Genomic DNA, 72,089 nt, shown 5'->3' with positions numbered 1-72,089 from the left:
TGCACTGTTTGAAGTGGGAGCTCAGCAGTCCCAGGGGTGCAAATGCAATAAACTGGCAGAAATACTCTTTTTAACTGCATCCCCCAAAACTGGCAAAGAGCCCTCTGAGTGATCCAGATGATACTATTAGTTAATAAAACAGTACCAATTATAACATCAATTTATAACATTTATCATTGGGAGGACCTCTGTGATAGGTCTCTACAGGTATTTGATTTTGGTAGTGAGAATAAACTCCATTTGTGTTAAGTGATTTTAGAGCTAAAATCTTTTTCCTTTTTTTCAGGAAACTGTGCAGTCACTTTGGCTTCAAGGCGCTGCTTTCTCTGCTTAGAAGAAGTTTTGCATTGTCCCACGTTCTTTAGATTATTTGGAGGAGTTGAAAATGATAACATAGCATAATTTAAAAAGGAGATGCCTTTTAGACAAACTACAGTACACGATATACTCATTTTACTTCAATTTTGATTCCAAAATACCTCTTCTTTTAGCACATTAACTTTGTCAGCCCTGTGTTTTGCTAAGGCAGTCAGGCTGCTCTAGATTTATATTCCCTTCTGAAATCAATAAAATAGTAATGAAGCAACAGCGGACACAGTCAGGGCCTTGCAACAGAGATTCAGACCCCATGCTGGGTTAATGTACTAAGAGATTTTGCAGCAGCCAGATATTCATTTAATGAATTTCCTCTTTCTTTCTCCTCTTTCCTCTTTTTCCTGAGCACCCTCCTCTTTCAGTTTGCTGCCCATGTTCTTGTGTGCTTGCTCCCTTTCATGTGACAGCAAGTTGAACTTCACCAGCTGTTACAAAACAGGAGACGTGAGAAAGATTGCAGGGCCAGTGATGGGTGCTCCTGGCAGGGGGCTCCGAGGAAATTCTCAGTTGTGTGCAGCTGGAAGTCACTGCCTGCCAGCCTGCTCAGGTGTGTGGTACAAATGATATCAGCCCCCACCCTGCCAGCAGGAATGTGGCTTAGAGGAAAGGTCCCACCAATATTTTTGCATCTCATGAAGTGTCCTGGGACAAACAATAATAAGTCTTATTACTACAGTGCAAGAGTAGCAATCATTGCTGCTATATCTAAGGTTAAATACAATCTTGTCTTCTCTCTCCTTGCCTGAAGTGACTTTAAACTCTGTGAAAATATGGCTTCTTAAGCTTCTCAGGATGAAAACTTGCAAACAAGGGTTGTGTCCTTAGACACATTTCATTTTGTTAGATATATTGAGAGTCAAAAAGAGTCAAAGAATTTATGATTTTATATGACAATAAAAATTTCTATTTTGAGAAGTGCCATTTCCTCCCTTGGAAAAGGAGAAGAAAAGAAAAATTCCCGTTTCCAGAAATACTCAGAAAGCTTCTGCTGTGTGATCTGCTACGACTGTATTCTTGCCAGCTCTAAAACATTTGCACGATTTGTCCCTTTGAACATCTCTGAATGCTGGGTGTAATCTAAGGCACAGCCACAGAGCAATCCTGTCTTGTGTGCAGGGGCTGTGACACATCAGGGTGCACTGGGACATGCAGGCCACACACCAGCCACCACATCTGCACTTGCACAGCCATCCTTATCCATTGATTTGGAGTCACTGAGAGTCATCAGAGGCCTCTGGTAGATATTTCTGTTTGCCTAAAAAATGGCAGCTGCAGAGGCAGGGTCCACTTCTGAATTTTAAAATTTGGCAAGCGTGATAGATTTGTTGAAACATTGGAAAAGACTGCTGGTTCTCAATGCCAAAGCATGTAAGCAGCACATGGGTGAGTGTAAAGTGTTTGGCAAAGTCTTTGCATCTTCTTCCAAGCCTCTGTGCACTGCTCACCTGGATGGGAGAGCCCAGCCCTGCTGCTCTGGGACCACCTGCACTGCTCCTGCCACTCAAGGCCATCTTTGAAAATATAAAATATATTTCTCTCATAACAGGTGTACCTTGGATATTCGCAGCACTCACAACAGGTTGTTAAAGCTGACTGCTTTAACCTCAAAAATAGCACTAGTTCAGTTGTCCAGGGCATAAAAAGTGTGTACTTTCTTAAATGGTCTATAATTAATCTTTCAAATGGACCTATTTCTACCAACAAAGAAAAAAAAAAATCATTAGGATTAATTGTTGTCAAGCACACTTTTTTGTTTAATCATCCTTGATGATCATCATCAGCATCATTTTTGTAGCCTTAAATTCCATTGTGTCATCTATTTTTACATATTTTTTTTTCATATACATTTTTACTATGCAACATGGCAATCTGTACTGTATTGTCAGTGAGGATGGTGAAATCTCACCACTGAATGTTTATTTCTCTCATATGGAGTAGGACCAGAGGGATTGAATTTGCAGAGAGGATAGTCAAGTGATATAAATCATGTTCTAAAATTATCTTTAACTTTCTACTTGCAGTAAAGGAAGTAATTCTGGCAACTAAGTTTTCTAAATATGACATGAATAGTAGACTTAGAGAGAGCCAGGAGAACAAAATTAGGTTGGTAAACTTACTAAGTAAGTACCTGCACTCATGGTTTTCTTATTAAGTATTTACTCACCAGTTTATGTCAAAATGCCACCAATAATTCCCTATTGGAGGCAGAGGTTTAGCAGGAGAAAAATAATTTTTTTCTCTAAGAAGTTCAGTGATTACCCGGGAAGTGCAAGATCTGGATCTGGTATCTTCTCTGCCTCTCCTACTGTACAACTCTCCAGGAAAACATCAGGGGGGAGCACTAAGTGAAAGTGCATCTGATTCTAACACACAAAACACCTGTGTAGGGTGCTTTTCCTTATGCTGCTGCTTATATTCACTTTAATCTGTGATATTAAAATGAAAAATGCATGAGGAGTCTGTTGAGCAAGACAAGATTCCCTGTTCTTTTCTTAGGTCAACGTAGAGGAACCAGAATGGTCTGTTTGGATCACAGTGGTCTATTCACCAGTGTAGAAATTAAAAGAAAGTTCCTGAGAAATTACTCTTTCTGATGGTATTTAACTCACTTAATTGTATTTAATTTGTGTCTCCCTACTTATGTATGCAACACTGGAATGCAACAGGGATAAGTTTTAAAAGTAAGTAAGGTAAATGACAGTTAAATTCTGCCTAAACATATCCAAACCTGTAAGATTATAGACCTTGTCTCTGAACTCTACTTGTTGCACAGTCTGATGGTAAAAAGTGAAATTTCTTGTGTTGCAAGAAGTATTTACATGTCCTGTGATAAACATCAGATAGCCACAGCAGAGCAAATCTGGATTTGATGTTGTTCCATCTTGCTGTCTATAATGAATATATGCTTTTTACATTAAGATACAAATTATTTAATTTATTCTGTCAGTTTTAAATACAACATATCAATCAGATATTAAATAAAACAAAATTTTTATTTTATTTAATCTGAATAGAGAACAGCTAAAGACATTTCAGTCTTTACTGAGGCACAACTTCCATCATGCTTTAAATCATTTTGTCAAACTAATAAATAACAAAAAACACAAAAAACCCCCAACCATCTGATAAAGCAGATTTACAAACACACTTAGAACAAATGTAATCAGTATAGTGTATATCATGTCTTTTAATATGGATAATACTCATATGTTTAAAGTGATGCATTTTCTCAAGCTTTAGTGAGAACAAGGTTGGACAAAAATCTCTGTCTATTTTTCTATGTTATTCAACTGTGTCATATAGAAGTGCTTGATATTACTGATCACACAAGTTTCCCATGTGCAAACCATACAATTACAAAATGCCTTTGGTCCTTTAGTCCTTTTAAGAAATATGTCCCACAATACCCTGTTCTCTGTTTTTAGATAAGAATAGTGTTCATATATAGTTTGGAGTTTTTTAAACTCCAATTTAGAATTCATTGAATTACCTTTTCATGTTGACTTGCACATGTATATTTGTTCTTTAAAGCCTCATTTACTTTCTTGCCTTTTATACAAGCAAAAAATAATTTTGTAGCTAAAATTGCTTTTTTGGTACAGTTTGATTCAATCAGCTTTTAACTGTGCTGATATTTACCGGATGGTCATAAAAAGAAAGCAAAGTGAAAATGACAAAAAGCCCCATGTTTTGCAGAAGTTCACATTCAGTGCATCCAATCTGCAGTCCCTGGAGACAATAAGAGAAAAGAGCAGGTCTGTAATGCAGCTGCCAGTTTAGTGATCAAATCCAACAGATTGCGGTCTGGCCAGATCTGGTGTCCAGATAAAAATGGCATTCATGCTAACCATCTGCCTACAGGTCAGTGGGGACAAAAATTAAAAATAATTACCTCTAATGAATGAATAGACAATGACAATCCTGTGTGAGGTATGGTATCATCTCTGTGCATGCACACACACACACACACACACACACACACACACACACACACACGTATACTGAAGAGTCACTGGGTTATTTTTTTTTTAGAATGCTCCCAGCTACAATTTTCATTTATGTTCTACTTTAATTGCCTCACTTTCTGGCTTTATGTTGTTGTAGTTTTAAAATATACAGATGTCTTTTCAGCAACTAAATTGCACTTATGGTGATACAAATGATTAATACCTTGATTATGTCCAGTGCAAGACTCAAAAGCTAACTTCTTACTCCAAAAATCTTAAAATCCAACTAAGTCCAAAAAGGCAATTTGGACTATTTACTTTCAGGTACAAAATCTGTGGAGAACTAGGAGCCTTGAAAGAGTTAAGCTGAGCACTGATTACTGCAGCTGGAGCTACTTGGAGGGGGAAAAGGAAAGGTCCGGTCTGGGGTGTGAAGCTGCCTGGGGCTGTCCGGTCTGGCTTTCATATCTACAGATCCAAATCCACCATTCAGAGCTACAGCTGGCATCTATGTGTCACAAATTCATGGTTTTTTAGAAAAGGAAAGGCTTGTATATGGTGAAAAATACAATAAATCATGGAGATTCATGAGCATCTCTTAATAGGCCCTGAAATAGCTCCTGCTGTTGCTACAGACTACATAGTCAGTAGTGTAATTTCAAGAGATTGCACTTTTTCTCTTTTTTTCTACAGCTATGAAACAAGATTGATTTCTGTATTAACAAATACATTCTCCAAACAAAATTATTCCACTGTCTTCCTATACTAAGCAGCTACTAACTCATCATTTTTCCCAACTATTCTGGAACCAAACATGCTCTGAAGATATACTCCAATTTAACCAAAGTGCCTTCTTTTTACATCTCCATATAAACAAATCTGAGTGTCCATGTAATTAATTTATTTGTAGAGGAAGCCAATAAGAAGATTTAAGAAGATTTTACTGCTGGAAACACTGCGGATTTGAGCTACCTAAAGGATACCTGTGCCTATAAAACACTTATAAGAGCCATTATTGACTTAATCTAGATTTAAGTTACCTCTTTTCTACATATATATGTACTACATAATGGTAAAAGATGAGTTAATTAATTGTAAGGGCCAGAAATGACAGAAAATGTATTAGGAATATCTATGCAGAAACGTGTGCTTCAGCTTTGATAAAAAAGCCTAAATTTCCCAACAGCCAAGAAACAGCAGCTTTTTGAAATCAGAGTGAGCTTGGCTTCCTTATTCAACTTTGTACTGTGAAAAAGTTTGCAAAGACATCTAAGATCAAGCAGGTTGTTGTAAATTAAATCTTCATCAAAGAAAGATGAGCTGGTTTCTCAGCACCCAACATCCTCCCCGAGTCACACACTGCTCCCAAAGAACCTGTTCACAGGAAACATCCTTGGAAAGATTCACTGCTGTCTCTGCAGGCTCAGAAGAGCCCGTGTTGCAGAAGGAACTGGTCTGTATAGTCAGCTCCTATTTTGTGTCATGAACTACAAAGCCAAGACATTCTGGGCTCATGTCCTTGTCTCTCCAAGAGCAGCCCTGCTCCTGTCAAACAGAACCCAGCAGACATTTCCTAGCAAAGTGTAGTCAAATTGCTGAGCTGTGATTTTTATTAAAGGCTACTCAAAACAAGGCCATTGTTTTGTTTTTAGTATAATATTTTGCCATGGAAACCACAATAATAAAAAAAATTGAAACAAAAAAAAATTAGTCTAACTTCTAAAGTACAGGCCAGTGTTCATTTCATAGTTGCCTTCAAACGCAAAGTTTGTTTATTTATTTATTTGAAAGTCATCTCTGCACAGTCCAGAGAGCAATATTTACATATATCTGCACAGATATCCACAGACTTCTATATGTGAAAGAAAATATATGTAAGAAAAAAATATTATATTTCAGAGTGAATTAGTGATCATGCATGTGACTCATTTTTAGGATAGGATGAAAGAATTGCGTGTGGCCAAAGCTTTTGCACTGTGTGATGCAGACAGGAGGCACTCAGACATGTTAGAAATGGACCTGTAATAAAGAATTTGCACATAACGAAGTAGAGCACTTAATAACTTCTTTAAACAGTATTCAGAACATTATGTTGTTCCTATCAACATATGAGATCAGGATCCCAGAAATCTACAAAAAATATAACTGAGCTGAAAAAATTGTTTGCAAAACAGCATTGTGAGCATGTTCCTCCTTGCAATTTTTTTAACATTTCTTCAAACAAATCATGTTGACAACCAACCTAGCAACCAAATGCACTTACACATAGCCAGTCCTCCATTAATTCAGTAAAACTGAAACTGGAGACTGTTGGAAGTTCAGAATAGGAGTAATATTTCCTCATGTATGCTGTGAAAGAGTATGTATACACCTTGGAGAAGTTAAATAAGTTTAAAAAAAGTAACTATAGCAAATAAATTTGGACACAGAATTTGGACTCAGAATTCATTTTTAGAAATTTCCAGTACTTTTGTCTCTCCTGGAAATACAGCAGAGACTACTTTCCTTTCACATGTATTGAACAGATGTAAGAACTATATGAATGAGGAAAGGTACCTTTGTAACTTAACTAAATTATTTAGAGCTCTGTAAATATGTTACATTCTATATATTTTATGTATTTGCTCACTATTTCCATGTTCTGATTTTTGTCCTAAATCATTTTTATGACTACTCTAGATGGTTTTTTTTCCTGCCCTGTGGAGGAAGGAAGAGCTTATGTCTCCTTTGTGAGTGATAGGATGTGCATAGACTATTAAAGGTGAGTCTTATTGGCACTACCTGGAACAAGCTTCTAGAGTGTAAGAGGTGGTAGGACTAAGGCCAGTGACAACTTGCAGAGAGCCTGATGTTTGAGAGGAGATTAAAAGAGTGTTGAGAACAATGCACAGCCAGCCAGGCATGGAGGAGATGGTGGAAGGAGACAGGCTAAAGCTCTTCTCTATAGACTCTGCTGTAGCCCAGAAAAAAACATTAAATATCAGTAGATGTAGAGTGCAATTACAGGAAAGAGCTCACCCTGTCTTGCTCTAAGTTCCTATATTTTGAAACTATGTACTTCTAGATTTGGTAAAACAAGCTTTAAAATTTAATAGCTCTGCCCCATAGGTTTATTGAAAGAGAAAAAGGCTTTATAGTTTCATCTAAATCACTGGCATCGCATCTATATATTCTCTTTTTATTGATTGGTGATTTTAACTCATCCCTTTTAAAGCTATCTACAAAGAGAGGCTGTCCCACAGAGTGAGAAAAGGCAGTGCTAGGCTAATGATTGAACTTGATGATCTTAAAGGTCTTTACAAACAAATTGATTCTATGATCCTATAAGTTCTCTTCTTTGGTCTTCTAGTTATTTCTCATGCATTAAATCTCATGTTACTGTCTCCTTATTTTCATGTCCTTTCAGCTGCTGGCTAACCAGGTTCTTCTCCTTTTGCTGACATGTTTTCCAGGAAATGAAGACCATTTGCTCAAGACAGCAGCTGGTCCTGTGCTTCTAAAGTGGATTTCCTGGCTGTGTAGTTAGCATTTGTCTACAGGAGCAGTGTCTATCCCCACCTTGTGCACCAGCCACAATGTTCTCCTCTAACAAGGTAATCACTTTGAGCCAAATACCAACTTGTATATGATATATTGGTGACCCAGAACACAGGCTTTTTTAGGTAATATTTGCTTTTGGGGACTCAGTAATCCCAAATGATGCATGAGGAGACATTTGTTTCTAAGCTTTTGTGCCATGGTTGGCAGAAAATTGAAGCTTGAGACATTTTATATGCAGTGTTACTCATACTGCCCATCTAAACCTATTGTTGCTCACTGTTAATGCCCAAGGCAAAAGTTTTGCCCAGCTTCTGCCTGGGCACCATGCCATCCCAACAGATGGGTATGAGTGTAGACAATCAAGAAAGAATGTTTGTTCATCAAACATGAGTGGTTGGGGCATTTTTCCCAGCTGACACTAAAAACAGCTGTCTGCCTTGAGCATGCTTATTTCTAGTTAAAAGGTCTGTGATATATTAGTAATTCCTCTCTGAACTATGCAAACTGTCAATAAATAAAAGTAATTTACAATTAGATATGGTTACTATGTTTGGGGCTACTTTTAAAGAGTGACCTCAAACAAGTATTTATTTTTGCTTCCAGAATTAGGAAGTGAGGACTAAGTGTCCATGACTCACCTGAGCTGCAATTAAACAGAGCTCAAAATGTGTTCTCAGTTCCTGTGCAACACTTGCAGCAGGCTTCCCTCTCTCCTGATTGCTGAGGTGACAGGGACCTGTAGTACCTGAACTCCTTTGTCATCAAGGTTGTTCAAATACTCCCCAAGTCTAAACAAGATGTTTGGTCTCCACTGTCCAGAGAGAGGGAAATATGAAAGATTTACCTTTATTTTCCAATGTTTAATTTCATTTTAAAAAAAGGCAGCTATAAAGTCCTTCATGGTCTACAGGTGCATTTCAAAATATTTCTTTCATGTTAAACAGAGTAACTCACAAATTTTTGCATTTCAAAATCTTCACACATAGCCATCTGATATTTATATTCCTGGAAAAGATTTTAGCCAGCAGCAGAAGGGAATTAAAAATCCAACATTGACTCATTTACCAAGACAACAGCAGTTCTGCTGTTTCGCAATGTCATAATGATCTATATGCTCAAGATTTTTGCTGTATAGTGTACAGTGATTTATAGACATCATGTGTGTATACAACCCCAAGCACAATAGCTCTTCTTGAAATTATTTATTTGCCATTTGCAACCTTTTATCATGGATAGTCAAAATTTTTCCTCCTGTTAATTGCTGCTATTTTACTAAAGTCACATGGGATTAAAAGAATTATAGATGTATCCTCATATGCCTCAGACTACAGCCACCATGACATATGATGAGTGTTTTGAAATCTCTGTTATCCCAAACTATTTTTGAAGGACACTCCAGAGAAAGACCTGAGACACTAAATTTCAAAATTCCGATCTGAACAAGTATGTTTCACCTCAAAAAGGTCTGTGTCACAGTATGAACACTGAATTCAGGATACATAAAATGCACTTATACAAAAAAGAATTCATGGCATATTGTGGTTTCCCACACCAAAACCTTTGAGAGCTGATGTTATACAGAATATTTTCATTTCCCAGTGCTTAGCAAAAGAAGCCCAAGCATAAGAAGAAACAGAATACATGAGGCCCCTGGACTGTCTTCTTGGGATGGCAGCACTCAGTTTTCTAAGGAAACATGCCACTGTATCTATCACACATCCACATTTGGAACAGAAAGAGCTGGGATATTTACAGTGATTCCCCTGAGAATTAAAGCATTAATTCACATGGCTATTTTCCCACAGGTTTAATGGGGAATATCTCTGTCCTTGAAAATCTGCCAGGACTGAGACAGGCTCTGCAGCACTTACAGCTACAGGGCACTGACTGAGTAATCAGAGGGATGAGCATACTCCATCTGGTCCTTGCCATCCCACTGACATGCAGTTATTGGCTTCACCTAGGAGAGGTAGGTATCCATCCCAGTCCCTCTGCATGGCATGTCCACCAGGCTGTCCTCATCACCCGATTTTCCTGAGTGCCATGAAATAGAAAAACACTGAAAAAAGAGAACACAGGTGACTCTGGAAAGGATACTGGACAGGAATGGGGCAGTGGAACAGTACTGCCCATCTGGTTGTCTGGTGAGTGAGACACAGGCATTCTTCAATCATTTCATGAATGGAATAATGGAATAAAAATTCCCAGGAAAGGGAAACTAATCCTGTGCTTTTTTTATGCCTTATTTTTTTCTTTCCTTTTTTTTTTTTTTTTTTATTAGTCAATATAAGATAAAACTTTGTAGAGGATTGAGATGATATAGTGTCACTGCACCACAGGCATACCTGTGTAAAATAATGAAAGGCCAGAAATTGTAACTTTTCCTTGTCTGTCATTGATTGGTCTCTGACATCATCAAATATAGAAGTGGGAGGTTTTTCCCGCAAGCTCATTTCTGAGCTAAGTGAAACTATTTTAGCAGAACCATGGACTATCCATGAAGAAAGGTAGAGAAAAACTGTGTTGAAAGACAAAAATTTTAATCTTTAATTCTTTCTCCCGTCACCCATTTGCAAACATGTTTAAAAGGGGAACCTTCTCCCAGTTTCATGAGGAAACTAGCTTCAGGACCACCCAGAGAGCTCTATTCCCTTTTCCTTGTCTAAATCACACAAAGAAAAATAAACAAATGAACACAACATTTGCTTTCTCATCCCTTCTTTTCACTAAAGGGTCAGGAAGGTCAGGGATCCTTCTTCTGCCATCTCTGGACACCCTCACCCTCTTCAACAGCCAATCCAGATGGATCACGGCCTTTGAAATCTTAAATCCTTTAATCAGTTTCTCCAACTTTCTCCATTGGATCCTTTATGTCACATTCCAGGGTTAATTCAGGTACCTTCATACAGTGTAGGATTTGGATGGCAGAAAACACACGGGGAAGTACAAGTCCAGAGATCTGTGCAAGCGGAGGGTTGATTATCCTTTGCTTCATTAAGGTTGCTCAGCAACATGAGCTTGTATTAATCATGTCAGAGCAGCAGCATCCTGACAAGCTATCAGCACTGCCAGGATACAGAGCCTTCCCTCACACTGCTGAGAAAACATTCCCATGAACAGTCCCTCTGCTTCCAGCGAGGTAATGGGGGAATAAAATTTAGACTTTTCAAAAATTTAATGAAGAATTGTTCTTACTACAGTTATGAGTCCAACCAGAAAGGAACAGACGACGTTGCACAAAAGACTTTTTCAGTGACTTCAAAAAAAGATATGAAAAGCAGCACTTGAAATATGAAATAATGCAGCTAAATGATCTAGGTAATTAAACAAGGGGTAAAGAATTCCTGAATAGATAGATCACTGGCTGCTGCACAGCTCACAGCTTTTCTATGCCTGGAAAGATGGAGACAACGTATTCTTGAGAGATTCATCACTGAGTTCACAGACATTATTTCCAGCTGGATTTTTTCCATTTGATAATTTTATCCACTTAATCAGAGCTCATCAAATTCTGCAGAAATAACATTCAAAAACTTCAGTTTAAATTCCAAACAGCTTCCTCATGTCTTTCTATTTCTTATTAATATGATTATGTTCACTCACAAATGTTCTTTTTTTATCTCAGCTTTTTAATGCTTTCAAATTACCAGCCATTCAGTGGAACAGCACTTCAAGTAGCATTACAGAACAAAGCTGACTCTTTCATGAACCAACCTTACACCCTCAAGCCAAACAGGAATTTCTATGGACTTCCAGATATTCAGTATTGATGATGTCAAGATGTACTTGGTGCTTTAAATTTGAGGCAGGGCTTACCGAAGAATTACTGAAGAATGGATTTATAATTTAGTAATGGCAATTCTGGGAGTGGTTTTCCTCTAATATGTGGGTGAAATGAATGGGAGATGATGTCAGCCTTTTAAAATGAAGTGAGGGTTTCTCAAACACCTTGCAGATGATTTTAGGACCCCATTCCTAAAAGTCTATGCAGATAGTACAAGTAACAAAGCCCCACTAAGGTCAAATGGGATGCTGGAAAAACCATAGGGATTATTCCCTTAAAAGAAAACAGAGAATTTTAGAAACACTCTAGAGGAGTTATCCTCTATAACCTCTATCTCTAAACACATATACTTTGTCGCCTACTACCAGTTTTAATTATAAATTGAAGGATTGTGCTCCAAATCCTTTATAAATGACACATTGGCTGTTTCAATACCAAAGGTGGAAAACTGTTGAGAACAATTGAATTTGGGGGTTTTTTTTTGTTTGGTTGGTTGGTTGGTTTTTTATTTTTGTTTTAAGTCCCTCACTTCATGGAGCAGGAAAAACTATCATGCAATTACAGGGAAATTTGCTTTAAAAAACCCAAACAAATAAACAAACTTTAGGAAAGATTTGGTTCCTATACTCCACATAAAGATAAAGATTTCTACTAGTTTGTTCCTACTTGAACATATGAGTATAAAAGAGCCACCTAAATCTTAGAGACCATTGAGGCAAGAGGGTTTTCTTCTGTGAGTTTGTTTATGCAATTTTGCTGAGGCTTCAAATACTTTCAAATAAAGAACACTTCAGATCATTGAATGCTATGTGTACTCCCACATACTTTTTTTTTTAAGTTACACATACTGAAAGAAACCACTTACTGGGAAGGAAGACTACTCTTGGCCCACTTCTGTGCAGAACAAGCTCCGGATGTCTGAGTCTCCATTAGATTTGAAAAGACACCTCAGATCTGTGTTGTTGTCTATATTTCCTCCTCCTTTCCCCCCACAGCTATAAAACTAGAATAGTGCAATTTGATTTTGCAATCACTATTTACAACCTGACTGTACATTTGAATGTCTGAGACTGCCTCATCCTATATATAGAATTAGCATGATGAACTTTTACTCTCAGTTCAATTTTGTTTATGCAGCAAATAAGTTAAATATTATAATTTCTAAAAGAATGCAGGCTAGCCAATAGTCTTAAGCAGTTTAAAACAAAGAAATGTCTTAGAAGTCTTGAGAAGTATAAAAACAAAGAAATCTAACTTCCATTAGTGATTTATCCCATATGGCTATGGAATAAATTCCGTGTTATTAATAGTAATAGGAATAACTTCTTTACTGTGAGCACTGAGAAGTACTGATTTCCCAGAGTAGTGGTGAATGCCCTATCTCTTCAATGCAGGTTGGATGGGGGAGGCTTGGAGGAACCTGGTCTAGTGGAAGGTGTCCTGGCCCATGATAAGGAAAGTTGGAATTAAATTATATTTTAGGTCCATTCCAGCACAAACCATTCTATGATTCCATTAATAGCTCTAAATGCCATTTATTTCCGTTTTAAAGAGGGATTATGTTGCTTGTTGACACATCTGCAAATTATTACATTATGTCTTCTCTCTCTGAAACCTAAGGTAATACAAATCTGAAAATCAATAGGATGTGCATATGAAATGTACTAACATTTTAGATCACTATCATGTTATTAATCACTTATTAATCATAAAAATAGAGTATTATATCAGCATAACTACCAGTTGAGATATACATGTGTCTCAGTACATATATAGCATGGATAAATCATTTTCCATCTCAAAGGTCTTTTTATCCAGAAAAGTGAATCCTCTAGTTCATGAAATTCCTCTTTTTTCCACCTTTATTTCAACCAGTCTTCAATCTTTGATGTTAGGATAAAATTTTTTCTCAGAACAAATAATCTCTGTCTGCAGCTGCAGGAGGTCCTTGCTTTCATCTAAGAATACATCAGGGCTAATGTCAGAGTTAAGATACTCAAGGGGGTATATCAACCACCTTGTTCTATTAGGAGAATTTTAAGTTGGACATTCTTTTTTATATTTATTTTAAACATGTAGAAAACATCTAGCATGGAATGGAAATAAGTTTGTGGTGTTCCCCTACCATGCTCTCTATTAACCTCAGTGACCAGTGACCAGAGATGAGTGTTCAGGCAGCTCAGTTTGTTCTGCTTCTGTTCAAGGGCAATGTAGACTTGCTAAGTTTTCTCCTCCACACCCCACACACTCCTGTGGGTTGTGAAGTTTTTTCCTCCACACCCCACACCCAGGCACTGCCCTCTACTTACCATATACACAGAGGTTTAAGTAAAGTAAAACAACAAAACAAACAAATAGATAAATAAATGCCCCCACATAAACCTCTGAAAAACTTGAATTAATAAAAAACTTTTGATGGGCTGACTCTGGACACAATGACATAGCTGAAGAAAATTCACAGAGCAGTGTCTCATTTCTGTTTTCTCTTGTGTGATCTATAAACAAAAGAGGGATCCTAATTTTCAGTTCATGACATTATTCTCATATTTATTCATGTGGGGTTACCTCATGAACTGGCCTCCAGAGGAAGCAGCTTCTGTTCTTATATGTCTAACAGTTGAATCTCTCAAGACAGAAGAGTTCAAAAAGACCAAGCTCTCCTGTCCTTTCTTGGTTCATTGCTTCCATCTGGCAGCTGAAGTACAGTAGCTGGGTGGGAGAAATAAGATGAAATTATTGCTGACAATTCTGCTTACTGAATCAGTATCGCTTAGTGATCTGCAAGTGGACCAGGTTGCTCAGAACCTCAATTGGTTTGACTTCACAATACCTCTGAGAAGTCAAGGATTCTTGAAAGGGGGAACTGAAGATTTCCTACATCACCAGAATGATGTAAGCTCAAATTGTAGCAGACAAGTTAGTGTGGGTGTCCTATGACTTATCCCATTGACTTAGTAGGGACCATGTCTCTCTTTTGTCTGAGTAAACTGAGATTTCATTTCTTTCAGACTGGCAGTGTGACAGTGCAGACAACTTGGTTCCACAGGAAAATTTTATGAAAACTTCCCATAAACAGTTTGCACATAAAACCCTTTAAAACACCCCCCAAAAAAACAAATCAAAGTATCTTTCCTTCCCCCTCATACTTTCTATCTCATATACATACTTTAATGGGGAGTATTATGTTGAAAATACAGATGTATACATAAGGTCATACTTGAGTTACTCTGCAGCATGTAATATAATTATCATGGCCTTTCTTCTGTCACTTTCTTTTGCATGGAGGAGTCTTTCCTCTCTTGCAAGTGCTCTCATTGCAGAGGGAAGCCCATCAGACTTCCTGCTCCTCTGTGTCCTCTGCAGTCCTTGCCCTGCTGCTCTCACTGGAGAGCTCACCCCTGAGACATTCCCATGCTGGTGGGAGTGGAGGATTGCAGAACTCTCCAGCTCCACCCTCTTCCAGAGGAAATGTCGTGAGAAAATGTTTCCTTGAGGTCTTTGCTGTTAAAATGCTATGAGAATGCTTGCTATCAAATGTGCATTTTTATGGCATTTTGACTGGAAGTAATGTGAGAATGTTCTTTCTCACATTATTTCTAGTAGAAATACCCTGAGAACACTGTTGTTTGTGATATTTCTACAAAATATTCTTGGAGACTGGATGTGACTAAATTTGCTTTTGTAATCATGGATTTTTTCTTTCTTCCAGCTGAAATTTGGGTAGCATTTAATGTTTCTCTATTTTAAACATTTTTTTATCATTAAGCCTTGTCCAGATTTGTGCCAAATGAAGCCTTTAGCTGAAATGGTTGATTTGTTTCTTTTGTGCCCTAAGACCTATCCAAACTGAATCAGAGGTTAAGAAACCAGATTAAACTCCACAGCAATTACAATATTTATAGGATTTTCTTCTGAGATGAAGTTGTTTCGACTGCCCTTTCTGTTTCAAAGTGGACCCACAACAGGGTTGAATAAAACTGTGGAGGAGTAGAGACCTGGAAGAACAAAGATCACGTACTGTAAAAAAAGCCATTCTAATTAAATCAAAATGAAAACAGAAGAATGCCTTTGCTTTCAGAGAAACAAATAAGTGACCAAGAGAACCTTATGACTTGGCAGTCTACACATTTCTTTTTAAAAAGACAACTCACATCTTTTAAAGGAAATAAATCCTGGAAAAAATATAAGATGTGTCAAGCCAATCAGCTATTTATGCCATTTCCTCCGATCCTGATGTTTCCTTCATGAATTATGCACTTTCAGCTGCCACTACTCACATATGTGGGCCCTTGTGGCATGTTTCCCAGGACCAGCATGTGATTACAGATCATAAAAAATGAACATACACATTGCTCCTTCACTAAAGGCTGAGATGCACAGTTCCAAATGCTCCATGTTAGAAATGTCTCTTCTATTTGAAAATAGCAGCTGTTATTAAAAACATCCATAGGTAGAATAGCTGAAGCCATGAAAACTAATCACCATAAAGAATTAAGAAACAGATGCCCCTGAAGAATGGAATAGGTAAAGTAGCCACTAAGAGTTTTCCCACAGCCAGAAGGTGGTGCTGCATTGTAATGTAGTCGCGGGGGTCAGGTTTGCATCTTTGATAACTTATGCTGTTTGATTCACTTTTAGAAAGTGAAAGAGTCACAACTGAGCTCTGGGGTAGTGTTTAGCAGAAGTAAAATAAAGTGTAGAATTTAGTGACTTATATATTAACAGTTTGTGGATGTGCTGGTGTGTGACTGTGTCTTTCAGTAGAAGATTTAATTTCTCTCTCTGTTTCTTTTGTTGCTGGTTTTATTAAACTTAAACTCTCCTGCTTTCTTAACTCTTCTGTTTAATCTCAGGACACTGAACAACAAAAAAGATAAAAATATGGTCAACCACGTTGTGATGTGTTTCCTTGAAAAAATTCTTCTTCTTGTAACATATTGCATAATTTTTGCTAAGAAACTTTGAGCTTTTTCTTTTGTTGAACAGAAGTTGAGATATTCAGCTCCAGGCAGGCACTATTGACTTCGATGAAACTCTGCAAGACTTTGCCAGGTGAGGTGGTGCAAACTCCTTCTTTAACAGAAGGGAAGAAGGAGAGCAGAGCTGCTGTCACGTCGTGTGTCTGCACAGTGGAGAGTGGTGCTGGGCAGAGGATCCCAGGGATTTAGCTCAGGTAAGGCAGCGTGGGTGCCCTGTCTGCTCAGTTAGGCTCCCCCACTCATGCTGCAGCCTGGTCTGCATGGATGCATCTGCAGTACTTAGGATGATGAATGAGCTTTTGAAACATACCTGGATTGCTCCCTGTTTCTGCACCTTGCTCAGTGTTTTGGAATAGTCTTGGAGAGCAGATGCTGGTTGTCAGTAAATGGGTAGACATGCTCTAGCAGTCCACACTGTGCACTCCTGTTGCTAGGGACAGTCATGACACAGGATTGTTTCCTTCCTTCCTCCCTCTCTCCCTCTTCCAGATTCTGCATGGTTGGGATATAGAGCCTCAGCAACGAGTGTTTCTCTCCTACAGATTTATTCCTATTGATCTGCTTTAGGAGCTCATATAGCTCACAGGTGCTTTTACACAGGCTAAGGGTCATATGGACAAATCCCAAATGTTCTCTGATAAGAAAGATATCCAAATTTGATGTGATTTTTTTTTAATGGGTAAAAAGTTAGTAAAAATCAGCAGCTGTCTCATGGGAATAAAGTTTTGACTGAGAGGAAAATGACCCTGACCATCAGAGTAAATCATCTCAAGGACATGGAAAATTATTGCCAAGTAATGCCATTGTTATTTGCATTACTGAGACACATTGAAGTCATGGGCCAGCACTCACTTTTACTAACTACTAAAAAGGTGATTTTTTTCACAGCAAGGGAATGAATCAGGAGGTTAAAATTTCCCATGGATTAAAGGAGAGATGCTGTAAGTTCACAGAACTGAAATCCACAGAGAATTAATGAGTGCGTAAAAAACACGCCAGTTCAGGAAATCACTGGGCTGAAAGTAGCTGGAGGCTGGGAGAACAGTGAGGGGGATGGGCACATAGATTTGCCCTCTTCTTACTATTTTCTAATCATTACTTTAACCACTTCTCTGACTGCTCTGGGGCAGATAAGAGCTGGTCCTCCCCCCTGAGATCAACTTCAGCCTCTTTCAGGCTTAGGGCTGAACACCTTCATCCTCCCAGCACTTTCTAGAGAGTTGTCTGTGCAGATCCCCCAAGCTCAGCTGTATCAGCCTCTGTACCACTGGGAATCAAAAGAGGATTTGGTCACCTGAACTTTCAGAAGAAAATTTTCCATCAAGTTGTTATTAATTTGGGCTAATTTATCCTTGGCATGACCTTTCTGAGTGATGGCTACTCTCACATCAGCATGGAACCTGTGATTATGCAGTGACTGAGATATGCTAAAATCAGCCATGGAGAGATTATCCAAAATGGAAATCCCTTTTCCACAGGAGGTGCCACCTTTGCACTGTGCATAATGTCTTTGGTAGGTTGTAAAACATCTGTGGATTAACTGCATTATTTTCCCTAAATTTAGGGTGCCAGAAAGCTGCTTCCAGTCTGGAAACATACCAGTTGTTCCAATGGGGATTTTTAAGATGAGCAAAAATGTACACAGATTTTGATACAGATGAAAATTAAAGACTATTTTCTTTCCTCTAACAAGGCCAGGTAGTCTGACCAGCCTTATGTAGAATAACTTCATGAAAACTTTGTGTTAACATAGAAACCAATACGGCTTCATTTTTGGTGATTTTTTTTTTCCATTTAACTATAATTCTCTCTCTATGTATACACACAATAGCTTTTAAAATCACCAGATGCTTAATGACTGCTTTCAATTTAAAAATTGACCTATTGTAGATAGAATAGACCTAACCATTCCCAAAACCATGGAGTTTTATCAGCTTAAATAAAATGAATTTTGAATAATGAGGGGGAAAACGGAACCTTACTTTAACTTATATAATGATAAAATAGAAAAAGCTATTTAAATAAAAATGTTATTTAAAGCATCTAGAGATCTAAGACCTTTAGAGGCAGAGGTCATGTACAGCTTGGGCTAAGTGCTTGTGTGAGAGTTTCTTATTGCTGGAAACAGAGCCCCATAATGGAAGTGGTGACAGACCTTAAATTAGTGCAATGCTACTGTACTATAATGTATATTCTCAGTGCCATATGGTTGTGATATGCAGCAGTTTTCCTATGCTGATTATAAATTTGGATTGTCTGGCTGACATTACAGAAGGGAAAGACATCATTGATCATTTTATCTATCCATTCTGGGTCAGTGAAAGATCATTACTGACAGTCTCAATTTCTAGTTTTTAATTGTTTGCATTACTGTGGTGTCCCAAATCCCCAGGCAGGTCAGCATCCCCTGTTTCCTGGATTACACACATCAGGATAAGTGTTGCTTGCTTTGAAAATGCAGTGCATTTTTTGAAGTGCAGATGTACTCAGAGGCAAGCAGAAACTGAAGCAAGGTGACATGAAACTAGTGGTAAAAGGCTACGAATTCTTTGCTGCTTCACTCTGTTCTTTTATTATAACCCAGTTATGTTGGTTTGCTTACCGGGTCACCTTAGCTGGCTGAAGGCTCACAGGCACCTCAGCAGACTTGGTGTGTGGAGAAGCAGCTCCCTGTGAGCAAATGCAGAAACACAGGAAAAGTTGAGTCATTTGTCTGAGAAACCATCAGGACAAAGTATCAGAGGAAAGAAGTGGAAAGGCAATGTCATGGCACAGAAGAATGTGTAAAAACATTTGCAGAATGACTGGAAATTTGTCTATTCCATAAAATGGTTACATGGTGGAAATCCCACAACTAGTGGGAACTCGTGCCATTAAGTGCAGACTGTATGTGTGACACTGCACTGTGCCACAGTGACCTGTCACTGTATTTCTTGACAGGGCTTATTAGCTTGGGCACAGCCCTGTCTGATGTGGGAACAGCACGTCAGATGTGAGCTGGCTCGGGTCCAGACAGCTCAGTGCATCCCTGCATCACACACCCCAGCACACCAGCTCTGGGATTAACTCGGAGAGACCTCACTTGGATCTATTTTAATTGGTCCATAAATGATAAGAAGTCCACATAGCTTCTCTTATCCAATCTCCAATTTAATAAAGGAAGTTCTTTCTGATGATTAGACAGGTCTTTTCCTTTTAAAAAATATTTCATCCTAGTATAAATTAATTGCCTTCCAAACCCAGAAGAGAGTCCTTTCAAAAAGAGACATCCTGGCAGGGCAAACAGCCGTGTGTTTTGTTGCTATTTGAGGGGACTTGTGCTGAAATCCCAGCCTTTGCTGCCTTTCTCCTGCCAAGGAAGAAGTACCTCATATCACAAACCAGCAGCCCCTTCAGGCAATTGCCATTTAAAGAGTGGCATTGATGGACTCTGTAAGGAGTCCTATTCAGTGCTCTCTGGCTTGGCAGCATGATGTCAGTGATGTGGGCGGCAAACCCCTGAATTTCCTTTGATGGTATTTGTGCTCTTTTTTCCCCATTTTTCACGAATGAGTGATTCATTTCTTTAAAACAATGTGTTTGGAAAGCCTGCCCCGCTAAGGAATTGTCTACGCAGTGGGGGAGACTTGGAACATTGTATGTCCTCATGGAAGTACCAACAGGGGTTGTGCCAGATCCTTAGTGCAAGAGGTAACAGGGATGCTTGCATCAAAGCCAAAGCTTCATGAATCAAAGGCGCTGACTCTCGAGCACAAGTGCCAGCATTTGGGCAGATAACCCAGCCCGTGCCAATTTAGGGTGAGAGAAAAGCCCCAGACTAATCCTGTGTATTCAAAGAAATGCAACATAAACAATTTTGAGTATCCCACAGCCTTGAGAGTCTTCATTTATAGATATTAAGCAAAGAAATGAGGGTAATGATGTGGGCTCATTTCCCAAACAAGAAAAAGCAGAAATATTTCTGCTAAAAACCGATTTTGCCTCATGTGGGTTGTTCTAAAACACAGGGGATTGGGAAAACAGCACTGGACGAAGAAACTGTGGATGTCCAATCACATGCTTTGCAAGTAGATTAACTACAACATAAATGCTCATGTGGCAGGCAACCAGAAACAGATTTTGGCCAGTATGAGGGCTGTTGGATAATTCTGTGCCATCTCCAGTAGTAAGCAACTGACACTCGACATTCACCAGCAGGGTGATCCAGACTGCTTAGATTAGGCTAAGGCAAAATGTTATATGCAATGGAGAAAACAAGACACTCATGGAAAATCATCAATTATCCTGTATGCACAATGGAGCTGGAAGCAGCATTAGATTAAACTCTAAAATCGGGGTCATGTCTGAGATGTCACTCTCAATGAAATTCCTAGATTGGGCTGAAAATTATGTACCTGTGTTCACTCAGAAAGAAAATGTGGAATCCCCTTCTGTTCAGAGGCGTGTAATCAAGAATTTCTTGTTCTCTTAAAAAGACAGCTAAAAAGCAAGGTGACTGCACAAGTTTTGCATAACATTTTTTGTGATTATAAAGGTAAGTGTGAACACCTTCAGACAAATACAAGTATCTTAATCATTTAAGTTTGCATTTCATATATAAAACATTAAGTGTTTCATTGCAATAGCTGATCTCTAACTTGGTGAAAAAATTGTCTTCCTCTCCCAACAAGTTTTGCAGGGGAAAGTCCCCATGAAAAAAACTGATTGCCTGACTTTACACCACAACCAGTATCTGGTTCAAAGGATTGGTCCCAAACAGTAGGAGCAGAGGACTTCATGTTACCAATGTCCAATGCAATCATACATCTAATCAATGTTTTCTTAGCCCTTTTCACATTAGCCATCTGCTTAGACAACTTATTCAAAAAGTGTAAGACCTGACTCCACCTTCTTTTGAAGCTTAAATTCCATAATTCCTATATGACAGAACATGTTGAACTGGACAATATTAATGCCTTCTCTTAAAAGTAAGCCACTGGGCAGATGTCTAAGCTCAGTATCAATATTGCTTTATTTCTGTTTAATGCATCCTGGATAGAAGTGGATGTATATGCACTTCACAGCATAAACATGACCCACATCACTATTAAAATGGTCTGCAAAATTCAGTAAGTCAGTGCTCAGATTTCATCTCAGTAACACATTTTGGAATGGTGAGTTTAAAGAGACAATCTCTAATGCCACAAGGGCAGAAAGCCTCCTGTTCTCCTCTTCTCCTTCTCTCCCAGAAGATAACATGTGCAAGAAGATGATGTCCACAACAGCTACTGTGTCCTCATTTTCCAAATCAGTTTTTCTGTTGGGTTTCTCAAGCTCAGTGGATCACAATGAGAATAGAGAAAACATTCTTAAACATTCAAAAGCAGCTCCCCATTTGTCCTGCAGTTACATACACACCATAAAGTGAGTAAACACAAGGAAATGCTTTGAAATCAGACCCTCCTTTTTTTTTTTGGCTCTGAAACTTGGTACTCTATATTCAGTGAGTAGATTTTTCCTTCTGGTTTTTGACAATAAAAGCCATTACAAGTCCGAGAAACCTGCCTGGTGGAAAGTGTGTCAAAATAGCACATACAAAAATTCATTTTCTAACAATAATTTTGGTAGGAATTCCCCAACTGGCCCCCTTAAATTACTTATAAAATAATTTTGTATTCTCTAATATGGGGAACATTGGATTTTTCAGTGCAAATGTTATAGATATTATTTGGAGCAACAGTAGAAATATACTTTCAAGAGGATGTATTCCTTGAATCATTCACTTTTCTGTGTCTTTTCACAATGTTGATGAAAAATGAAAAAAATCAAACATTCTGTAGAACAGAAATTCTGAAAGAAGTTTACTAAAATTTTTGTTTAAATTATATTGATATAATATTAAATATTAAATATTGTCTTGAATATTTAATGTTTATTTTTAAAAAATTATATTTGTGATACTCTATTAACATGATCAGAGTACTTTCTTATTTTATAATAATTGTAAATTTTAAAATCCCAGTATTAACAGATTCCTGACAAACGTTTTTGGTTTAGTGGAACTGTATTTTCTGGTAGAAGTCAGCATAGCTTAAAAATTTTTAATCAACTTTAGAATTATACATAAAGACAAGTGAGGCTGTGATTTTCAACCACATGTGGAAATAAAAATCATATGGATGAAATTGAAGGTGACTGAGATTTGGGTACCATGTCCCAGAGGATCCCTTTAAAACCCTGAAAGAGTGTCTCAAGCACAGGATGTAACTTTTTAAAAATAAAAACTATTGGAGGCACATGTCTAGGAAAACTTGAAGCACTATACTGCTGTAGAACTTTAACTTCTTTAACTTCTAAGGAGCTGTAGAACAATACCTTCTTTTGTTAATCCTAATAGATAGATTATTCCAATTAATACATAGTAGGAACTTCATTATATGTTATATATTGGTGCTTTGCGAATTCTGATACAAATATGTATCTTAAAAAAAAAAAACAACAAAACAATAAAGAACGAAAGATGAACAATCATTTAAACCATGTCTTAGAATTTTATTGGAACTCTGTGAAATACTTTGAAATTTTATTTGAAGTTCAGTAACTGATGTTAAGTCATCAAACAAGATTCCCTGCCTTTATATAATTGATTGCAATTCATTCTAAACTTCAGTTGTGTCTCCCTGCATACTAACTTCACAAACACAAAACTTCCCACTGCACTTTTATTCACAGGCTTGTCAATCAGGTGCTCACCGGTCCCTTAAAGTTTAAGCCTTATTAACCTACACACTGGATTTGACTGGTGATAGGCCACAACAAACAAAGAGCACCAACTCTCAGGTTCCAAATCCTGTCATCCTAGTTCAGAGGGTCCCTGCAAACCCCCTGTAAGAGATGAAAGGATCAGTCAAATGTCTGATTTTTCAAACACACAGGCAATGAGGGCACATTGTGGAAAAAAAAAAAAAGTTAGTGGAGTCCCCTGCTGATTGAGATATCTTCTAAAAAAAATAACTTGGTGCTGATCTTTGTATGCAGATAGCATTGGTTTCTAGCCCAGGTCTTCATGGGTTATGTCAAATGCACATTGGGAACAACATGTGGAAGGTCTGGACTGAACATATATTTGGCAAATATTGTTAAATTGAATTGACCTCATTCCAGTGTTGCCCAGCTACAATGGGAAGCCAGCATGCCAGCTACTTCAGAGGAATTGAAAAAGCACTGCAATTCTGGCAAGAACAATTTTATTTCATTCATTTTCATATGTAATCCCATATCTTAAGGCTGCTGTATAGACATGTACGTATGCCCTGATTTGGTATAGAAATTATTTTATTACAATTATGCTCATTAATGGCTTAGGCATGTTGGTCAAATGTAATCCTGCTGACTGCTGACATGGTCAAATGTAATCACTCTATTTATCAGGATTTTCATTACTGTTAGTTAATATTAGAGAATTGCTCAGAGAGCCCACTCAGGCATGGGACCCCTTATATAAAAGGCAATGGCCTTTCATGTTCTGTAAGTACAAATCTAAATAATAACTATGAACTGTAGAATGCAAAGTAGAAGAGCTGAGGGGAAAGAGAAAATCATGTTAATGAAGAAATCTGAAAGGGCTTTTTTTAGGATTATTTAAGAAAAAAGTCTTTGGCTTTTAACACAAATAAACCAATAGAACGAAAAGCAAGAAATGACAATCTAACATGAAGGCAGACTACAAAACAGAAGCTGACCTTAGATTTTCCCAAAAATATTTGTTTATATTCCTACTTTCCTGCTCTTTTTTATTTTGGTTTTCTCCTAAGTAAAGAATAATAATAACTGCAGGATTCCAGCAACTGTTGAACCTGCATGAAACAATATTCAGCTTCTGACTGTAATGGCTTATGAGCTTCCCACGGAGCTAACTACCAGTTAGTAAAATGTAAATGACACAATAAACAGGGCTCATGAGAGGATCAGATCATACATACATTTTTCTATAGCACATTTTGAGAAGGGGGAAACAAGTGCAGGTTATAGCTGAATAGTACAGGGAGCACGTGGCAACAGGTCCTTTATTCTGTCTACCAAAGCAAACTGTTTTTTTTCCTGGGGAAAAAAAAGGCATAACAAAATGATGAGTAAAATGCTTTTCCCAGAGTAATAGATTCAAAATCCAGATGGTTTTACCTACATATCTTAAGACTTAGAAAGAAAGACTTAGAAAGAACTTAGGGTAAAAAAACAGTGAGAAATAATCCATCAGGATATAACTTTCTTGTAAAAAGTTGAGCATCCCACTTATACGATATTGTCTTCTTCTTGTGTCATAGTAGTATAAACCAGATTATTTAACAATGTTTTATTTCATATTTTGGTAGGATGCTACATCAACTCTCAAAGGTATTAAAATGTGCATCTTTTGCTTGTTTTCTCTAGTCATTAAATATCTTTGACCATTTTTTTAGAAAATGGTAATGCTACGATTTTCTTCTCTTTTCTGTGTCAGCTACATCTTAATACTTCTGTCCTTTAAGAAGATTCCTGCCTATTCAATAAGCATGTTAAATAAAGGGTAAATGTATGAGTAAACTGTTTCTTATATGATTCAGAAGCTCACAGCAAAAAAGCAACCAAGCATATACAAGTAATACGCTGTTCCTCAGGGAATACAATACTTGTACCATAGCTTTGGCTTTATGTTGCAGAGTTGGACTGCGCCTGAGAGATGAATGTAAAAGATAAAGAAGCATTGTAAGGTCAGTGACTGAGCTCCTCTTTTTGCTAATCGGCTTCCCTTGTTATCCATCCAATTTACTAGAAGGTTCACCTTTTCATTACTGCTAGAAATTAACTAATTTTTTTCTTTTTTTTTTTTTTTTAATGAAATGTCCAGGGTAACAAATTGAAATTGTTGTTGTTCATACAGTTCTGTAACAGTAAATGAGATTAAAAACAAACAAACAAATAAAAATTCAGCAACTCAGCAGCATTTTTTCCTCCAAAGAGTATTCAAATGCAAATGGGTTTACATGAAAAGAGGTACCAGGCCTTCATAGATAAAATATTTCATGGAGATAGAGCTTCCAAGGCCATGAAAGGAATGTCAATGTCACATATTAATTAAGAACAGATTTAAGATGGATTGACCTGGAATTTTCCAAAGGAATATATTGCTGTTAAAAAATAATTTTCTTTTAAAATAGAACTTTATATGGACATCCTGTTCCAAAATATCTTTTAAATGTTAAATGCATAGAATATTATATGTCAATATTTTTTAAATGTAAAATTCATTATCCCAGTTGAAATTATCATAAAGGTCAAAAAAAGTTAAAAAAAAAAAGCAGAATAGTTATATAGAAGTGAACCAAAACTCACTATGTATCTACAAGCTTTTAAGAGGTTTTTCTTTTCTTCTTGGATCAAGACAAAAAAGTAAATTTGTTGAAAAAAGTGCAAAAGTTGTTTTTTTTCAAGTTATATTCTATATCCCAAGATAAGATAGGAAAAAAAAAAATTGAATCAAAATGGGTAACCCAAAGATGAGGACTTTACGAGTTGAAAGATCCAGGTTGAGTGCTTACTTCCATCACAAGATATTTTTGTGGCTTTTGCCCAGAGAGTTCATTCCATGTCCACCTGTCCTAAATTCATGGAAGCAGTTAAGTGTCTATGTCACAGACAGCACCATTTGTCCTCTAGAAGAACACATACAAGGAATCGATACCTCTGCTCTAGAGCATACACAAAGGACTGTCCCAAAATCTGCCTTAAGATAATGCAGCAGATGGATTCCAGTTCCTTAGGAAGTGCTGGCTCAGGAGAAGGATTGGTTCAAAGTTACAAGGACTTTGAAGAGGCTGACAAGGAATAGAAGTCCCCAGAAGGACCACACTCATTAGATGTTCCCCAGCTATGGCTAACTTACACAGCTAGCGCAAGCTATAACCACCCTGCACTGCAATTTTTTGTATTAAAAGAGGAAGGTGATATGTGAAAGACATATTTTACTCAGACATCCTAGTTAGTAGTGGGACTCTCCTGATATCTCCTACCTCAAAGGATCAGTCTAGGGGTTAATATCTTAAGTAAATATTAGCTCTGTGGACACTACAGTGATAGAAGGGAGGGAGGGAAGTGCCTTAATTCAGAAGAAGGTTGGGAAAAATGTCTATATTTTGCCTTTCTTAAAATATATATATCAATGCAGAATATTAGAGAGGAGAACATATGAAAACACTTAATATATGGTGAAGAGAAAACAAGAGAATTCAGCAGTGATTATGAGGCATATTAAGCAAATTCAGCTCTAAAGATTAAGAAATTGATGCAAGGACACCAAACACTACAGAAAAAGAAAATCTTAGTAGCTGTTCCATATTGAAAATAATGTTCTAAAAATGTGATCTTAACACTTATAAAAATAATATAAATTCTTAAATTCAAAACATATATTTTCTAGGAAATATCTGTAGGCACTTTGTGTGTCATATTCTATCTCAAAGGTAAAAGAAGAAAGTTGAGAACTTTTATGAAAATTGAAAAAGCTGTTGGACTTCAGTCATTCCATTGACTTGTCTTGCAACCCCAGTCTATATATTTTAACCTTCTCTTTATCCTTCAATTCTTACTATAATACCAAGCAACTTTTGGATGAATCTCTCAAAAAATTTTATTCTTTAAGCCAGTCTTGGTTTTAATTATTTTTCTTAGTATATTTTAAAATAGTGATGAAAATAAATAAGCTGTTGTGTCTTTTAATCTCAAGAGTAATAAAAGAATTTGAATAGGCCTATTATTTATATAGACTTTATAGGTCTATTATTTATATACACTATTATGAGTATAAAATAGGAAAGAAAAAGTTAAATATTTGTAAGTTTGGTATCAAGTCAAGGTGAAGACCCTTAGGCAGATGAAATGAGAAAAATCTTTGGGATAATTTTCATATGAGATAAAAGGGAAGATATGTGAAAAACTATAGGAAAGTGCTCAGAAGTTTTAATTTAGGATCTTCACATTTAATAAATGTTCCCACTCACTCCAAGACCTCACAAACCTAATCTGATCCTTTGTATCTTCTGAGTGCACAAATTATTAATGAAGAAATAGCTGTTGTTCTTTGCATAGTAAAAAATTTACACCAGTTTTGGACTTTTAAATCCAAAGCGCAGCATTTAGGGGTTTCATTCTACCCTCAGCTACATATTGCAGGTGCTTGACATCTCTTAAGTACTGCAACTCATCATCTCAGTTTGGATCCCCAACAGTTTAGCCTTACTATTTTGACTTAATGTTGGCATTTATTATAATCATGGATAATTATGTACAATTATAATTAAGCCCTAATCCTCCTCAATTACACTGACATAAATTAGGCATAAGACATAATTTAATCAAAATTAATGGATTTGCGTTAGTGTGGAGCTGACACAAGGATAAATCCAGATCTTATATCATCTTATGAAGTATAGCATTCCAAACATGCCAGAATGAACCCATCTTATAGGTAAGTATTGTTCAGTTACATGATTTTTTTGCTATTCATTGACTGTCATTATTAATAAAAAGGAAAAAATGTATTGGTTCAGAAAATAAAGCAAAAATTTCAAAGGAAACACTGAAATCTGAAAGAATTTCAACTCTTGCACATAAGAAAAAGCATTTGTAAGATCATAAGAATGTTTATAAAGATTACTTTAGTTAAAATAATCAAAGGAAAATTCATTCCCTTGGGCATTTTAAATGTATGTGGTAGAAATACATCCAGATGCTAACTTTTCTGGCTGACCAAGAGCGGCCTTAGAGAGGTGGTTGGGGAAATGATCCTTTACAAAACATGAGATACAAAGCTTATGTTGTTGAAAGGAGAAGCATGTAATCAGCTAAAGAATTCCTGAGAAAGACCAAGGGCGGCAGATACTGAAACCTTGAACTTCCTTACTTCAATGCATTTTTTGCATGCTTCCTGAAGAAAGGAGCAACCAAGGGAATTTATTAACTTTTAACTTAATTAGGTAGATGCCAAAAAAATGTTCATTCCTGGACAAGTCTATTTAGACATTGCGACCTTCAAAAAATTGTAACTCCTCTCTAAGGACCCCAGTGGGGATTTTTTTTAAGAGTCTATGTGAACTTTTCAATCTTCTAAATGTAACAAAGGAGAATTTTTAAGTGAGAATTTTAGGTGCTCAATTTCATGAGAACATATCTAAGGCAACAGACAGTAGGGTGTGTATATATGTGTATAAGTTTAATTCAGATGGTCTATGGAAATCTAAAATAAACTTCTACAAAATAATATAATATCCAGTTCCTGAGAAATATAACAGATCTTTCACACACACTACAATATATGCAAGCATAATTTTTTTTTCTAGGTTTGATTTCTATTCATTGCTCTCTGTCAGAGAATATATAGCCTAACTCTAACTTTCCTAAGCAGCACTGTCAAACCTATAATATAGAATTATGTTTTGTTTAGTTTTGTTTTGGTCTTTTTTTTAATTTAGTTGTCTCTTATGTGAAATTGTTGATGAAATAAAAAGGGAGACTATTTTAAACTTTTCTCTTCTTAGGCTCACAAGAAATGCCAACAAAAGCAACAGAATTCAGATGCCGTGTTTCCCCCTGAGACACTACCATTGTTTCACATGGTGTCTTCTGTGTCAATCAAAAAAAGAGGAGGAGAGGATGTTGTCCCTGGCAATGGAAAGTCAATGCTGGCCCTTCAGCCTGACAGGAGCCATAGGCTGTGTACAGAGCTAAGAAATAAATCAGACTTTAAGAACCACTTCTACAGCAAAAGCAAGTTATAGGTGTAGAACAATCACTCTGTGCTAAACCATAATCAGATTAATTTTATTCACTGGGTTGATTTAGAGTATCAACACTGCAAAGAAGGTTGAAACCAGTCCTGTTGACAGAAAGTACCTAGTTCTCTAACCTAATTTACTGGCCACTGGTGGTGAATTAATTGAACTACTTCCAAATAAATTCAAATGTGTTGGAATTAAGGGTAGATAAATTATAGAAAAGCCATCAGTCTTCCTCAAAGCCAGGGCGAAAAATTCTAAGGTAAAATTTATATAGAATAATTTATTTTTAACAATGGATTATTAAATCCATTCACAGGTACTCTCTGTTACACATCTTTTGAATTATAAACATTATCCAAAGGATAACATATAAATGAAGGCTATCTCAAGGAATAATACTAAAACGCCCCTATAGTAACTCCCATGTTCTCTGAACTGTTGTTAATTGGGATTTTTTTGTCCACATGCTGCAGTTGTGTAACCAGTCTTGTATCCCTGCTAGCAAATCCTACTATTGGCTATCAGTATTGAAGCCCTTTTAATATTGTCATCAGCTGTATATTCAGTCTCTGAATCAATAGCTTTAATCATCTTTATGGCTGTTCTTTTATTCATGTCTATTTATTATAGTGCCACAATATACAATGTCGAGTGAAGAAAATTACAAAGGACCACTGGAAAAAACAAAACCTAACAAACACAACTAGGAAAGCTTTGAAATGAAATAATTTTTCCAAAATGCTGTCTCTGAAGACTTTTGGTGCACCAGGCAGTGCAGGCAATTCAATCATTTTTCTAAAGGCCTTGGTAAACTTTTATACACAATATATTTCAGTAAAATCAAGACTAATATAATTTTGGTTACAATTTATATGCATGAGGATTTTTCTTAACCATGCAAAATAAATAGCAGATATAAACTGAAAGATAAATTAGGTTAACCAGCTTAATTGAAAAATGGCTTTTGCTCCACTCCACTTTTTTCAGTCACCAAACTGTTAAGATGCCCAAATACTTATTATTTTTAAACAAAATTACTTAGCATGTCTGCAATAACTCAGTAGACTACTCTTCTGACTAAAATCACATGATTGTACATAATTTAAGAAATTCCTGAGTTATTCTATAGAGATTATCACTACTCTGGAACTAATTTCACAAAGGTAGAAGATGCCCAATTGTTAATTTACTCATTTGTTTAACTCCTTTTTTAAAGTTAAATTTTTTGTTTTAGTCTTGGGAAAACCTTACATTTGGGAAAAAATTTTGAAAGCATGACAGAAATTTTCATCTTCTGCTTCTATCATCATTATAACAGTATCCTTGGGGAGGGGGAAAGAAACTATAACAACAATGACCAAACAAAGCAAACAAACAAACAACCAAAATAAAAATATGCTGCATTGAAAGAATTAATCTCAGAGGTTTGGTGAAATTTGGATTATCTTTGGGCTGAGAGAACTTCTACAGCAATCCCTGGTAAAGGCTGTGTCTGAGCAAATCAGAATCTGTTAGCAGCTTCACATGAGTGTCAGAAAACACTGAATTCAAACCCTTAGATTCAAAGTGTCAGATTTAAATGCTCAGAAATCTCACCTAGAGGTTCATAGGAGCATCTACAGAAGACAGGATTTAGAAGAGGTACATGCACATATATAGACCTTGCAGTTTATATAATTTTGAATAGTGAAAGAATAAAATCTATTTTGATGTGCTGAAGTAAAAAAAAATCTTCCTGCATGTGATTCATCCATCTCTGTTACATTACACAGAACTGGATAAAAAAAAGCTTTCTTATTTTTTTCCAGATTGAAATGTGGGCATCGGGGGCTAAAAGAACAGTTTTCTCTCTTTTTTTTTTTTCCCCAAACATTTTTTTACCCTTCTTCATTGGAAACATAATGCTGTCAGCTGTCCCTGCCATCTTCCAGTTTCAAGTTTTCTCTTTCCATCTGTGTTCATACTTTTTTTAACTCTTAATCAGGTCCTGCCGTGTCTTTGTATAGGAATTCATCATCATATGGCACCAATTCAGACCTGTAACATGAATAAAGGTTAGTATTTATCATAACTGCTGTAAAGGAAGTGCCTTTAAAAGGAAAGGGAGCATGTAATTCCCTGCCATTCACTTTCTCCTCAACCTTTCACCTTTTAATCAGTAGCCATAACCCAAGAAGATCTCACAATGGAAAGTTAATTATGAGGTCATGAAGATGAAAGCATCTGACTTGCATTTTATAAAGGTACTTTGCTTTTAAATTATCCCTGATTTACCTGCATGAAAGGAAAGGAAGTTCCCAAAGATTATTCAAAATGGACCAGACTTTCAGATGCCAGCATTTCCAAGTGAAAATGGAAATGCAATCCTGTCAAGTGTCCTTTGAATATTTCTTAGGAAGGAGGCTTCCATTTACCAATATGACCCGACTCATAAATTGAAGTTATGTTCATGGATATGAGTATTTGGAGCACTCAAAGGCAATAGGCCATGGAGACTGTACTGTTCATAACTAGAAAGGTATCTAGAGTCAAAAACTCCATAAGTTAGGTATTTGTATCTACCAGCTTTGGGAATCTGATTTGTAATATTTAGAACTTCAGGGAAGGGCATTGTCCCATCTATGCTGAAAATCCTAAACTTATTCTGTCTTAATATTTGCAGATGTTGAAGGCAGAAGAAACAACTGCAGAAAAAAAATCCCAGTAATTTGTTTTATAACATCTAGTATCCCAGGAAGGTAAGATGGAAAGTTTGCCATCTGTAAATGGTAACAACATGTATTCAGAATTGTCTTTTTTTACATAAGAACGAAGATACTCTGTTCACACAGTGGTGAAGGCAAGTACCCCAAAGACAATTAAATAGTTAAACAATGTGTTAATTTTAGACTATCTAAACTGAATTACCAGAGTACAGAATGCATGGTTTGTCCATGTATATGAGGCAGGGAAGAGCAAGAGGCTGCCTGGGGGCCATCACACTTTCCTGTGGAAAACCATCCTTTCTGCATCCAACACGTAAGCACTGGAGAGGACCTTGAGGATACAACATTCTTTTTGGCAATAGTGTCTTTTCATTGAATTTCCATAGGAGTTACTGATTAAGGAACACCATATTTCACTCTATGATCATAAATAGTACAGTGATACCAGCTTTCTATGATGTTATTATTGGCTGCACTGTTCCTCTCCCAACACTGCTTTAAATTATATCTGCTTGGTTATTAATACTCCTTAAGTTGTTTTTGTTTCCTCTAAGGGAAGGACAAAACATTTTCTTTGGACTTTTCATGACAGTTAATGGTAGAGGATGAATGGAAAAAGAGAGGTTGTGATTTAAGTTGGCGAAGTATAAATTATATATTGCTTTTCCTGAAATAGGACTTAATTCTGAGAACTGAAATCAGCAGTTATAAGAAATTGCTGCTCTTGTAGGAGCAAACCCAGAATGTCTACACTTGATAAAGTAAGTCTTTTAGCAAGTTCTTAACATGAACAAGAAAATGTTTTGTGCAAAAGAAAATTTTCCTTATAATGCTATAAACCATGAGGTCAGCTGCAATATATAAAATAAGCACAAAGCTTAAACAAGAGTTTCATGTCTTTGGCATTTCCTTGAAATGCCATGAAATCATTTTTTGATAGCACTACCCTTTTCTGTAAAATGCAGATGCTGAGTGTATGTGTTCAGAGAACTATACCCATAATGCTGCATGAGGGTCACAGAAAATATTAATTAATAAAGAGGAAACAACAGCACAAAGCCAGTTCAAATGTAATTGATACAATTTTTAAAAATAATATTACAGTTCCATGAAGACATGGAATAATGAAACTCTCTTTCACTACAATATTATCAGTTCAGCTGTGACAGGAAGCCCTCTGGATACTATTCTCATAGGCTTCTTGTTCACATTTTCAGATAAAGGGAGTTTGTGATATGTTTTGAAGTTAGGCATGATTCAAACCGGAATTTGCATGAATGAGCAATAGTGAGTTTATAATCTGTGCATCTGGTAATCCATGCTCCTATTCCTCCAAACAGAAACAAGCCTCTTAAATTCACCATGGATCTTGGATGTTTAGTAATTTAATAGGCTTAAGCTTTATTCCTTCAAGGTAATTGTGCAGATACCTTTAATAAAATACACTCAACATTGCCAGTAAACATTCTAGATAAATGAACACAAGAAATGTTAGATGCAACTGTATTAAAGTGTTAATCCTTGCTGGAAGGCTTCCTGGAGTGTTTGAGGGTACTGTTAGTAGTGATGATAAACTAATTTGCCATGGCTCTTAGGTTCATGTTATCTTTTCTTATCAGCCTAAGGCTAAGTCAGAAAAAAAATTAGAAACATTTGCCAGAGACAGCAAAGTGGCTAATTCAAATACCATTGCAGAGTGTCAATCCATCCATGTCTCCATGATGGTTAGTTTAATGGTCCATTTAATTCTTCAAAGCAATTGAATTTCCACCCATATACTGATAAGGTGATACACCACAGTAGTGTTGCCAGAATTTATCTTTTTTATATGCAAGACAAGGTTTATATGCAAGAGAGTCTAATTTCTCCAATGCAGATGAGCTAAGGGCAACAAAAGGCTTGAGATTTTTGCTCTTGTGTTTTCAATGTCAAGTAACCTCTAAAATTGTGGTATTATGGTGGGGTATTATGGTATGGTATTATTGCTTTGACTTATTTTGTTTGGTTGAGTTTTTCAGTCATCTTAAGAAAGTAAGGCTCAAAACAATATTGTGGAGTAAGACATAAAGAACAACATAATGAATCTCTAGCTGTTCCTAAATCTAACAATGTGTGTTCAACTCAGTGATAGTGAGGCAGTAACTCTTATTACCTTCAACCTGTAGGGTTTACTATACCCAGGACCTCTCAGATCTTCCACTTTTTGCACTGGATTGCAAGATAAAGGATACTGAGTCCTCTGCTGTCTTCCACAGTTCCTTTCTATTCTACTTCACAAACTCTGCTCATACTCATTCCATGTCCTCATGAAATCAGTCCTTTGTTGGCTGAAGTTCCCCTGATTCTTCTACTCTGTTGTTTCCTGGTTGGATTCCATGAAATCAGACAAACCTACCTGGTTAGAAACTACTAGAGAGAGTGTGAAACAAGACCTCTAGATGACATTCCTGAGTCTCTTGCCAGTTTATAGTTCCTGCACAGTCCTTCCCTTCCTGTTTGATTTACAGCTATTATGTGTCATGATAACCTGCTTCTTATAGGCTGTGATGTTTATATCATGAATACCTTCACTTATATATATTCAAATGCAGAACTAGATGAATATAAAACATCTGATGACAATTTCCAAAATGTTTAGCTTATAATATTGAATGGAATTGGTGCAATTGCAATAATTGCAGCTTGATGTACCAGAATGCAGTTTGCCTATGTGGCAAAAGACAGATTTTTCTATGTAAAACCGCTTATGTTTTTAGCAAATATTTTTGTGTAAATTGCCTTCAGCTCAAATATAGTTAACAAATATTCATTCATTTTTAGCAATCAGCAGAAAATTATAAGATTGTGTACAATAAATTTGAAAATACTGAAACATCTTACATATGTTGTTACATATTTTCAAATTTTTATAATGTCCAATCTAATTCACACCAGTAACATAATAATAGTCCATAAATACAAAAAACCTTTCCCAGATGAAAATATACTAAGAGTAATGGCCTTATTATAAGAGAATAAATATTATATTGCACTCAAAATTTGACAGTGGTGAAATTAAAATAGAGTTAAATTAAAAATAAAGTTACTTTCAAGTCAATATATCTGAAAACATTTTAAAAATATTTTTCATCTCTCTACTTAATAGTTGAATTATTTTTGAAATTTGCTCAGAAAGGCCAAAGTGTTGGCTCAGCAGAATTTTATTTAACCTGTGTGTAAGAGGTCAAGCCCAGATTAAAAACATAAAAATGTACCAAAGTCCCATCATGACTGAAGTATGCTGTATATGCTTCTGAGATACTAATGAGGGTTGATAGGTTTGATAGGTTGATAGTTTAGGGAAAAAGGTTGGTAAAAGTGTTCAGGTTCTATACAATCAAGGTTTGATTATCATATCAATAGTCTAGTTGCCATGGTCTTTTACACTTGTGGAGCATTATTTCCTGAGACTCTGGTATTGGTTAATATTGAAAAATAATATAGTTCCAATAGAAATGAATTATTTTTCAAGACTGCTGAGAAACAGTGACCAGAACAAAGAAAACAAGAATTTTACCTTTAAATTAACTAGAATGCTGTCAGTGATGCATTAGTTTCCCTCACTTATTGCCTTGCTCCAAACTTCTGCAGCCACTTTCTTTCTCCTCAGAAAAAAACATTATTTGAATGGTTTCATTAATTAAGCAAAGGCAAAACATATCTCAAAATCCTGCATAAACACTTTTCAAAAATTTGGAAGAGCATTTTTAAGATTAAATTTACTTAAACCTAGGAAGAGCATGGCCAGCAGGTCTTGGGAGATGATCAGACCTGGTGATGCGGCCACATCGGGAATGCTGTGTCCAGTTCTAGGCTCCTCTGTACAAGAGGGACATGGAATTCCTGGAGTCCACTGGAGGGCAACAAAGGTGTTTAGGGGACTGGAGCTCTTCATTTGTGAGACAAGGCTGAGACAACTGGCCATGTTTAGCCTTGAGAAGACTGAGAGGAACCTCATTGATCTGTGTAATTATATAAAGGGAAGGTGTCAGGATGAACCAGGCTCTGCTTGGTGGTGCCCAGCAACAGGACAAGAGCCAATGGGCAGAAAGTGATGCATAGCAAGTTCTAACTGAACACGAGGAAGAAATTATTTACTGTGCAAGTGAACACAAACTAGAAATGATTGCCCAGAGAGGCTGTGGAGTCTCCCTTACTAGAGATATGCAAGAACACTCTGGACTCAATTCTGTGCCATGTGCTCTGGGATAAGCCTGCTTGAACAGGGAGGTTGGACCAGATGACTCCATTGGTGGTGCCTTCCAAGGTTAATTCTGTGAAATTCTATGAAATTCTGTGAAATTAATATTAGGAATCTGAATTATATAAATATTTGTGTGAATATATGTATATATAACATTCTAGAATAAAGTAAATGTTATAGATAGATGAGACATTTATACAACAGAAAAGGCAAAGTTAATTTTAAACTAATGAAATCTAGATTTGGATCTGCTTTCTTTGTCTTCATCAAAATATTTGTTCTAGAATTGATAAGTGACTAATATTAAATGAGAAGAAAATAAATAGAGGAAAATATCAGCTTTAGGACTTATGAATTGTTTTCATTTGTGTGTTTTAATCAAAGGATATTTTCTTACCTAGATGTCATATTGGAAATTTTTTTTTCTAAAGACAATGCTCTGACTTAGAATAGTTTCATCTTAAATATAGCATTAAGTAGAAGAGCTAGTCTGGGAGATACCCCATTATTTTCTTAGATTATGAGTGCAGCCAAGGAAATATGAGACAAAATTCTGTGGAACTCCTCATATCTTGTAGAAGGCACACTGGAAATAATAAGGGAAAATAAGGGAAGAAACATTGCAGTGATTTTTTTTTTTTTTTACATGGGTGTTACTTAGTCAAAAGGAAAGTGTCATTAGATTCCTTATTTCTCACACTGGAGCTTTCAATTAGAAGCTGTGTGATACTTTAAAAAGTAAGCTGCAAAAGCATAGGAATCTTACATTACTTAGGACTTAAACTTGTTTTCAGGCTTCTTCAGGCTCAGGTGTACAAATTGCTGGACTGCAATAGGTGCAAGTCTAGTCCTTCCTACCTTTCAGAAAAATAATTTAGTCCTGGTTGCAAAACATTTCTGCCTACACAGAAAATGTGGTCTAAAGAGGTCACACTGTATGGAGACCTGCCTTTTTGGAATGTTTTCCTAACTCCCTGCAAGGTCTTTGGCAGGAATCTCTTCCTGAAGTCCTCAGGACTGTGCTGCACAGGAAGTCAGATGAGATGGTTTTAACAGTTCTGATGGTTTCAATCTGGAAGCCTGTTAGACCTAAGTCTTCTTAGAGAATATTGACTTTGGGACAGAAAATCAAAAACCTTACTGTCCCTGCTGCCCACTTTCCTTAGCACTTAAACTTATCTCACTTTCAGAGAAGGTTTGATGCTTTGGGGAAAAAAATGTTCATCCTTAGCTTATTTGTGATGTAAATACACTTTGCAAATAGAGAAATTAAGACCTTATTTTTGGAGGTTCTCTACCCAATGTTAATGAGTGAAATGAATGCAAAGCTTCTCAGAACTCAATAGGGAATAGCTCCTGCATTAAACAAATACTGTGGATAACAGGGAACGAACACTCTTAATGTGCTACAACAACAGGAGAGCTAGAGACTTACCCACATTTCATTGTAGAGTCTCCATCAGGATTAGAGAACTTTGTTCCTTTAATTAATACAAGGCAAAACTTTTACTCCATGGCTTCTCATCCTCTTCTGTCCTTTTTCATTTCTTTTTAACATTAGTTCTTTAACAAATCCTTCTTTTCAGAGACCAAAAGCTGATATGTTCTGGGGAAATGCCAGCAAGATGTTAGAGATTGGCACAACTTGCTACTGTCATTCTATCAAGACAATAGGATTTGAGCGAAAGGGGTAGAGTTCTCCATGCAGAATTTAGCTGCTTAATCCTCTCTTGTGGGCTGGCACAAAATCAACAAAAGAAAGAAACCAAATTACCCAGCTCTGCTTTGGCAGATTTAGCCACTGTCAGCAGGCCAGAAGTTAATTCCCTCATATTCTTGTTTGCCACCAACTACGGCAGGCCTTGCTGAGCCAGCTTTCCTGTGTAAATCTGTCAGCTGAAATGATGCACAGCATGAAGAAGGAGAGAAAGGACATGCAAAGAGTGTGGTCCTTTTGCCAAATCAAGTCCCCAGAAGTCAGGGGCTGGCACTGAAACTCCCTCCTTGCCTTCATCCTGAGTGACATTTTTGACACAAGATGAGAAAGATTTATAGTTTCTTAAACCACCATCATACACACACACGCGCACGCGCGCGCTTCCTTGCCAAAATGTAGGGATTGCTGTTGCATTAAATTCCGTGTATGGGAAGCTGTTTCCTTTCTGGCACTCAGAACAAGCTTCCAGCTGCTTAGCATCTTTCTGAGACTCAACAGTGTGTAGGGTATATGTTAATAATGAGGACTACACAGTCATCCAGGCCAGTAAAATTGCATTGAGTCTAGGAAATGCATTATCAGTTTGCTCTGTCACAAATACTGAGTAGTCACAGTGTATGGTGCCTTTTATTGTGTGCCCAAACCAAGCTCTTGGGTGGAGTCTGTGACACAGGGGAATCAGGCTGTTGTGTGTCATTCATTACTCTCCTGCTCCCTTAGAAATCAAGTAAGAATATTACTGAGAGATGAGGTAAGTTAGGTGTAAAACATTTGCAGCAACATGCAAAACAACTCAAATCACACAGCTTTTCTCTTCTCATTATGAATCCTAAAATAGGGATCACTTAATGAAAGTTTTTACTTACAGATGTTTGTTTAAAAGCAAAGAAAGTCTTGAAAGTTGAAAAATTAGGAAGAGAAATGCAGTCTCCTTAAGAGGAAAAGAATACATATCTTTTTTTAAAGATAATAGTTTTCACATGGAAATCACAAATGTCCAGGAATTTCACAAGTTGTTAGTGCAAAAATTGACATTTCTTTTAAGTACTTAATGAAACATGCTTGACAGGATGAGCAATACTGAAAAAATGTAGATCTGTGTGCGAAATTCTCAGTTAAATTACATGTTAACAGTTCTGGTTGACTTCATTCTTGTACAGGAAACATTTTTCATTGATATTAGACCTGTATATGCTTTATATGCTGTACTAAGATAACAGGGTATATTGGTAATGCAAGCAGTAATTCCGTGAGTTGTTCTTAAGTTCTGATAATTTCTCTTTCAGATTACATAAGTATAAAATGATTGTGCAGTAAAATTAGAAAAATCTCTTTTTTTTTTTGTCTGTGTTGAGACAAATCTTTAGACATTCATCACAAACATTTATTGATTGTAATAATTGCATAAAATGAAAGGATAGATGAAGTATTCTTCTCCTAATATCTAGATTCCTTTCTTGACATCAGCCACTTATTTCTGACTATTATAGCATCATCTTATGCAAGTGCCAGACTTGGCAAATATAGCTACTAAACCTAAATATTAATGAACAATTTCCTACTATTACAATCAATGGAAAAAACTTGCTGCAATTTCTAAATTAAATGGACAGAAAACTAGTACAAAGATAGCCTCTCATATATTTTATTTCTAGCTCTAACCCAAGACAGATGTTCATGTTATTAAAAAACACTATGGAAATGTTGAACAGAGAATTGCAAATGTTCTCAAGCAGGTTAATCTGGGTAAAAGTGGATGACTGGATGCTACCTAGGAGAGACAAGTGCAAGATGACTTACAGAGAAATAATCAACTGCATAAATACAGGTCAGGGAATATTTGATGGATGGGGTTCCAGTTCTGCGGAAAATAATGCAATTTATCTCTTGTTATGCCATATTTTTTGTAATAGTCTTTCAGTGCCAAAAAATGGATCTTGAAGGCAGTTTGAAGGGGAAAGAGGCAAGATCCAACTTTGGCCTCAGCTCTAAAAGTAAGTGTTTCATTGAAACACCTGATCCAGAAGTGAAATCACTGTGTATTTGCTCTGTAGCTAACGGAGAGAAATTGGCACTTCCAGAATAGAAAACATCTTGATAAGACTTTGGAGATCTTTCCTAACTGTCTCAATAAAGTGCTTAAATTTGCATGGAACAGGTCCAGGTCTAAGTATCTATGGAAACTGAATTTCAGAAATCTTATAGCTTTGTTAGTTATCTAAGTGACTTAGGGGAGTATTTGAAATGTGCTTCTGAGCTCCCATGCAAGCATTCCATCTATACTCCTGTGGTCCCATAGAGGAGACAGTAGGCATTTTCAAGACACTGGATGTGTTTGCCTCATGCCTATGAATGCAAAGAGGTTTCAGTGATGCAAGAGGATAAACTAACTCATTAATTAAAATTTATAAGGTTCCAATTATACATTAGGGACATGGTTTAGTGGTGGTTTTGGCAATTCCAGGTTAACACTTGACTCAATGATCTTAGAGGTCTTTTCAAACTTACATAACTCATTCTATAATTCAAACGCTGCAGGTCTGTACTTGCTGAGGTGTCACATGGCCCTACCCATTGCATGGATGGCACCTCCCTGCAGTTGCAAACCATGCATAATGTTGAGATGCTTCACAGGCATGCTTTTTGTATTTTCCTGCATGATGAGACATACTTAACAGCTCGAGAGCTAGCTCAGAAAACACAAACCCACTTGACAGAGAAGACCATAATTCCCTGAGCCTTATATCTCTGGACAACCCTGTTTGGCACCTGGACATCTCATCCAGCTGAGACTCATACTTAATAAAGCCTTGGGGGAGGAGGGAAAGGAGGGACATTTTTTGTGAAACAGTCTGGATGTTTTGTTGTAAGCCTGATGTAGATTAAGAAATGCTTCAGAGAAACAAAGCAAGGATGGTTTTGTCTGTAGAGAAGCCTTCACTCTTGTCTAGTCAACAGGACTGCATGGATGTAGATGAGAGCAAGTTTTGGCTCACATGGTTTGAAATCTATTTGAACTCTTAAAAAAATAAGTTTTAAAAAGGATTTCCTTCCTGTCAGCAAAAAGCCACAGACATCAGAGGAACAGAGTCAACCACATGTGTGCTTCTTTTTATGCTTCCTAATCAGATGTAACGATTGCTCAGACTGTATAGATAGTTTTTATTCAAGGATGTGCATTCCTGAGTCTTAGGACCCTGCCAAGTGTAAAAGCAAACAGAACAAGCCACACATGAGGTGATATATGCCCTTAGGCTTTCCTGACTGCAACAGGACTGAGAGATTCTAACAGATTCCCTCTCCCATCCTGGCTGCTGTAAAGTTCTCAAGAGAAACCACAGCTGGCCTAGGTCCAGCAATTATCCCTTTATTGGGCTGGTAAATTACTTTTCTGAGAGCCAGAAGAACAATAGCAGAAGGAAATGTGCTATAAATAGGTCTGCAGAAAGCCTAACAAAGGTGTCATCATGAATGACTTATCCACCATCCATGATGCTGTTATCAACAGTGATTCTCCAGTCTGTTACTGGGATAGCAGGGGAGAAATTTTAAAGTATATTAATAAACTAAAGTTCTAAGGAATTATCAAAAATTTCATGTTATTTTTATATAATAAGCTTCTAACCATAGTCCACTTTTTCTACGTATGTCTGTAGTACAGATATCACAGCTTTTGCACATGTAGCTGAGCTAGTTTGGGTGTTACCACAAAGTACTAACAACAATGCAAAACTGAGCACAGATGAAGTGCCTAACTTTTCACCCCATTTTTGAAGTAAATATTGCAGCTTTATGAAGTTCTATGTCATTACAGACTGACTAGTACCAAAAGTAAATCATTAAAACTTAATTAGGTATATCTACACAATCTGTATTATTTTGTAAATATGATCTGCATTATTATATACCCTAATACTGTACTGGTAGACAGCTGGTATCTTTGATTTCTTAAGAAATCTGAAGAACTAAAATCACTACTGGACTGAGTCAGGAGAGATGGGATTTTTTTGTGCAGTTTTTTACTCATATGTGATCTTGAATATACAATTTCCCTCTGCCTTTCCTCTTCTCTGTCAACTGTCTTTGAAGAGGGAAGCCTGGTGCAAACACAATGCCTATTAAAACTGATATTAATTTTTGTGAGTTCAAATCAGCTTTTGCAGTTTAAGTCCTATTTCTGACCAGTACTGTGCATATTGTTTCCCTGCTGTATACACACGGACCCCATGAAATAGCATAAAGAAAGTAATTTCATTCAAGCCTGACATTAGTCACTACTTTTTCATCAGGAACCACAACTCTTTTCTTCAAAGTGGGGGAAAAAGTTTTCATTATTAATATTATGTTACAGTTTTTCTGCATTCTTTAGCTTTGAGTGGTGATGGGCAGACAAAATTACATCAGTTGTCTGAAATACAACAACTGATCTTGTGACATCACTACATTTTTTCTCTGGTTTTGATTCTGAAGACGTGAAGACAGTAGCTCTCAAATATCAAATCCATTCTCACTTTAAGAGGATATTAAAGCTGTCTGTTGCAAATGTCCAACTTGGCAAACCTAGGTAAGGAAGAAACTGCTACAATTTGCAGCTGTGAGTATATGACCAAGAGAATAAATAGCTAAAGAAAATCTAGATTAGTAGCATTAGTTATTTTTAAAGTGAAATAGACTTTTTTTTTTTTTTTTTAAATCCAGAATTTTTAGGAGACTGTCAACTTCAGTACAGCCACACTTCACTGAACTATTATATTCTCTTACCTTTGACCAGTGGATCCTACTTTGTCTTCATATGTTGGTTGGCTTTACTGATATTGTTTGAAATCACTGAAACATTAAAATAATACCCAAAACTATGCTGCTTGACACTTCTCTCATTTCCAAAAGAGGAGACACTATTCATTGGTGTCTGTCTGATACAGCCACACCATCCTCCTAAACAAAATGTACCCAGGGATGTTCTCAGCTGTGGAAGCCAACTGGCACAGAGCAGTCTGTGTACATAGCAATAAATTCCACTAGCAACCAAAGTGCCTATTGGGAACAGTTTCTGCCCATGTTAAGTCCCAGGAATTTTCAGGAGGAGTGCTGGCTGACTGAGATAAAAAGTCAGGACAGGGACCTTTCTGACAATTTCCTAGAGTAGATCAACAAGCAGCAGTACCACAAAACATGCCTTGGTATGAGTATTGATGCAGCTACAGAAGGATACAAATTCTGTGTGTTTTCTTTATAAAGAAAAGCAAATGGACTTGTTTGGGGTACAATTCATCCCATACTTTCAACTATAGCCATATAAAACAAGTTGACTTGATCAAGCACTGAAGGTATCTCTTAATTTTTATTTTGTCTGTAAAGTGAACCTAGAGAGACTTACTAAGATATAGAAGAGAGATCTAAAGGGATGAATCTCCCTCTTATGATTAGAGCAACTACTTAGTGATGATGCACAGCCAGCAAACATCTTTACTTTTCCAGCATATGAGGCTAACAACTTGAATAGCAGCTTCTTTCAGGCACAAAATCCAGATTGATTCCCAGTTTTCATATATCAAAAGGCTTCTGTGTAAATAATTTTTTGCTTATTTACGTGTGCAGTACAGGTTTTTCAGGAATTTGAGAGGAGCTGTTATTTTTGCAACTGTGGTATGAGATAATTAGACACACGGCAGTAAGAACTTGTATGATGGCGAATTTGAGAAGAAAAGCAGGAACGTAAGATCAGAAGAGCACTTTCATGATACTAAGACTGGTCGTCTCCAGTATAGGCAAATCACAGACATTACCAAATGCCTTTCTAAAATATTTGTCTCTATGAGTAGATATTTGTTCTTGTGTTCTTACTGAATGATTGAGTGGAATAACTTCCCTTCTCTGGTTCTTACAGTTTCTTCTGGTTTCCAGCTTAAATTTATGCTTGACTATTCTGTCTGTACTTGTTCTTGTGCCAAGTTTGCCATTTATCTGAAATAATAATTTTCCTTCCCTGCTGCTAGCCTCCATGATATCCTTGTGGAGAGAAATCATATATTCTCTCAGTATTCATTTCAGTGAGCAATACCAGTGAAGGTCTTTAGGTCTACTACCTGTGGGTAGTCTACCCTTCTGTATCTGTTCCACTTTAAATTAGCCTTTTTTGAAGACAGCTTTCAAAAAAATGCACAGTTAAAAAGTCTCTAATTCCTTGCAAAATTATTTAGCTTGTTATTTATTTCAGCTGGAAATTAGCCATCAAATGCATCTGTTCTCATTTGTCTTTTCTACAGAGACAGCTTACTCAGTCTGGAGGTTATCCTGGTGCTTATTCTGTTTCTTTATTTAAATATAATGAGATCTTTGACTTTTTCTCACATCTGAGCTGTGATCATTCCCATCCCATTTGTATTAGATGCGGGCCTTTGCCCCATGTTCCACTTCATGATTTTTGAGACCTGTAGCAAAAATATTATTTTGAACAAAGCTTTATTATTTTTAGTCACATCCTCATTCTGAGCAGCAGAAATTTTGTTTCTTTTTCCTAAGATACTTTTAAATGTGAACAATTTTTTCAATAGCTCCAAAGTCTAACTGATCTTTTAAGTTAAATCACTTGCTTTTGCTTATTTCTATGACATAAGGATTGTTTACATATTTGTTCATTTCTTCATTCTTTAGGGTTCCTCTGCTTAATTCTCATATTCTTTTTGGAAGAAGTGGTTTATCCATTTATCCATTTGTCCACTTACTGGTAGGTATAAAATAAATACCAACATAATTTCTTACCCTTTAATGTTATCTGACCCTTTTTTCATGTTACAGTTACAGAATTATGATATTTAGTAGTAAATTTTATATAAGTTCTAAAATTTATTCTTGAGTATTCTGTTTTAAAACTGAAAATTTTAGTTGCTGACTTAATTTTGCTTATCTGTTCATGTAATTTAAACTGAATGAGTTCATGATGACTTTACCTAAAGTTGTCTTCTACAACCACTCAGTTACTACTAATGGGAAGAGAATATAGTATTTTCGATGTTCCATTACTTCAAAAAAATTCTGTCTTAGTTTTTGTCATAATCTATCATTAGTAGATTATATTTTCTCGCCTTTATCTGTGAAGTAATATAACATAATAACTTACTTTTTCCCCAATATTTATCTTCTTGACAGAAATAAATCTGTTCCCTTTTGAATCCCACCTTGGGAGCTTGCAGTATAACTACAGTAAAGAGAACCCTTCCCTGAGTCGAAGGAAAATCTGTCACACCTGAGATATTTTGACATAAACACTTAAGGTTCTGCAAACAAGAATATTTCTATAAAACTTTGTTTCATCAGGAATTTTTCTCACCAGTTCCACACACATCCCCCAGATAGATGATATAAACTTTAATCAAATACAGATCTTGCAAACGACAACCAGACAAACTACCAAGCAACTGAGAAAAAAAGAGCTCCTCCCCCTTCTATAGAATGTCTCATGCTAATTCCAGTGTTTTCTGCTTTTTCCTTGTGGATTCCTTTAAATTGCCTGAAGCTTTTGATAAAGAGGGAAACTATGTGGAGACCAAGTATAAAAAGACAATGGCAGGTCCGTTTTCTATTTTGAGAGCTTCCACAGAAGGAAACCATTTTAGAGTCTAGAAAATATAATAAAAGTAAATTTAACAATATAGGACTGGTGATAGTCAGCAGTGTAACACATGCAAATTGATCTAAAGTAGCAGCAGTGTGTGTATACATGTCCATAGGTACATACATGAAGGACAGAGGGTCAGGACTTGGGAACTTTAAAAAAGCAATGGGTTAATCCATCAGTATTATTCCACCTCCCAAAAAAAAGAAGCCTACAAACTGTGACATTGTGACACAGATTGATATGAGATGGTTTAAGAAGCATAGAATCACAGAAAGGTTTGTGTTGGAATGGACATTTAAAGGCCATAAAATCCAGCTCCTGTCTACACTGAGAAGGGACGACTTCAATTAAGTCAGTATGCTCAGGGCCCTGAACAACTTGACCCTGAATTTTCCATAGGATGGAGCATCCACCACCTCTCTGGGTAACCTGTACCAGTGTTTCACCACCTTCATTGTAGAAAATTTCTTTGTTGTAGCTAATGTGAGCCAGCCCTCTATTAGTTTAAAATCTTTACCCCTTGTTTTATTTCTACTGGCCCTGCTACAAAGTCTGAACCCAGCATGGTCTCATTGACTAGCTCTGTGAGAGATCAAGACTAATCCCCAAGCCTAAGACTCTGTGGTATCCATTGTGTATCAATATTGATCAGGTCTTTCACATCCATTATACTTCTCTTAGTATCTCCTCTGGATCATGTGGTTTATATGATCTTTCTTACACTAAGATATATATACATTTTCAGTGATTTCTAGGTTAAAAATGTACAAATTAATGGGAAAGGTGTGGAGCAGCTGCCAAAATGATATTTTCATGGCATGATACTTAGGTTATGTGTTGCACTTTTTGGGTGGCATACAAGGCATATATGCAATGACCAAGATTGCTTTGACATTGCAAAGCCTACTGGGAAAGTATCAAATGGCTCTTCAATTAAGAAAGGTTCAGGTTCATAGATACTGCCTTGAGACCTTCTTTATATTTCTGAAGTCCTGTGCAGGCTTGGATCAGTGAACATCAAGAGCAAGCTAACAGCCAAGGATTGCTGACTTCCAGGAGTCCAAGACTTGAGTCTGTGCACTGATATTTTTATTCAGTAAAGTAGTATAGCCCAGGGCTCTCTGCTAGCTCAGATCTTAAACCACTTCGTGGAGAAATCTTGCCCTACATCTTTAACAAAATGTAAGATTCAGCCTAACTATGTCTGTAGTCCAAAGAAATGGTTTCATGGCTGGAACAAGGATGTCAGTTTGTGTACATTTTTGCTTAAACTGGCGAGTCCAGACATAGTTCCAATCCAGTGATGACCTTCTGTCTAAACTGCTATCATGACCATGCTGACACTTTCCTAATGCCTTTTTATGCTTCTAAGTAGATGGTAAAACATTTCTGTTGAATTTCACTGACAACTGATAAACATTTTTTACAGCTGTATTCTAGAATTTCATGAGAAATAATGAAGATGGTAACATTTTGGAGAGATTCTTGATGATTGGAAGAAAAAAAAAAGTCCCCCTTACCTTCTAGAAAAACCAAAAAATATGTTTTTAGGACCAAGAGCAGAGCAATATTACCTCAGTCCATGGAGATGCAATAGAGAAAATAATTCTGAAAAGAATTTCTAAACATAGGAAGGGTTAGAATATGGCTGCAAGTAGTCACCATATATTTTTAAAGGGGTAATCCTGCTTCACAAAACTGGCTGTGATGAGCTGGGGGAGAGCAGTGGTTGTTTATCTTAACTTCAGGAAGGCTTTCAATATGCTGTCTCATCATGTTCTTATTTACAAACTAATGAAGTATGGACCAGAGAAATGGACTGCAAGAACAAGAGAGTATTGTATCCATTAGGTATTTCCTTGAAAAGAAGGAAATTATAGGTCAAGGCCTTAGGCAACCTAACGTGACTTCAAGTCTGGCCATTGCAGACTAAAAGATTTCTAGAGTCACTTCCAGTTGAGATTATTCTTTACTTACTATGATGCCAATACTACAAAAGAATATAGACGAAAATCAAGAAGATAAGTTTCCCTGGTGTTTCACCAGTTCCAGTTCAACACAGACCTTCACTGATAAGATTTATCAAATAATAATTATTTTGTGGTTTAAGAGTTGGACAGAAAGTTTTTTCCATATCTGCTTCATGTGATAGAGATCACATGGAAATTAGGGCCTTTTTGGCATTTATATTGCAAAATATTAGTGGAGTTTGCAAGTAAAAACCAGATTATGATCTGAATTGCTCCCTTATTTATGCTTGGGACATGCTGAATAAGTCTTGTTCCTCTGATAGGTGTGTATGTCCTGGGCACAGAACAGAAAAATTCAAATTCGTTATGTATATGATATTTTATGGAATCTTCTGAATTTTGTGGCAAAATCTATTGCTAATTTACATGTATTTTTAAGCAAATCTATGACCCCATGAGAAGATATGTGTGTGTATACATGATTTTTGGAAGTGGAGGGCTACATTCTAATATTGTTTGTAAAACCATAAATCCAAAATAATAATTAATGGCTTTGTTGAGAACAAATGCACAAAACTGTATATTTTTGTACTTTCTTGAGTACAAAAAAATGGTATTTTGGGTAAAAGAAAGAACAGAAGGTTTTCATTTATTGGGTTTTTTGCCTGGTGCAAGAAGCTTAGATATTACACCCCTCTAATTTAAATAATTGAAATAGAGGAATGGCCCTGAGCAAGGTTTTGGCCATGATAAATTCACAATTTCTGAGTGCACAGTTCACAAGCCATCATGGCCCAAGGACCATTCCAAAAAGAGTTTGGACTTACATTGATAAAAATGGTTTAGCACTGCAGACATGGAAAAATCATTCAGTTGTCTTCTGGACACCCGTTGTTTATTTCATTGTTAATTGCTGCTTGTCAACAGAGAGGTAGGCAGTGTCTCTCTCCTGGTAAGCTTCTGGTAAGCTTCTCTTAACATCTGGCAACCAAATCTCAAGTTTTGGTAAGATTCCTTGGTCTGGCTTTCCATGAAAATGTATCCCCAATGGCTATTATCATAATTTTTTCCACAAACTATAAAATTAAGGTTTTCTCACTTTGGATCTGGCGTCTGCCTGAAATTAAATAAATCTTCAGTAACTTCAGCTAAATTGAAGATTTTGGTGGGAAATAACATAAAAACTAAATAAACTGGAAATGTTTTACCATTGCTGTTTTTCTTACACATATATATAAAATCGTATTTTTTTATAGCATTACACTTAGGTTTTTATATCTATTGACAACATCTATCTTTTATGCTTACTAGGTTAAGCATCAGTCCTGGTAAGAGTTACCTATTCAGAACTTAGTTATCATATTGTTTATGCATGTAATTCTCATTGTTTTCCATAGGCATCACATAACCCAAAACAACAGGATAATTACGTCCCTGGATTGACTCCACTTATTGTAATGAAATTATCCCAGATTTACACTGGCATAACTCAGAGCAGAAGTTGACCTCACTGTTTTTACACAAGCCATGTCTTAACCCAGCAAGGTTTTCGTCAATCCCTTTAAAATATAGAAAATGTCCTTTATAATAAAAGTCATAAGGCTATAGAGCATGACCTTCAGCATTAACAATTCAGAAGCTCCCAGGGTCTTTCCCCTCTTTAAAGAATGAATAAATGGAATAAATTCTGACAGCTGAATAAATATAGGAGGTCTATGTCAGTCTGAGGAAACAGGTTTTCATTTTGTCACAGATGACTTCGGCTCACGGGTTCTCAGTGGAAAAGGAAATCAGCATCTTCTTAACATGGGATTAGTTGTTCAGAACAGCCTATGGTCAGAGAGAAACAGCCCCTGCCCCACAGCGACTACACTACCAGTCAGTGACGGAATAGAAAACTTTTTCATACCAATGCAACATGCCAGATTCACCTTATCCTACACGTTGTTTCCCTCCACTAGGTTCTTCCACACTATTACAGTGTTTCACCTTCCCTTACCTGCCAAGTTAGCTCAGCTCACTTGGTATAAGGTCACCAGACATTTTCTGTGTCACTGATACTCGTTAGTGATTTCTATGTAAATGTGACTTTTCGTATACTGGAGGGGATTTGTGTTTGGTTGGTATTTGGTGTTTTGGTTTTGCTTGTTTTGGCTTTTTTAATAGGGCTGTAAACATAGAAATAATTCTACAACTATTAACTTAGTCCTTCATCAGTGTTTTAATATGTATCTGATATTATCTTTTCTATTTAAATACATCACTTTAAATTACATTCAAGATGTTTGCATTCACCATAAGGACAAAGGAGCTGACACTTTTTGAAAAAAAGCCTTTTTTTTCTTTATGGATGAATATAAGAGGGAAAGATGTGTTTGAAACTTTAATGCTGAAGGAGGCCCTTCCATTTTTATGAGTCTTTTACTTAATAGCAGGCATGTGCTACTGCTCTTTTCTTCTCCTCTATTTTAACAGAGAATAATGAGCCACCTTCCAACTGAGGGTCTTAAAACTCATCAGGGCATTTGTAGCAGAAATGTGTCACAGAACAGGGCATTTAAATATTCTATTTTCTTCAGCATTTTTTGCCATCTGGCTAAGACATCACTCTGTTTGTGTCCTCCTGTCATCAGTGCCATAGTTCACCTAAATCTGTCCAGGATTTTTAAGCATGTTATTTAGACTTTTTTTTTTTTTAATTTTATTTTATTTTTAAATATTATTTTTGTTTGTTTGTTTGTTATTTTATTTAGATTATTGGGTTATCTAATGTTTATGTCCTGAGGTGCCTTGTATAGCAGTGCCTAAACCTGGGTAGAGTTGCTATTATAAAATAAGTCTTAACAACAGAATTGTTGTAAGGCACAGTTCTAAAGGCCCTCCAGTTCAGTTTACAGCTGCTGCAGTCACATACACAAACATGCATCTTGAGGCATGCAGCCAAAATTCTACCTAATGTAAGCTGCAGTAAATAATTCAGAATGCCTAATTTATTTCAGAAAAAGCCATGATATGGCCATGAGCAATATGAAATAGAGAAAGACAGAATTCACTGAATACATTGTTTTCTACTGATTATTTGTTCAGCTCCAGCCAGCAAACATCATTCCTGATTTGCATTACAACAGAAAAATTAATATGAGTAGAGTCACTCTTTCTTGTATTCTTAAAGTCTTTAGACCATGAAAAATATCTAGGAATGTGTGTGTTCTTTTCCACAACAGATGCTGAATAACAGCTTGTAAGTAAAAAAATGTTATCAAAGTCAGTGGCTCAAAAAAAAATGCATGTGATTTTTTTTTCCTTTGAATATATTTCATATATAACAGAAGATTAAAAATTATAACAGAGGGTTAAGCTATTATCAATCACAACTCTGATTATGCAGCAAACAAAATCTAACAAATGTTGACTTGATACAAAACATTTTGATCTAATAATATATTTGCCTCCAGAACTTCAAATAAAATGGTTTAAAGGCTCTCAAAGGGCATAGAATTACTTCTACTGAACTCAGATAGTCCAGAGCAGCTTCTCAATCACCAGCAATAGTACAGCAAAGTAGGAAAATTCACCTTGGCTGGAAGTCAACCACTGGGCTTCCCAGTAGATCCATAGCCACACACAGCTGGAACTTAGCTGAAGGAAAGATGCATGGCTAATGCTAATGAGATAAACAAACACAGTAATAGGAAATAAAAAAATGTTTACACATGTTCAAATGCTTTTATTGTATGTTCAGCATCCACATATGCTACATTTGTGCTGTAGGAAATTATCAGGTACCTGATTTTAGTACCAGGCTATGTGAATGCCTAGAATCACTAAAACCTCTATGAAGTCCTTACTGATCTTTTGCCATTATTGCTCCCCATAATTCCAGAAATGCAGCTCTGCCTCTCTGTAACTTCAGATTGTCTGGTGGGGCTATTGAAAGTCAGGATGGGTCTAAGAGTCAGTCATGTGGTTGAGAGTGCAGCAAACCAACATCTATCCTTTAATAGGTCTTCATTTGTCCCTCCCTAGCAAAAATTGTGTCTCACAGAAAAAAAAAAATATCCTAAATAAAAAGGAAGTGTAAAATTTATTGTGAAACAAACAAACAAAAAAAAATCTATCTTATGTATCTATTTTTTTAGCAAGTTTTTTTTCAAAAATAGGTGAATAAAAGCAAATTATCTATCTTCGCTTCTGTTTGTCTTTCCCATAAATTTTTAGCATTCTGGTGAGAGTCAATCAATCTGATAGAGAAATAAAAGTTTTAAAATCTCTTAAAACATCTGGAAAACAGGGTCAAAAAGAGACATAGAAGTCTCTTCCACTGCTGTGAGGGCAAAAGAAACAGCAGCAGAATCTCATAATTCAACAGAGAGCAGGTACCCACCTGGAAGTGTCCAGCTACTGAGAAATTCCAAGCACTGTTCCAATGAACAGTGGGACACAAACCCCACAGGAGACCACACTTCGTTCAGCTTAGAAGAGTAAGTAGTTTATGGAGCTATCTGTGTTCCATTGTTTGTTGGAGCTCTTAATATAGATTAAAATATGTTCCTAATCACATGCAGAGTAGATTATTTTATCTGTGTTTAAGGGTTTATCTTTAGTTTTAAGAGTATAAATTATGAGCTGAAATCAGTGCAGTGTCTCAAATTTTATTCCTTTTTCTTTGCTACTTCATAACCTTTCTTGTTGATTGCTAAAGTGTATTTTTAGTAACTTATTGATATTTCATGAGAGATTCACTGAAATTTTTGTAGGGTACTTAATTCATGTTACAGTTGAAGTAGATTAGCCACTAGCCACTAGTTGAAGTAGATATGCCTACTGGAAATTATATTTAAAGATTTAAATAAGCCCATGGAAGATAATAATAAAATAAATATGTAGCTCCTATTTACAAATTCTTTACAAATAAAGTAAAACCCATTCAGAAAGACAAAATTAAGCATGTCATAGGTATTTTATCAGTTCTGCTGCTGCATCTATCACAGTAAAATGCAGCCCAGCAGCTCAGGACAAGAAGTCAGAATCAGTTGATGAAAAGGGTCCTTGCCAAAAATATTGATAAACTGCTTAAAATAACATACATATACCATACAAAGCAAATCTTGCTATTCTATAACAATCAGAATTAAATTTTTGTTTAATAATTTAAGAATTAATTATTGATAATCTTAAATTTCACTGAAAATTTCTTGTTTCATCCTAAACAAGAATTATGGGATTTGGCTCCAGGTTATTTTTTTTTCTTTTTTTTTTTTTCTTTTAGAAAGGTTAATTTACAGCATAATCTATGTCTATTTGCTCTAAGAAGATCCGTAAATTTGGATGGTGACAAAAGTAGCACTGAAGCTCATTTTCAAATTGTGAATCTCCCAGATTTTTTGACAAGTAAATAAATAAAAAAAAAATTCCATGGAATGTACACAGATAGATTTAGAAATTTTTTAAAGAATATTTTCTGTCATATAAATTGCAAAGAGCAACAACATAATAGCCATGCCATGTAATTCTGAATTACTATGAAATTCTTTCATAATATTTAACAAATAGTTTCTCATAATTTCTGGCCAAGCTGGAGATGTGTTTGAAAAGAGTTTGATTAGAATGAACTAAAAGGCATTTCACCACCACCCACTACTACTTTCTTAGCTACTATTGTTTTTTTATATGGGATTGCATCGTGTGAACCAGAAATCTGCAAGATGCCTAAAGTCACCACAGTGTCTTCCAGAGCACAATGGTATACCTACTGCAACAAGTAATTAATCTTGGGCTCAAGATTTCCTGATGGGAGCCTATTGACCCCAGCACAATAGATGAAAGTATTTTATCCTGTGTGTTCCCCTACTGACCCCTTTGCCACCTTTTTTTCAGGCACTGTCTGCTGTCATACCAAACCAAAGAATTCATCCTTCACTCTGATATTTGGGGTCTGCCTGACCCTCTCTTGCTCTGTGGAAATGTCTTGATTTTGCTTATGAGGATCACTTGGTAAGGAAAACCCAGCAAAGTTTTACCATACACAGTGACAAATATGAATGAGCTCAGAAGTGTCAGGAATGCTGGGCTTTACCCTGATCCCACAGTTTTTAATGGGAAGCTGCATGTCATCTCTGCACCTGCTGGGAGCAAGGCTGGGGAACAACTGGGCATGTTCAGCACTGATGAGGGAACCTGGGAAGGGTCCTCAGGGCAGATGCTCACAAATCACCATCGTGGTCCTTCTGGGCTGGCAGCTGCCAGCTTGGAAGATGTTCCTTCGAGCTCTCTGGTACATGGAATACTCATAAGGGTGGATGGGAAAGCGAGGCACTGAACCTTCTGTATTAACCCCTGTGTTCAAGTTACCTCTAAACTGGCCCAGAGGGTGCTCCTGTGGTTAACACATGGACACTGCAAGGTGTGTGTAAGTACAGCTGTTTTCAGCTCTTGAGTCAACAGTACAGCAGCTTACATTGCCTTTTGCCAGTTTAAGAAATTAAAGAGATGTTTCAATCCCTCCTGTAGCAGCAATTACCCTCTGCTGAAAAAACTGTGCTGTAAATCTCCAGGGTCCCCTGACACTCTCAGTGACAGCAGGTCTCCAACACTTCAAAGGCCATCTTTCTAAATATGTGAAAACTGTCCTAAGCTCTTACAGTAACTGTAGTCCCAGAGTGAATGTCCCTTCCCCCATTCCTACCCATCAGGCTCCCATCTACTGTAATTGTTTCACCTCCTTGCTCCTCTGTGCTTCTCATTGGGAATATTTTCCAATGCAACATATTTGCTCTCCCACACAGGCTTGAAAGAGGGTGAAGAAGAAAACACTGACAAATATTTCCCCTGCAGATAATCATATTGTCATTAGAGCCCTCAAACTATTCCAGTGTCTATTACATGCAATTAATAAATCACTTCAGGTCCAGATTCTCACTTCTCTAAATTAAAATAACACTACTGTCGTTAGCAGTAATCCTCTCCTTTAGTCTGGCTGCATATCTGGATTACCTGAACTCAAATGAAGATTGCTTCTGATTTGAGCAAAATGAGAACTTAAAATCTGGATTTTTCTTCTCTTAAATAGTCCCCTACTCTCTACCATATAAGAGTAATACAAGCAGGAGACTGAAAACAGTGTTCTCCATAAAAATGCAGCTTGGGTAGTCCGCCTGAACAGCATAAAGCGCTGCAGTCCTGGTTTGAGGGCTACTTTCAGCCCTGGGAAAGGGTGATGACCAGAAGGTGACCTGCAGAAGATGCTGTAACCTCAAGCAACTGCCTAGATATGCTTGGTCTTTATAAGTTGGCAATACAGTGGAAAAGTGGGAAACTCTTTGTTGCACTCTGCTGATTCAGCTCTGGAAAATATGTGGGCAAGAACAGATGAAAGGGTCAGTCTGAGGAGCTTTAGGAAATAAAGACAGTGACACATGGCTGTGAAGGAAGTTGAGGCATGCAAATATGGAAAAAGGTTAGGTATATATACCTAGAAATATATAAATAAGCTATGGTTTTTGGAATGTTTTTTTGAATATTTAAAGAACATGGAGAAGGGATGCTGAGCACAGAGAAGCTGGAGAAGGTGGGAGTAGTTGGAGGAGAGAATATTTAGTTCACTTCAGAGCCCAAAACTGTTCTTCTAAGGTCCTGTATGTTTGTGTTCATTGATACATACATGTTAGTTCAGAAAAGATGTGTAAACAATAAAGTTTTATATTTCACATGTATCTTCAGAAGGCAGTGCTATGAACCACCTGTGCCCTTCTCCCATAAATTTTCTCAGTAATCTCTTTTAAATGGAATTCGGTCTTTGGTCTTTTTCTCCTTGGCCGAAAGGTCCCCAGTTTTCCTGTCCTCTCAGCCAGCCTCTGTCTGGTGCACACATTGATGATGAGGAGTTAGATCTATTTCCTTTGAGTATCTTGTGTATTTACATAAGGTTCATAGGTTTATTCACCCCAAGAAGTGGCAAAAATTGCAATGAGATATTTGTATTAATTACCATCAGGTAAGGCCTGGCCTCTGGAGGCAGCTGTCTTAAGATATTGTGTTTCTCTCAAGCTCCTACAGTACTAATTGCTGGGCAGAAAGCTGAAGTCCCTGACCCAGACCATGAGTTTAACAGGTGGAATTCTCTAAAGATGAGGTTATTCCCAGAGATAGCAGGGGCCAGTGGGTGGGTTTTATGTTTATATGTCCACTGGCATGATGCATTCAGCCTACCAGCAACACAAAGGAAACATAGGAATTCTCCTAAGAGGCAAATGTAGAGCACAGAATGATTTTACAGACACACTTGTTCTGTGGCATCTTTGGGTCACCTAAGAGGAATTTCATCCTTAGAACTCACACATTACCAGTGTCTAACACAAAAACATTCTTTCCTGACATCGCTAAACAATGTAACTTTACTCACAAGTGTAAGACAAAGGGGATTACTTAATATTTATAACATTATCTACTGCGCAGTGAGCATATAACATATTTTCCTTTCAAATGTTTTGTGCTGTTCTTTGCTTTTTTTTTTTTTTTAATCAATGTCAAGGGAATAGTGACATGATAAATATTCAGTGATGTTAGATATAAACCTTGTTATATCTAAGGTACCCAATTCTGTCTAAATCATCTCATTCTTTTATGCTTTTCTTTTCTTCATGGGCCCTTTTTCCTAATATGAATTGGACTGAATTGATTACTTGTCAAGATTTTGCATTGAAAGAGTACTAGGCCATATTTATTTACTTTTTTTCTGGTGCAATTACATATAACAATTCACCTGCTATAGGCTTAAGATCTCTGTTTCCTAACATCACAGAATTCTTTTAAGAGATCTTGTCTGGAGTCACTGTTTGTAAATAAAAATATTTTCTTAGTTAAGTTTTACTGTAAGTCATGTTGTATAGACATTTGCATTTGAATTAAACTTTTTTAGTCCTTCCTCAAATATTCAAATAATCTATAAAATATTTCAGGAAAAAAAAATCTTAGTCATAAATTAGTTTGCACTGTGTCAAGAGCTGATTTTAGACACGTTTGAGCAGTGAAAAATGTTAAAATTATTTGGCTGGATAATAAATAGTGTAAAAGCAGTTGGAATAGTACTGTTTGCAATATTTTGCTTATAAAAGATGCCTGTATCTCACTCAGAGTAGTCATTCTGGCAATTCACCCATCTAAACTCTTCCACACATAGTATTAAAAATGCTTTGGTTTGTATGCAAATAAAGAAAATAAAGTTCTATTGTAACTAGATTTCCTCATGAAGCACAAGAAGGAATGTTGGAGAGGTTCTGAGCCTCAACACCCTCCTCTCTATATGTGGACATTCCCAAAAGAGGGAGGAAGAGGAGAGGAGAGGAGAGGAGAGGAGAGGAGAGGAGAGGAGAGGAGAGGAGAGGAGAGGAGAGGAGAGGAGAGGAGAGGAGAGGAGAGGAGAGGAGAGGAGAGGAGAGGAGAGGAGAGGAGAGGAGAGGAGAGGAGAGGAGAGGAGAGGAGAGGAGAGGAGAGGAGAGGAGAGGAGAGGAGAGGAGAGGAGAGGAGAGGAGAGGAGAGGAGAGGAGAGGAGAGGAGAGGAGAGGAGAGGAGAGGAGAGGAGAGGAGAGGAGAGGAGAGGAGAGGAGAGGAGAGGAGAGGAGAGGAGAGGAGAGGAGAGGAGAGGAGAGGAGAGGAGAGGAGAGGAGAGGAGAGGAGAGGAGAGGAGAGGAGAGGAGAGGAGAGGAGAGGAGAGGAGAACAGCGACCATTTCCTGGCTTATAGATTTTGTATGTCCAAGTGACTGTATGAGATTTATGTTTCTTTTTTTCAAGAGATAAATTATCTTAATATTGAGATTTTAAATTTTTCATTGACTTGAAGTTATACTAATGAACCATTAGGCTCCTGAAACTTGTTAATTTAAGTGATCACAACAAACCAGAGAGTTCTCCTGACTGTTACTCCACAGTTCATTGCTGGGAGAAAGCAAGTGGGAATCACTTGAACAAGGATGAAAATTCTGGTTAATGAGTCCTCAATGCTAAGCATGTGCTGCTCTCCAGTCTTGTCTCCAAAGAAGATGGCAGGGTTTTGTGAATTCCTGAATTTATATAGTCTGTGTTGCTGCTGTCTGCAAATAGTCTACTCAAAACTAAGTAAAATATCCATATGATTTTCTGATATGGGAACTTTTCTATTCTTGTACCATATTCACTGACCAATTAATATTTTTTTCCAATTCTTTTAATTGTGAAAATTTGCCATAGATATCCATAATTGGGAACTTGGTAAACTATGATTATTTATACCTGGTAATTTAAATATAATGGTGTACTTAACTTTGCCATGTTAAACATTTCTTTAACCAGGAGTAGCATTAATTTAACTATTCATTTTTCAATATTGCTAATTCAAGCAACCACAGTAGCAAAAAAGTCAAAGTCTGCAACTACTTGGTGTTTCTCCATTCCTACTTCACTGGTGGAGCCTTATCAGCTATAATCAATTGTCTCTATGCATCTTTCCTCTCTCAGGAGTACCTTTTCCATCTGTGATGTTTATTCTTTACTCTGGACAGCAGTAGCTGTCTGTGAAGGGATAATCAAACTATGTATTTTATAATGCATGTCATTGTCCCAAAGTCTATTAATTGGCATCTTCATACTTTAGTTTAGTAACAGTTCATGACAGGAAGAGATCCAGGAGAGGAGGGAGGCAGGGTGAAGAACTGAGAGACTGGGAGCATCAGGCAGGGATATGAGACAGTTGCATCCAAGTTAATCTTTGCTACCAAAGTGTAGGAGAGTGTGATGCAAAGATATCCACATGGCAACACAACACATGAGGTTTTTCAGTAGGATGTCACATCAGATCTAGGAAATGCTGATAAATTCTCTCAAAGCAGTGCACTAAATGGACTTAGTGGCTCCAAACTTCAATAATTTATTTTTTATGTTTTCATGTAAAAGTTCATGGTGTATTAATTCCATAGCATATACTTGATTAGAGATGGAGAACACTTTAGAGAGAAGGAAGTTAATGTTTTCCTTATACTATCCATGCTTAGCAGTATTTAAGTTTTAGCCAAGTTGCATGGTTTGGTTCCCATCAGACAACACTTAATTTTTCTTCTCCCGACTGTAGTCACAGAATAATTGAAATTACTTTGGCTTTTGTCCTTCATCCTCAGTCAGAAGAAAAAAAGACATTCTCTGCACTATTCTGTCTTTTTTTACTTTGGATAGGCAGGGCTATGTGGACTATGCCAGGTAATATAGTGCTATGACTTTTATAAATTACTTCATTCCAATTCTCTGCTAAAAAAAGTCCCACTACTAGGATGATTCATAACTATCACTTATTTTCAACTCACAATGCAATCCTTATTAGTCTGTAAAGTCATATTGAGCACAGCCAAAATTACATTTCCTGACCTGTAAATTAGGAGTGGAATCATAGTATTATCCTTAAATTAACAATTGTGGGACTGATTCAGACAAAGGTTGGATGATTATCTCTTATCTCTAAACCTCTGATATCTAAATGTCTGAAATTCAACAAACTGAATCTGAATTTACAGTTCACCCATTTTTGATTCAACAATTTGAACGAGAACAACTCCTGCCTTTTGTGCCAAATTTGTTACTAAAAATATTCAGTGAGGTCATTAAAATCATTGCCAAGGATAGGGAACCACAGGGAAACTTTGTTGACAAGTCTTTCATGTGAACTATGGTTAAATAGCCTTGAGAAGTTGTCTTAATCTTATTTTGATGTTGCTGTTCAATACCAAGCCATTTGCATGTGATCAACACTACAGGGCCATACTGGTCTGGCACAGTATTATGGACTTCACTGAAATTGTTTATTTAGAAGTTCTTTTTTCTCATAAGAAACTATAAATTTGCATTACACCTAAGATGAAAGTGTTTGCTTTTTTCAGGATCAGGCTACACTTTAGATATGCAAATGAATCTGTGACCTGTATCTTCTACTAATTTTAATTATATCATTTAAATAAAAGAAGGTGTGAACAAAAGGCCTTTAGAAACCTCAGCACATATCTACCTGTCTTTAAAAGATGCAATCAGCAGGATAGTTTTTGTTAAGAATATTAACAATTATATTAAGTAGCAATGATAACAGCAATCATAATAAGTCACAAGTAATAAAGGAATATACATGATCTTTGTGTCAAGACGAATATGAGGTCAATTCAATTGATTGTCACAAAGACCCTTAGATCAGTCCAGGTAATATAATAGAAGCATTATTTTTTGACAGCCAATATATTTTGTAACTGTTGATGATTTTTGAGATATAAAAGAGAATACTAATCTGCTTAAATGATCATTAATTTTTCTTAAAAAGAGTAGTGTTTTAAATTAATAAATCTGTCTTTCATTAATATTGTATTAATTTAAGAACACAATAATCCTAGAGTTCTTCTATTCAAGAATGCCAGCTTCATATTTAATGACAAAAAGGAGACTAAGATTTGAAATATGTTGCTCATCACTACCATTAGGAAACAGAAGTGCCTTTTCGCATTTCTCCAGCATACTTCTCTCTCTGATCATTTTCTCTCACAGAATTCAGAGTACAGTTAACCTCTCACAGTCAATAACTGTACACTTGAATAAATCAAAATTAAGCCTAATTCATTTTTAACCCTACACTCAGCAACAGTAATGATTGAGTATTTGTGACAAAACTGCAGAAGGGAACTCATACTTTAAGAGTCCAAACATTGCCCGTGTTGAAGAAAATGGAAAACTGAGGTGACCTGATCTGCCTCTGCCCATTAGAGACTTTTTGATAGTCATTGTCTTCAAGAAAAATAATTGCTTCCCAAGAATGCTCAGCTAAATCATTTTATTAGTGTGAACTGGATTAAGGTTATAGGAAGGTCCCTCTTGCTTCTTACCCAATAATATCTGACCATGCATATCAAAGAGTGGAGGAGGCAAATTATTCATTATTTCAGCAGCATAATGAAAGCATAAGGGAGGTTTAAAGGACGCTATCTGCAGCAGGAAACTGTCAAAGAACGTGGGAACACAGCCCTCCTGCATTTTTGTTTCAGCTCCGTTGATCAGAAGATTGAAAGGCCTGCTCTACCTACAGGGGTCCTCTGTTCAGGCCCCACAGTGCAATTATAATCCGTCCTCACCTCCTTTAGAATGACAGCCCAAAAACAAAGCCCAGAGCTTTTGTACAGCTTAGCATTCCTAAGAAACACAAATCTTCATTTCTTTCTTTTTTTTTTTTTTTAACTGTTAAGAAGTAATTAAAAATGCTCTTATATAATATCAAGGGATAAAACAGCTTAAAATTATCTAATACTTTTTAAAGGGCAGAATTTTTTAACCAAAGGATCACTGACACAAGGTAGGGCAGCTCTGCTTTTGTCTTTCTGCTGCCTCCAGGAATAGGGAGTCCAGTTGGCTGTATTTTGCATGAGGCAATTTAATTTCATTTTTTTTTCTGCCATTATTCCTGTTATTTACAAATACTAGTGACAGAAATGTGCAAGTAGTTGGATCCTCAATGGGTCTTGCAGTTAATCTTGCTGGATGCCTGCTTTTCAAAGGATGTCTAAACCAAAGCCATGCACCTCCATAACTGACATGTATACTAGGTCACTGTAAAAGCACCAAATGGTAGGAAATGTGATGGCCTAAGTATTTTAAGAGATGCAGGAGACATCTGAAAAAGTAACATTTTACAGCTTTCAGCAGCAGATAATTTTGGAGGCCAGTTTTAAAACAACAGAGGCAAACTACTAAATCTACTAAAAATATTGTCTCTTTAATGTTCCTTCAGCTGGCCCACCACATCCTTGTGGTTTTCTGAGGAATGCTGTAGATTGCAGGATTATAGAAGCTTGGAAAATTCTTTGTTTAACGTAAAATGTCGAGGCTGTGTTGCTTTACCCAGTGCAACCCAGCACCAAGCAGGCTAAAGTTAACTGTCAGGTTCCATTGCAGAGTGAGCACACAGAATGCATTTGGCCAGCAAATCTCACATCATATGCGTGACCTTTAAATTAGTGTATTTGCAGAAGGTTAGACAAGATTCCAGGTTGCTTGAAAGCTTTAGTGGGTGAGATCAATATGGGATGCCACAGAGTAGTCTAGCTGTGGGTGTGAAAGTCTGCTTTGGAAATGCAAGACCAGGTGTTAATAAAACACATGGTAATGGCATGAATTAATTTCACTATTCTCATCCTCTGATTCTTATTTCTCATCCAGGACAACCAAGAATTATTTTTAGGCTGATTTGGATGGGTTTTTAATACCTTAAAATGTGGTACTGATACAATGCCATGGGTGAAATATGGCTTCCAAGAGTACAAGTGTATTTACAGGTCCCAGTTTTTCAATTGCATTACTTAGCAATTGTTTTACAATTTTTTTCTTTAATTAGTAAAGATATTCTTAATGTGCGTTAAATTGAGTGGTTAAGGACACTTTACAAGCATTTAGGAAGAATGCATTTAGCAAAATCACTCTTAAAAAGAGACATATTTTAGTATCCCTTTCAAGATTTATTTTTGGGGAGGTGCAAGCAATGTAAATAGGAATCAGGTTGCTCAGTCATAAAACCAGTTCTTTTTAGTCTGTTATACATTGACTTCCTTTGTTTGAAAGGGACAAAGGCATATTATCTTATTCTTTTTCACATATGGTTTATCTCTTTGCCCTTTAAATGACACCAGTTGGATGGTTTGTGTAAGATACCCAGGAGCCCCAAGACAGAAGGGAACCAAGCAGAGACTAGCCAGCAGGGACACATCAAAAGCCAAGTGCCAGGTCTGTCATTCATTACCTATGCTATTACTTTTGGAAGTATTATGGCACAGAAGATCACTTCTGGAGTAATAGATGCATTTGGGGATTTGGTGGAACATCTGTTCCTGATATATTTCTGCATCAGAACCTGTGAAAAATCTGAAGTGATTCTCCAAACTGGCCAGTGGAGTCCCACCAGCAAGGCATTTGTAGGGAAATGTTCAGAAATGTGACATTCTTCAAACATGTAGAAATCTTGCTTTTTGGGATAAGGCATTAGCTATCTCTTGCTACATCCTAGAAACAGTATTTAGCAGGTAGGACTTTTTTGTTTCATTTTGCTTTCAGTAATACAATTTTGTATGTCAGAATGGATGTAGCACTTGACTGACCGTCACATAACTGGTGCAAACACATCCTTTTCTGGAATTCAGAGCACCTCTTGGACAGCTTTTGATAATGTGCAGGACCAATCAGACTCCAAAGGCTAGGCATGCCTCAACACTAAGTGAAGGCTCAAATCAGATCAATCTGTCTTGAAGAAGTGTAAGACCCACAGAGCTCCATCTTCCATGGAAATATCAAGGCCTACCTGGAAAGCCAGGAGTTTTAGCTGAATTTGGACATATATAACATTTATAACTGCATATAATTCTGCAGAGCTTCAGGTCAGAGACAGCTGAATGAGCCATGGTAACTGCAGGTTTATTTTCACAGCTGTTAATGAAATAAATGTGAAAGTTTTAGCCATTTCTATTCCATATTCCTGTTCTACTACCTAACACCCATTTTGAGAGTCTAATTAGCTAGAAAAACCTACTTACTGATAGAGTTTATAGGGAGAAAAAAGCCAGTGGACACCATTTGTTCCTGTTAAACCCAATAGAAATAATTTTTTTAATGTTTCACCTTTGCTTTGGTTTGAGTTTTCTTTCTTTAATAGGAAATAAAACTAATGAGCTTTTAAGAAACTCTGAAGCATCGAAAGGAGCTGTGACAGATTTTTCAATTTGACCAAGCACACCATAGCCATAATTCACAGTGTTTGTGGTTTTTAACCATACTGTCATCAAAATATTGCCAATCATCCTGAAAGGTCAGATTGAGTCCGTGTTTTCACTTTCTTTCATAATTTTTTTTTAGTAGTGTTTTTCTCAAGTCAAATGCTTACAGTTTTTGAACAAAAACACAGATTTATGAAGTTATCTTACATTTTATTTCCCCCTATTGTACAATGTCATCTTTCAACTATAGTTTCTTCAGAACAGCTTTTCAGGTACAAAAGCCTTCAAAACTTTAACTTTTAAACGGAGTGATAATATCATCCTTTCACTGTAAACTGAGGGATTCACAAGAACAAAGCAGTAGCACCGACCCCCTCCAAGGAGCTGAAAGCCAGAAGGGACCTCCATCCATAATGGTCTAGAAGTGTCTGTCTCTGTTTCCTAATGCGAGGAAATTGCCTTGTGATGCATTTGAATAGAAATACATCATTAAGAGTTGGTGGACTATCAGTAAGAAAGTAGGCATTTGGGTACTAATCAGATCTTCCTGAATTTTCTTTGTTCCCCAGCTGTTTCAGCTGTAAATCCACCCTCTTTTTTTAATTTTTTTTTTTTTTTTTTTTTTTTAGTTTACTGTGTTCATATTAGAAAGTTCCTTTGGTTTATGATACACTTCAGGAACTGGATAAACCAGAGGCTGTTTGCTCTGTAACACCAAAAAGACCAGATTGCTTGTATGTGAGTGTATATCTGTGTGCACTCCTGTTCTCAAAGGGAAATCTCAGTTTTTAATAATATTAGGTTGTTCACATCAATCTCTGCTCAGCCAAGTCAGCCAGCTCTTCCAGCTACTGTGGCCACACACATCCTCCCAGGAGTCCATAACTCTAATTGTCTTCAATCTAAAATCTGTTCTGTCTCCATATCTGAGCTGTCCCTTGTATAACAGCAAAATTATATTCTTAGTTTGATCCTCCCCATTGTCCCTGTACAGATCTGGCACTCTGCAGCTTTCCTTTTTCTGGCAGGACCAGAGCAAGACAGGATTGGATTTTCTCCTGTAGGAGCTCAGATATTGTAAATATCAAGAGGAGCATCTTTAATTTTTTCCAAATATTTCTTCCATCTGAGAAGTCTTTCTGAAAGATTCAGAGACTCATGAAACTGCCATCAGCTTGTGCAAATTGTTATAGCTCCAGTTAGGCTAGATGTAGATAGCATCTACTTTATTCATGTGTTTCCAAGACATGAATGCCTCCAATTAATACAGATGTTAATCCATTTCTTTCCATCAACATATGTTGGGATAGGAGGGTTGTGTCCATATTCTGAGCATTGTTTTTCACAATCTACTGGAAAGTAACTGACAGCACAATTTTTTTCCATGCTTTGAAACTTTGTCTTGAATGCAGAGATTTATCTGGACTGAATGCCTTCCATATCTTCTTGTCATCTGTATCAAATCTCTTTCACCTAGGAAACTTATGATTTGAAATAACTTCTTTACCTATTTAAATATGAGTGAAAATGAATTTTCATTTCTCCATTAGCTGAAAGTTATTCATCTGGACCTGTTCTCACCACTACTTGATTTCAATGTGAATATTTTAATGAAAGAAGTGAGACAGAGGATAATTAAATCAGGTAATGAATGTGTCTAAAAGTGTACAAAGTGTACAAAGTAAACACTAAAAATTATTTATTTTATTTCCAGTTTATTTTATTTAAGTAGTCTGTTTTTTGATTGTATCTCACAATTAATTTTGAATCCAGAATAGAGACAAAGGAGTTGAAATTCAGCTTTTTAGGCAAAACTAAAGTAAATCCATTTCCATGCCAGTTGGGCCAGATATGTTGAGATAGTTTATTGAGGGTCATCCTGCAGACCAAAATTTTCCATCAAGTTGCAACTATTGACTAGCCATGTCCAGAAGATGCATTCTGGATGCATATGCCCTGGCATATCCAGGGCCTGTCATATTGGACATATCCCCAGGCAGTTAAAACAAGTTCTCATGCTCTGTCTCTGTGGTTTTAAGAAAAGTCACAGACTGTAAAGTGCTTATGCCTTGTGTCCTGGAGCCTGTCAGCACTGATGGAGATTTTTGCTTCAGCTTCTGTGCTGTGGAATGGGTACTTTAGTGGCTCTGAAGAGGTCTATAAACTGCACAAGGCCTAAAAACACCTTCTTTTATTGCTGTTACCAGAAAAAAGAGCATGACCTACTGGTTTGAAAGGGAGAAGTACCTTCTCCCAGAATTTAACTTCTTTCATCACATCATCTGCAGAAAGTAAAGAGGCTTCTGAAACTTTGGTTATTTGGGTTGAATTAGAAGTTTTTCATGGGTCATGCCAGTAAAAAAAGTCAGCTGGTGCTAATCATGAAGGGAGGAAACTGCTTATGCTGATGAATAGTGCAAACATGCTGCTCTATATCTTGCCATTACAGAAATATATTATCTGGAGATAATGCTGGAGGCAGCCACTCTAAAGCAGCCCAGTCAATGGAGCTGCAAACTATTCCTGCTTTGTGAGAACACCCTCAGCCTTTCTGTTGGATTGCTACAGCCATGGAGTTAGCATCAAGCAATTGCAGTCATATGGGTGCTTTTAGTAGCTTTTAGTCTTTTTTTTTGGAAACATTTTCACAAAAGTAATTTGTTGTTCAAGGCTTTTGCTTCAAATACATATTTTTAGCTCCAGCATGCTTGTACCTGCAGGGAACATCAACAGTTTTTATTAAGGCTTAGCAAGGCTCTTCCCTCTGGCACGAATTTTCCCAGCCTGGTAATGATTTTATGGACAGAGGAAATGACACATTTACTGCTTGCAGCCTGTCAAAAGAAGGACAACTGAAGCAATATCATGGTGAAATTTTGGAGATGGATTGGAAAAAAAAAATCAAGTTAAAAATGACTATTCATTTTTTAAGTGGAGCTCATTCAGCATGTTGAGAAGCAAAAGAGCTGATTCATTGTTTCTCAGCCCTCTTGAAGTTGTGTTGATATTTTCCATGGAAAATTAACTTAAAAGGCTGCTTCCAGGAGATCTGTTTGAAATCAGGCCTGGCGTTACTTTTCCCCATGCCAGCTGAAGCAGATGTAAATGAAGATCTCTGCTTTGTAGCATGAGATTTCTACTGCTGTGCCAGCAGTAGAAGACTGCTTCCATGCCCATACTGACAGAAGGTAAAACTGAAGGAGTTACAGCAGCACAAACAACCAGATCTTCTAATTCCTTTATAAAGGGGAATTTAAACAGGGAAGATTTGTGGCCAGGGCCTTGGGGAAGCACTATAGGATGCCTTGTTTAGGTCCAAGAGGTAAAATCCCCTACTGTAACCTGTATGAAAGGCATAACAAAGGTTGCTGCACCCTCCCACTGCCACAAATATGTCATAAGTGCACACGGGAATGAGTCAAACCCACTGTTTGAAAAATGCTTTTCAATGTTCAAGGGTTTGGTTTTCCTTTTGTTTTTTTTTTTGGGGGGGGTATTTTTTTGTTGTTGTGGTTTCGGTTTTGGTTTTGGTTTTGGTTTTATTTTTGGTTTTATTTTTGGTTTTGGTTTTGGTTTTGGTTGTTTTGTTTTGTTTTATTTTTTTGGTTTTTTTTACAGATGAAGCTTATGAAAATACTTTCTCTAACACTAGTCTCCCTGGAGACATTCTACTTTGAAATGATAAAGATACTTCCAGAGCATGAGTTCTTGCCCTCACAGGCAATCTTTGGACAACTAGAGGAACTCTTTAAACTCAAGGGTAATATCCATAACAATACTTGGCTTGTTATATCGGGCAGCTAATCAAACATAAAGTGATTGCAATTTGAATATGTTAGATGTTAATTGGCAATTGTGTTGTTATCTGTGCTTACAAATAGGAGTCAGAATAGTCATGTTTATTTCTGTCATCCTGCCATGCAGACTAATTTGAGCTATATTAAAGGACTTTGATTATTCAAAGTTGAAATAACAGTTTAGGTGTAAATATTATATCAGAGTGTAGATTTCTGGGTTTGAGAGTAGCAGTAGAGGAAAAGGAGTAAAAGTACGTAAAAGTCTAAAACAATAAAACATTTTAAATTTTGGTTGGTTTATTCTTCAAGTGCATTGACAAATGAAACTGGGGGATTATCTAACCTTATATCCAGTTCTGCTCTGAGAATGAAGCTGGACAGCACCTCCTCAGGTCCCTTCCAATAGGAATTATCCCATTTTTATAGATGCCAAAACCAAATAAAAAGCCAGAAAAATTCCAATTCTTCAGTATGATTCTGCTTTCTGTATGTTAACTATGACATAGCGTGGAATTTCTCATTTTCATTACTGTTAACATAATTGCAGAATCAAAATTTTTTCATGTTATATTTGGTACACCTGAGCAAAATACTGTGTAATTTGAAATTTTTGATCTGTTGTATTCCTGTTCAATATGTTTCTTACACTAGAGGAGAGGATGAGCTTCAGTAAAGACATGTATGGAAACTCTCTGTCCTCCAATGACTTTGCTTGTCCTTTAATTAAAGAGAAACTTCATTCATTGCAATGATGTGAGATCACCCAAATCATCAAACTTCAAAGGAAATCATTTGACATTTGATAACCCTGATTAAAATTGTAAGAATTTTCTCGCACAATTAACCTCATCTTCTTACCCAGCATTTTGGAGTAAATTCAAGAAAAATGTTAATGCAGACATTGTAAAAATCATTCTATTTACCAGGTGCTCTTTATTTTTTAATACTTTATTATAAGCTGTCATATTACCTGGATTGTTACAATACAAAAAATATTTAAAAATCCCAAACAAAACAGAGGATAAAAAGGAGCCAATGTTCCCCCACATGCATTGTTGTTGTTTCATGGCAGTAGTTTTATCTCAGCAGTAATGGAATCAAGTTAGCCATCTACTCACTTGAGACTGCTGTAAAGAATAAAGACATATTTCATTACATCTATTGAGGGAAAGAAATCTTGGAATATATTTGAAAAAAAAAATTTTAGACAGGTACTTCAGCTCTCCATTGCCTTCAAGCAGAAGGCTGGGAAGGTCAGAGCAGAGTGCATGGAGACACCAGAGTGCATGGGGGGAGCATGGTGAGTCAGCCAAATTTGGGATTTTGGCTCAACAACACAGATAAACATAAGATCATTGCATTCGGGTAACGCTGTCAAATAGCAATTTCTACAGAAGAATTATCTGAATTTACAAGATAACATTTATTTTATGTGCAGGTATATTTATTTTATATCAGGGTACAGGATTGAGAGCTGGTATCTCTCTGTGTTTTAGGCTTCCCTGGGCTATTTTAGAGCTCCACAGTTCACTGCTCCTTCCCTGCTGTGCAGAGTGAGGGTCTTGCTATGTAAACCAAAGGCGCTCCACTCAATTTTTGGAATTCCACTGGTAAAACTATTTATCCACACTACCTATATCTATTGTGTCTTGAGATTAACTCCATACAATTTGGTATTATTCCTTTTTAATTATAATCCCTTCCAGAGGAAACTATCACACTTCTTTCATGAAAAAAAAGGTATTGCCTATAAAGATAATGCATAAACAAATAGTGGAATTAACTATTTAAATTCCAAAAGTAATAACAATCAATGTAAAAGATATATATCTCCAAAATGAAAGGAAAGAAAAATTTCTTATCCAGCAACACCCATGTGGCAGATCTATTGCTTGTTCAATGCACCACATATATGCTGCATGTCCACTAGTGTGAAATCAGGAATTCTTCCCAAGCTTTAAAAACCTCTTTCCAGTGATACAGCAAAATGATGAAATCATTCTCCAAACTGATGGAGAGGGAAGATTTAAGCCCTGACCTATCACCATGCTGAACACTCAGTGATCCACTTCTTGCTATGCAGACCCAGGTGACTGCCAGGCTGTTCCTATTCAAAAGGTGAACAAAAAGAGGCCATATGATAAACAGGACAAACCAGGATTTTACACTGGAGATCAGAAGCATCTATAGCACCTTCTCAATAACTGCCTTGTGATGTGTGTGGACTCTTAATTTTCTGATTTCTCAATATGCATGGAAAGTGATCACCGTCCAGATCCTGTGGTCTATCCTTTAGAATTCAGCAGTCAGTAAGTAGAAAGAAAAAACAGATAATTCAAGAAAAGGGAACAAATATAAGGAGTCTGCTAGAAAGGGAGCAGATTGGCAGGCTTAATGCTAAAACCTTCACATCACACTGTAACTTGAGAAGTTCTAGAAAATGAAAGGACTGTGTGTGCTCAAAACCTACAGTTCAGTTCTCTCAGTTTTAGGTCATCACATCTATTCAGTTATTAGCAGGAACAGTCAAACCATAAATACATACTGCACAGCCTTTGAAATAGTTACTTTTTGTTCTTGTTGCTATTGGGAAGCTCTTGTCAAAAGACCAAAAAAGGACATTCTGATTTCCTAAGTGCATTCCCAGCCACAGCTCATTTGTCCAGGTGCCAGCCCTTCCTTTATTTTTAATGCTTTCATGATATTTGGCTGTGGACATTTTAGAGAGTAGTTATGCCTCCTCTGCACCTTCTTCTGGCTAAGCCTGTCAAATCAAGCTATTGCAACACAGCAAATTCTCTCTTCTTACTGATTATCTAAATAACACATCACCACAAGCACAGATGATTCATACATTTTAGGAAGAAGCGTCCTTCTGCTTCAGCTATTCTGTGCTGTTCCAGCTGCTCTTGAATTGCAGCCTCTGACTTCCTCATTAACAGCTTCATGGACTGGTGTGGTACTGGAGGGAAGTGATACTTCTGTCCTGCCCCGATAAAACCTTACATTTGCATGGAATGAGAGGTAGCCAAGGAAACTGAATTATTTCTTTTTTTTTTTTTTTTTCCTATTCAGTGCTTTCATCAAGCCCTTAAGAAAGCTTTTCAGCAAAGGGTCCCTAGTCCATAAGGACAGCAGGGGTTTCTGCACTAGATTAATACTTTGTAATATATTAAGCTGCTTGAGTTTTTCCTGACACTTTAGGGAAGCAGATGAGGTAGACCAGCTTTTGGTGGGTTTTTTGCCCTCTATTACCATAATGATTTCACCAACAGCTAAAGGAAGTCCTTCTCACTCCTTCCCCTTTGAGATGTGAAAATGGCAACATCCCCAGAGTGTCCCTAACCTGCTTCTTCTCACCCTAACCTGAAGCATGTGTTTGTATCATATTAACAAGCTGTCAAAGAGACTCTGTGTTCCAGCCCTTTTTCCCACCTTGGCTATGTGAAAAACCAGTAGTGTGATTCTGGGACTACAGGTTCCTCTATCATGGGAAAGTAGCTCCTTGATTTACAGAATAATATTAATAGTCATGAATCAAAGTATGTGTCCATCTCTCAAGACAATTAAACTTTCTCGCTTCTGCACCACCCTTTCCCTAACTCAGAATCAACCTGACCACTGTGCACACATCTTAGGAATCCAAAATGCTTTTTATTTCCACATAATTTTGACTTCTAATTTGCTATAAGGTGTTCCAGAAGGTAACTATTTCTGACAACTGTGAACAATTCAACACTCAGCATATCTTCCTATCCTATAACGGGCAATAAGAATGCATTGATTTGAACCTTTTGTAAAATGAAGCATGTTGTCTGCAAATCTGGCATGCTAATTTCCCATATGTGATTGGTTCAACATGCAGATACTCAATAGTAAATAAAACCCAAGGTTTACAGAAAAGGATTTCTAAGTTTATTAGGTTAAAAACTGTTTTGTTTTGGTGTGCCACTGTTGTTGTTTTTTCTTGGTCCCACATGGAGAGCAAACATGGCCTGGAAGAGTGTTATGTCAAGTACCTCCCATCATGCATTGTTGCTGCTCAGTGAACTGGAGTCTAAAAAAAGTAATTCCTCATTTTCATCTTGACTAGTATTCCCCTTTTCTTTGCTGTGGAGCTGCACTAATCCTTCATTCAGAGCAACCCACACCCTCTGGTTCCACTCGGAGTTCTCCCTTTCTAACGTCATTGTATTCTTTATCTGGGCCTTCTTCTTCCAATAGTACTCCTTGAAAGCTCTTTCACAGACAAGAAAGGACCAGCTCCATAATGGCCAAGTTGGCCCTTTTCTTTTCTCTCTCTTTTTTTTAAGCTTCCGACTGAGCTTTGCTATTTAATCTTCTTGAGGCGTTCAAGATGTCACTTGCCTCTGATGACTATAGACAAAAGGGAAATCCATCCAACTTGAATGCAGTGTATACTTGAATACATAGGGTTGCTTTGAAGAGAGTTTCTTGAAGTCTCTGTGTTTCATTGGCTGTCCTGGTGGCCTTCATGCAGGTCTTTATGTGAAATCATATGCCCTTTCATAGATCACATTTCTTGGAAAGTTACCTGAATTTATTCACCTCTAAATGTTATCAGGTGAGATATAAATCAAAAGAGATTTTTTTTTTTCAGTCAGGTTTTTAATAAGCTAATGAGAATTCCTTCCTCACCGAAAGTTTAGATAAATACTTGATGCTTTGTGGGTGATTTGACTGCCAAATTTGCACATATTTTAGAGGTAGCAGTTTTATATTCTCTTCTTGCTGCTGCAAGCTGAAAAAAGGGAGAATAAACAGAGGGCAGGGTGCAACAACCCCTTGCTCCAGGATCTCCATTCCCTGTTGGAGCAATAAAAAGTTAACATTTGCCTCTCTGTA

At 36.8% G+C, this 72,089-nt stretch overlaps 2 long non-coding RNA genes across 2 annotated transcripts; one reads left to right on the top strand and one right to left on the bottom strand.

Annotated features, from left to right (window-relative positions):
- Positions 1-24,623: 24,623 nt before the first annotated feature.
- Positions 24,624-42,907, bottom strand: LOC110467975 (uncharacterized). Its single transcript, XR_002464957.3, has 3 exons — positions 42,843-42,907; positions 31,381-31,453; positions 24,624-24,704 (listed from the first exon to the last, which is right to left on the bottom strand). It is a non-coding gene; the product is annotated as an uncharacterized LOC110467975 (long non-coding RNA).
- Positions 31,435-44,748, top strand: LOC110467976 (uncharacterized). The gene is made up of 3 exons (XR_002464959.3): positions 31,435-31,470; positions 32,079-32,154; positions 44,736-44,748. It is a non-coding gene; the product is annotated as an uncharacterized LOC110467976 (long non-coding RNA).
- The last annotated feature ends 27,341 nt before the right edge of the window (positions 44,749-72,089 follow it).

The sequence above is a fragment of the Lonchura striata genome, chromosome 3 (genome assembly GCF_046129695.1).
Source record: "Lonchura striata isolate bLonStr1 chromosome 3, bLonStr1.mat, whole genome shotgun sequence".
NCBI lineage: Eukaryota > Metazoa > Chordata > Aves > Passeriformes > Estrildidae > Lonchura > Lonchura striata.
Note: the sequence above shows the minus strand (reverse complement) of the source record. Positions and strands in the feature narration are given on the sequence as shown.